This window comes from Cucurbita maxima, unplaced genomic scaffold, assembly GCF_002738345.1.
Source record: "Cucurbita maxima cultivar Rimu unplaced genomic scaffold, Cmax_1.0 Cma_Scf00003, whole genome shotgun sequence".
Lineage (NCBI taxonomy): Eukaryota > Viridiplantae > Streptophyta > Magnoliopsida > Cucurbitales > Cucurbitaceae > Cucurbita > Cucurbita maxima.
The window spans coordinates 536,531-597,482 of NW_019272019.1; the positions used below are offsets into that span (position 1 = coordinate 536,531).

The following is a 60,952-nucleotide window of genomic DNA, read 5'->3' on the forward strand; positions in this document are numbered from 1 at the left end:
TTTTTTTTTTTTTTTTTTTGTTCTTGACCAATTATGTGAGCCATTGCTTAGCTAGAAGGTTGAATTGATAGGAGAGTTGATGACTTAATTCATTCATCTTAGAGGGCATAGGTGAACGTGTGTTGGACAAAGCTGTTCTCTAACGTTACCAACTAGTGTGTGTTATTTACTCTGTTTTGTGTAATGAATATCGAATTTTTGTTGCTACAACATTTTGGTATTTTTGTCGTAAGGAATCAAGATTTTAATCTATACAGGGTTGAAGTTCCTTAAGTAAGACACTATCTTCGTTGGTATGAGGTTCTTTACAAAAACTAAGAGCAAAAGTCACGAAAACTCCCACACTTGAGAGAACTCTATTGCTTTCTCTCAAGTGTCAAACAACGAAGTTGTGAGCTTTGAAGGTATTGCCATATCAAAAATATGTGGTAGAGCTCTATTGCTTTAAGTGTTGGAACAAAAAAATTGTGAGCCTCAAAAGTGTTGTCATAATGAAGATCCATGGTCAAACTTTATTACTTCCTCAAGTGTCGAACAAATAAGTAGTGAGTCTTGAAAGTATTGCTATAGTGAAGATCCATGGTAGATATCTATTCAACTAACAATTCAACAATATAAGTATGAAGTGAAATCTTCGTTTTGATAAACATTTAGAGTCAAATATATGGTATAGTTGTTTGATTGATTTGCTTATTTTAATGTATCCAAGAAAAGAATATCACGGAAGCAACAGGTAGGAAGAGATATTTTGGGTCAACCTCATTTAGGCATACGTAAAAGGAGTTTTGGTAAAAAGTATTAGGATCACACATCAACACACACTCGATTTAGATAAACACAAATATTGACTCCAAGTATGTACCGTATTAGAGAATAAAGAAGACATAAAGTAAATTTTCAAAGTACAACCTAAGGGTATATATATGGTTAAGTTTACTGTATAGGCTTTACCAGATATATTCGTCTACAGTATATAACTATTCATCATATATAACTCTACTAGATATAGTCATTTACTATAATATGATCACTTACTATATTTGTCATCTATCATCTTAATATGTATAACCATTGAGTAAACTATAAATATGCACCAGAGTGCAGACGTGCCAAATGTAGAGGTAGACGCAAATGTAGACACAGACGCATATGTGACTCATGGGTTGGGTTGCGTGGCCTTGAGCCTATTTTATTTATTTATTTTTAAGGTTTTTGGGTTGGGTTGAGTTAACCCAATAATTTGAATTTTGAACCCAAACCCTACTCGAACCCAATCGGGTTCCAAAAACAAGCCCAACCTAAACCCAACCCAACCCTTATAATTCGGGTTAGGTTCTCAGGTTAGCGGGTTGGATGTACACCACTACCTCAAATGTCATGCCAAAAATGAAGGCACCAATCAAAAGGTTCCACGTGTCATGCCGAGAGCGTGACTACTCCTCCAAGTGCGTGATTTACTTTCACAGGTGAAACTGCTCGTGGAAGGCCCTCTAGGCACATAGCGAGGTCCTTTTTTTTCATTCAACTATTTATCATCCACCTTAATTTAACTTGAATTAGGACCTATTAAAATTTTTCATAAGAAATGGAGCGAAAAAGAAAGTTTTGGAAAGCACGTATTCCCGAAGTAAGTAGTCATTAGAACTTTCTTCAAATAATACTGGTAGGGCCGAGACATGCTAGCATGTGAGCAAATCTTGCCTTAGGCGGTTAGAATATATAGGATTAGGACCTTAGAAAGGCAATTTTAAATGAGAATGTGTAGTATGTTATGAAATTCTATTGAAATGCCCTTAGAATATGAAGAATAAGACGTTAGAGCTAGAATATTTTCACGTTGACCTAGGTCAATACATTTTTCAGTAGACCGACCACCTTATGATCGTAAGTGGCGATTAGTAGTTGAAATCATAATGCTCCTAGAAATTAGAATACTCTCGAGGAGCTAGTCCCCAACGTCTTAGAAATGTGAGTTCAGAAATGTGACTCATATCGATTATATATGATAGCGTGAAGAGACAATTTAGTTACTATCATGAACTAGTTTAGGATGAGTGCCCTAGCGTATGTGGAAATGACCCCATGCCCTTTAAAGATGGTCATGTCGTCGGAAATCCATCTAAATAGACAAGTAAACACATAGATGAACTTAGTATCTAACGAGCACAAAGGGTCACTTCCCCAAACTTAGAGTGACTTTATGGCCTCGTGGAAGGGTCTGCTAGTTAACCTTCCGTAGACAATGTTCAAACCTATAGATGTCATATTATCCTAATAGATTATATGAGGTAGTACCTCAACCTAGGATACGGTCCTTCACTGTTATGACAATGCAAGCTAACTATGTCAAAAGAACAGTAAAGATAGTTCACCCCGAGTTAAGATATATTGTTCAGTACATTTGTAAGGCCAGAAATAAGTGAACAACCTCCAAACCCAGAGTGAGTTTATGTCTTTATGATGTTTAAAAGAACTATTTGGAACTTCGGGACCTTCCTAGAAGCTCAAATAGCCGTAAAATTAGGACCGAACTTCCTAGAGCTTAGAGAAAAGTTCATGGTAATTTACTAGAAAATGAATACAAAGGGATCCTACAATTAAGCGACGTATTAAGTATTTTTATACTTACCCCATTCTACTTTTCTTTTTCAGGTGTTTGCTAACTGTTGGTCGAAGTGGGAGATCGTTTGGAGTTACGCGGTCATATAGAGGGTTATCCCGGGACATCAGTTTTGTCTGTGCAATTTGAGTCTTTATTTTCTTTGAATTCTGTACTGCAAACCCTATTTTGTTTGTAAATAAACTTCAACCGCACCAACTTAAATTAGATTTGATTTTTTTTTTAAACGACATAATCGTAAAAGATAAAAAAGTAAAAAATTGCAACTTGATTTATATTTAATTAGTGTCACGATCATGCTGATTCAAAACATGTTGTTTGGCCGCATGACATATGTCCTAGTCTTGTTTGTTCGGGTCGGTTGACAGGGACATCAACTAATTGAGTGGGAGAAGATGTCACGGTCATGCATGTCCAAGACGTGTTGTCAATGACCGCATGACAAATATCCCGATCTTATTTGTCCAGGACGTATTAAGACACCGACCGACATTCATAATTATTAATTAGCTAAAGTTAGGTCAATTTGTTGCGGAGGTTGGACCAATCAACCTTACCAAATTCATATATTAAGTAGAAATGATTATGTCTATATACTTAAAAAACCATACTTTAATTTATATACACATTTTAACCTATGATTATTATTTGAATATGTTACATCATACATGAAAGAAATAATTGTTCGGTTAAATTTAAATCTTATTTATTATTTTCGTCATTAAAAATAATTATATTAATTTTACGTATAATTTGTATTTACATGAACACAAGCTCTATTTTAAGAGGGGTCGTGTGTTGAGTCAGTTTGGATTGAGACATTTTTGTAGACTCAACTATTCATTAATTAATTAGGATGGATTTGGTTGAAAAAATTATCACCCGAATAAGAATATTGGTTTGTAAAATAATCTATTTATTTATTTATTTTTAAATATTTAATTAAGATTTACTATTTATTTCTATAATATATTTTGAAAATTTATCTGAAAAATTATTTTTAAGAGTAATGGGAAAATAAATAATAAAAGAATAAAAATAGTTCTAAATTTTAAAAACTTTCCATTTTTTTTTATAAAAAAAATACCGTTAATACTATATTTCAAATTATTTTTAAGAGTAATGGGAAAATAAATAATAAAAAAATGTTTCAAATTATTAATAAATTTAAATTCATTTCAAATATATATATATATTTTAAATTATTAATAAATTTAGAGACTTTTTACTTAATTTTTTTTTAACTCTTAATTTTTTATTATTTAATATTTAAAAATTTATTAAAAAAAATTGGTGGGTTAAAAAGAATGAAACTTCGCTTCTAGACCCATTAGAACGATGGATGGGTTGTCAACTAGTTGAGTTGTTTGGGAATGCAGCCCCAATCAGGCAGTAAACTCTGTCCAAGGTTAAATATGAGCGAGAGACCGATAGCAAACAAGAACAGTTGACTTATGGAAGGGATGTATTTATTAGATGAAAGGTCGACGCGGGCTCTGTCCGTTGCTCAGATAATTCATGATAACTAGACGGATCGTACGGCCATCGTAGGCATCATTCAAATTTGTGGCCTATAAAATTTCTTTATTTTAATTTAATTTAATTCATTAAGTTTATAATGGAATCAATGATGGAATATTTAAATGAATTAGGTTTAGATTGAATTTTTAAATATCAAATTCCCATAAAGAAACAGAAAAAGCGCAGCAGATGAAATGAGGAGATGATAAAGCAAGCGCACTCATTGATTCAAATTCTCAACGAGCTCCAATTCATCACAACCATTAGCAGACACCCATTCCGTTCATCGATCCATCATTTCTCTCCCTTCCAAATCAGACCGCTGGGGAATCTCACTTCCACACGTTCCCGGAATCATCGTCGCCGGTCGCCCATGGCCGCCTCCGCCGCGGGTAACCCTTCACCCTCCTCTTCCTCCTCCTCCAACGCTTTTATTTTCTCCCCCGATTCTCCCCCTAGACTCGTTCTCACACCCCATCAGGTGAAGCTTTGTTCCGAAGCTCTTGACGCCTTCAAGGAGAAGCTCCAGATGCCTGATGTCATCAACCAGGAGTTCGCCCGATTGCAGGTTCGCCTTTCATTTTTATGCTATATTTGTTTCTCTTGTCCCTCTGTTGAGAAATACATGGAGATTGATCTAGTTTGTGGTTAATTTCTGTTTACTGTGGTTTATCTTCTTAAGAAGTTGGAAAATGATCGATATGTTCATCTAGTTTTAGAATTGATAACGACATTATTGAGTTTTGTAAGTCATTCTACTTTTTTGCTGATGAAATTCTTAAAACTTTGCTCTGGAAGTGTCTAAATGAGGTTCTAGTTCTGTTAATAGATTTGATAGTTTTAGTGGGTTGATCAATTTTGTGTATCAATGTCTTGGATTTTGTCTGAGAAGCATGTACACTTAGTTTAGGTAATGTGTCCATGTCGGACACTCTGATGCTTTAATACTTGTTTGACAACATTTGTTAGTACTGTAAATATATGTCAGACACTAGTTGTGCAAAGTGAATACAAATCTAATATTTGTTACACACATTTAGAATACTTTTTAAGCATGATAATTAGAGAAATATAGTGACGTAGGATGAGAATAATAGTGTGAGATCCAATATCGGTTGGGAAGGAGAACGAAACATTGTTTATAAGGTGTGGAAACCTCTCCCTAGCAGATGCGTTTTAAAAACCTTAAGGAGAAGCTTGAAAGGGAAAATCCAAAGAGGACAATATTTGCTAACGGTGGGCTTGGGCTGTTACAAATGGTATCAGAGCCAGACATCGGGTCATGTGCCAACGAGATGGTTGAGCTCTGAAGGGGGGGTGGAAATGAGGTGGTGTGCTAGTAAGGATATTGGGTCCCAATGGGTGGTGGTGGATCGGGGGGTCCCACATCAATTGGAGAAGGGAATGAGTGCCAGCGAGGACACTGGACCTCAATCTGAAGGGGGGTGGATTGTGAGATCCCACATCAGTTGGGAAGGAGAACGAAACACTTTTTATAAGGGTGTGGAAGCTTTTCCTTAGCAGATACCTTTTAAAATCCTTGAGGGGAAGCTCGAAAAGGAAAACTCAAAGAGGACAATATTTGCTAGCGGTGGACTTGGGCTGTTACAAATGGTATCAGAGCCAGACATTAGGCCATGTGCCAGTGAGGAGGTTGAGCTCTGAAGGGGGGTGGACACAAGATGGTGTGCTATTAAGGATGCTGGGTTCCAATGGGTGGTGGATTGGGGGGTCTCTCATCGATTGGAGAAGGGAACGAGTGCCAGGGAAGACGCTGGACTCCGATCTAAAGGGGGGTGGATTGTGAGATCCCACATCAGTTGGGAAGGAGAACAAAACATTCTTTATAAGGGTGTGGAAACCTCTTCCTAGTAGACATGTTTCATAAACCTTGAGGGGAAGCCCGAAAGGGAAAACCCAAAAAGGACAATATCTGCTAGCGGTAGACTTGGACTATTACAAATAAGCTTCGAACATGAAACATATCCAACTCATTTTTTTAAGCCTGCATGTACATAAATTTCTAGTTCTCACGCACGGTTGTTGAATCATTTTTTCTATGTTCTAATTATCATGAACTGTTGTCTCATTGTGGATTCAGGCCCAGAGAATAACTGCATCGGACATGAAGAAAAATTGCTCTGTGGCTCTTGACAATGTCAACATCAGTAAGAATCGTTACACCGATGTATTACCCTGTAAGTTCAACTACCATTCAAACCTTTTGTTTCACTGAATTTTCTATTTGAAAACTAAAAGTTTTTCATCATTAGTTAGTCCAATATGATAGCTGAAATGTTGTATAAATAATTTCAGTTGACGAGACTAGAGTCGTACTCGACTCTTGTAAGGATTACAGACCTTCCGCAAAGGGTTATATCAATGCAAGCTTTATTTCCGTAAGTGCAATAATTGATATGCTTCAACTTAGATAATATTTCAGTACAAGTATCTCTTTTGACCTTCCTTTCCATTGTCTATTTGAATATTCAGAGTTCCTCCTCAGAAAGCCTTTCTAAGTTTATTGCCACACAAGGTCCATTACCACACACTTATGAGGATTTCTGGGAGATGGTATTTCAGTATAAATGCCCTGCAATCTTGATGCTTACTCGTCTCATTGATAATTACAAGGTACTATTCTGTATGAACTACATGTTAATTTTAATTTCCACAAGATTTCATTCGTGTATAAAAATGTTCTAGAAAGGATTGAAAGATTGGATGGAACTAATGTTGATAAGTTCTTATTACCCCCTTGTCGTATGGAGGAGACCGATAGACGTGAACAATTTTCTCCTACTAGATTAGGATCCATAGTATTATCCTCAATGGGTGACTGAAAAGAAAGGACCAGCCCACTACTCCGAGTATAGTTTAAGGGATAAGCAACAATGTCACGATTTGAACTTCTTTAACATACAAAGACCTTGAGGACTCGAGAGCTTTAATGGATGCATCAAAAGGGGACACATGAATCTCAGAAGGAGGAAAATACCCACCCCTATCTCCAAATCTAATAAACACATTCCCCCATTTTTATCCTAGATTTCTATTGAAGCGGGAAGAAAATCACACACATTTCTTTTTTACTTCAATGAGGCTAAGTGCAATTTAACATATTAAGAGTTTGGGAAGAAATACTCTCAAGACCACCAAAGTAATAACCGATAGCTTTACACGTCCTACGATCCCAATAGGTTAGAGGCAAGTTTTTGATGGACATCCGCACATAACCCTCAATAAAATGCGGATGACTGTACTTTTCACGAGGCCACTTTTCAATATACAAATGCTCAAAAGACATTAATGAGTTCCCACCCTTAAAACTTAGTAAAGCCTTGTTTTCCATGAAATGATTAATTGAAACAAAGTCCTTAAAGTTCTCTTCCAAAACATCATTAATCTCCTTCCAATTATTGTGAGTAAATAGCCTAGAAACAACCATAAGCTCGCTAAAATTCAAGTTCACCACTTCTAGGTCTTTCTTCACCCATTGAGAATAAGAAGAATACAACTTTTCAACAGTGCTTAAGCCCCTGTTTTCCATTCAAGTCCTTTGATACATTCCTCACGTACTAAAAGAATAAGAATTTTTCTCGAAAGATGATTTAACTAAACCCTTTAAAACATGGGAGTTGTCATCATAATTCTTGAGGAAGTCTTTTAGCATTTCTTAGAAAATATACCAACTTTTTGTAAGAAACTCAGGGAATTGAATTAACATTTTTCCTCCAAAGGTGGCCAAACACTGCAATCTATGAACCAACCTGATAAGATAAGGAACCACTACAAGGGGAGTAAGATTCGGATTACCTTGTTGATCGAATATCTCAAGGCAAGAACATTGTTTGAGATACGAATCACTCCACAAGCAAGATCGATCATGTCTAGCTTGAATGATTCTTGTTGATCAAATATCTCAAACACTTGTTTGAGATTCGAATCACTCCACAAGCAAGATTGATCATGTCGAGCTTGAATGATTCTACATGCAACCTAAACTACATAGAATTGCAAAGAAACTTAGCCATTGGCTAAAGAAGAGCACAAATGCTTCTTTTTACTATATTTTTCAAGTCTCCTACAAATACAACATACATGGCTTTATATAGCCTCAAAATAAAACTACTAGACATTCCAAGAGTTAACATTCATACTTAATGGTCATAATTAACCATTATGTAATTGTAACCTAAAGTAAATAAAAAGTCATAAAAACACTAAATTGTAACCCACCCAAAATTTATAACAATCAAACTTCACTTTTCTTCAATGTGGCATGCATTGAAACATCTTTTGATAATTTTGACAACTTTTATTCACATCGTCATTGAAGTATATTGTATGATTGATGTTTTTTTGGTTCATATCACAACCAGAATAAAACCTTCGTTTTGACAAACAAATTGTACCACTATCAATCTCTAGTTTGCTTGAGAAAGTTCATAGAAATTAGAAGAAGCAAAGATCCACAAGCAGCCTTCTAACTAGTGGAAATGTGGTAACGAGAGAGGAGTAATCAACTTGTTCTTCACTACTTGAACAAAGAGCACACCATTTGCAAACCAAATGCTAAAGTACTTATTATCAACATAGCAGCTCCTTTCAACCATAACATATGCAGAAAAAAAGAAGGTTAAAAAACAAAGCTAAGAATCTTTTGGCTGGCAATCAGACTATTGGCGATAAAGCTGATGAACGATGACAAAAACAATAACCGAGAAAGAAGGTGGTGTTGACAGTGAGCGGTGGCGACACACGACTGTTGAAGCTAACCCATCGGAGAGATAGAAGAGCTTTTTCCTCAAAACTCAAGGACACAGTTGTACAACCTATAGAACAGATCCTGTTCAAGTAAGGTCGTAGATAGAAGAGCTTTTGTAAACTAGACCCAAAGAATGAGTTTGTAAATGTGAAGAGATGTTGAAGCTGAGATCGCAAACAATAGACAAAGACAATTGGTCTACGACAATTAGATGACAATGAATAGGACCAGCGGTGGTGCGACTGAGTTTGGCAACGATGGCGACTAGAGTTAGGTTTGACGACAACGGCTAGGGTTAGGTCCATCGGGGGTAGAGAAAAAGCCTATTGGCTTTTGGTTCCTTGGCTAAATATTCTAATCATTGTCTTATTATAAGAAGAAATAAGGGACTCTCAAATTTTCCTAATTTATATCATAACCATTACCAAATTCTATCACTATCATCAATCCTGCTTAACTTTCTTGATTGTTTTATATCATTGTGATTTATAACTACAAATGCCTAACTTCTAATAATTTGTGCAGATGGTGAAGTGTGGAGATTATTTTCCAGCTGAAGATGGTAGTAGAGATTTTGGTAATCTATTGGTAGTCTCCAAATGGATAAAATCTTCCAATTCCTCTCTTATACTGCGCCATTTGGAAGTGAACCATAAAGAGGTAATTTCTTACATGCTATTTCTACACGTGTGTATAACTTCTATACGTCAACCGAAACATATAAATACTAATGTTGCCTTTGGGTGTCATGTAGTTAGAGGGTCAGTTGGGTATATTTTGAAGGAGACAAGTTGGGTTAGAATTAGCATGTGTGTGCAAATAAAGTGCATAGGAATTTGAAGATAGAGGGTGATTAGTCGGGTGTAAGGATTCTGAATATAGGAAAAATAACGCTAAAACTATATTTGCCAATATCAATAATCTTTCTAGAGGGCTATCTTTCTCGACAATCCTCCATCGTGTATTGATTCATCAAAATTACGTGTATCTCCGTCTTCCTAACTTCCTCTATGGTACGAGCTAGTGGAAATGACACAAGAAACTATCAAAAAAAAAAAAACCTCTTAGACCTCTAGTACACAAACTGAAAGAAGACAATATCAAATTGAAATTGACTCGAGGTGAGAGTTGTAAGTAGGGTTATCTTATGGACGAAGGCAAAGAAAAAACTTGTTCGTACTTCGAGAATGAAACACTCTACAAGTTTGATGACCAACCAATACATGTAAGACTAAAGCAAGGCTTACAAAAGGACATGCGTGAACACAATTAAGAGAATTCTTCCTAACCTAAAAATGCAATAAAATAAAGCTATAAAAGTCTCTTACAAAATATAATCCATGATCTAACATATCTCCAAAAGGATCTAAGTATATTTCTAAATTAATCAAAGAAACAAGCAAGGAAACTTCTCAAAAGAAGTTGGTTTGGGATAGGTTTTGAGCCGTTGAAGGGTGTGCATGTAGTTGGGCGGTAGACAGGGTAGAGGCATGTGTAAGGAGAGGCGACTGGCCTTGTGAGTATTAGGTGTCGTGGGTGGCCAACAGGTGATGTGCTCAAGGTTGGCATGAACATCCTGTGCACAAATGTTGGCATGCACCCGGTGTCCCACGCGTGCATTGATGTGTTGACAATGTTGATATTGTGTGTACACATTGGTGAGCAAGCGTGAGCTACCAAGACAGGGCAGTTGTGCATGGTATAACTTCTTAGGAGGGTTTTGAGTCTTATTGTGCGGATACACGTGGCTGATTGGCAATGGACATGAGTCGCATGCACAACTTTACTCCTTGGTCCTCTATGGCTTATCCCTTGATGCCTTTTGGTAGGTTGAGTATCGTGGTATCATGATCATATCACACCATTCATAAATGAAAACATATATATATATATATATATAAACTGAATGAAAAAACCCATAAATATATAAAAACTGAACGACTACCGAAATAAATACCCTCCTTTTTTAAACCAGGGCTGAATAGACTAGGAAGGGTACAATGGCAGCTTCCCATTGCTTCATTCTAGTGGAACCAACTTATAAAAAACTTTAACATGTGCGACTTCTGGTGAAATTCGTCCCCCTTTACGAATTCCAAATGCTAAGGTTTTGAACCATAAAAAGATCTGCTCACGAAATGCTCCTCCGCTATCCTGAATCCTAGCCCTAGCCCCACTGTAAGTGTAAGTAGATATTGGCCTCGTTGGGCTTTCCCTCAAGGTTTTTAAAACACGTCTATTAGGGAGAGATTTCAACATTCTTATAAAGAATGTTTCTTTCTCCTCCCCAACCGATGTGGGATCTCATAATCCACTTCCCTTCGAGGCACAACGTCCTCGTTGTCGTTGGCACTCATTCCCTTCTCCAATTGATGTGGGACCTCCCAATCCACTCTCCTTCGGGGCCCAGCATCCTTGCTAGCACACCGCCTTGTGGCCACCTCCTTCGGGGCTCAACCTCCTCGTCGGCACATTGCCCGGTGTCTGGCTCTGTTACCATTTGTAATAGCCCAAGCCCACCTCAAACAGATATTGTCCTCTTTGGGCTTTCCCTCGAGGTTTTTAAAACGCGTCTACTAGGAAGAGGTTTAAACACCCTTATAAAGAATGCTTTGTTCTCCTCCCCAACCTATGTAGGATCTCACAATCCACCTTCCTTCGGGGCCTAGCGTCCTCGCTGGCCCTCATTCCCTTCTTCAATTGATGTGGGACCACCCTATCCACCCTCTTTCGGGGCCCAACATCCTTGCTGGCACACCGCCTCGTGTCCACCCCCTTCGGGACAGAGCCTCCTCACTGGCATATCGTCCGGTGTTTGGCTTTGATACCATTTGTAATGGTCCAAGCCCACCGCAAGCAGATATTGTCCTCTTAGGGCTTTTCCTGAAGGTTTTTAAAATGCCTATTAGGGAGAGGTTTCAACATCCTTATAAAGAATGCTTCGTTCTCCTCTCCAATTGACGTGGGATCTCACACTTATAATGTACATAAGAATATCAAATCAGATACTAAAACGCTCAAACAGGAACTATGAGCATTCTACTAATATTGCTTGATGAAAGAGACAAACTAATGGAAGAGATGCGTAAAATCATTAGCAAATCACTCACAAATATTAGGTTTTATACTTGAAGTCATAGCTAAAAACTCTTTTTTTAAGAGTTATCCAACCTCCAAACTTGAATTATTACTTGTCCCTAAGTAATACAAGCCTCATGAATCTCCCCTAAAATTTTAACCATCAGTAAACCAACTACCTTAGGTAGAGAATTTGTTTCTACCTCGTATAGCTCTCCATTGGGCTCTTCTTTCCACAAATCGCTCTATCAAGATTAATTATGCTGCAAAGCCTTCTGCTGTGGTGTTATTTTAGTTCCTAACTTAACCTACCTATGCTACAGTCTCATCATTCGCTTGCTAAAACCTATAAAAGCTTAACTAACCCGTTAGTTCCCAATCGCTAATACAACCATTACTTAAATCCTCAAGGTCACTGTGCAATCCTTTAACCAGTTCTTATTCTTTCTTTAACTTACTAGCTAAAATCTGTCTTTTTCAATCACTCAGAGAATCCGATTGTGCATATATCTTTGTATGTTTCTCCTGCATTTTCTGCTCGAAACTATCTGTAACGAGCTCATCCAGAACCCAAACCATAGAACAATTTTCAACATCAGTGGGGTATTTCAGGTTATCATAAACATTGAATTTCACCTCCTGATCATTCACTCCTATAGTCAACTCCCATTTATGAGGATCTTCCTAAGATGGTGGGTACATTTATGTCAGCCTCATGGTCCAAAAGGAAAAAAGTACTTGTCAACATGCACTGAAATACACTCTAATTTCCCTTCAGGAAAGGTAGTGGACCTATGGGCAAGTTGCTAAGTGATAGTGGTGGGCCTAGCTTCTCCTCTGCCTAATTTCTGATAAACAAAAAGAGGCATAAGGTTTATGCTAGCTCCAAGGTCACAGAGGGCTCTAAACAACTCTTTCCCTCCTATGTATATAGGGATGCTGAAAGTGTTAAGTTCTATCACCTTAGGAGGAATTTGATCCTTCGAGATTGCGCTGCATTCCTTAGTCGAAGAGACTGTTTCATACTCGCTCAATCTCCTTCTCTCCTTGGTGAGAATATCTTTGAGCAATTTTACATAGTTGGACCTTTGTTTCAAAGCTTAAACCAATGGAATATTTATCCACTGATTTCTTGATGTTTTTAAGCACCTTCGTATAAATATTGAAACATAACATTAGTTCCATTGGTTTATGCATGAGTTTTGGTTATAGTTTAATACAAACATTCTTAATCCTTACCTAATGATGATTAGTTCATGTTACAAGCTGAATTATATATATGTGTATGTGTGTGTGTGTGCACGTGTGTATGTATATATACATAAACTAAATGAACAAGCCATCAAAGAAAACAAACTACAGTAGACTAAAGTTCAGAGGAAGAAAGAAGCTTCCCATTGGTTGATTCGAGCTGATTCAACTTATAAAAGAGCCAGCTCTTTAAGCTCATTTAATGAATTGCTTTCACACATGCTCTTTTCATTCTATTCGTGCGACTCTTCATGGACCTATTTTGTGGTTTTACTAAGCTCCGAGTCACGTTTCCCTCTCCATTGGCTTTGTAGTCAGAAGAACATGTGGCTGTTCTACATATTCAGTACCCAGAATGGCCCGACCATGGAGTTCCTAACGACACACTTGCTGTTCGTGAAATGTTGAAGAGGCTGTATCATTTACCACCCAATCTCGGCCCAATAGTGGTGCACTGCAGGTACAGCCTATGTCCATCATCATACGACACACAGTGCTCGTTCGCGTTATCTGAGGTTGTTTCACTTCTTCAGTGCAGGTATTGGAAGAACTGGAACATATTGTGCAATTCATAACACAATTCAGAGAATCCTTATTGGAGACTTGTCTGCTTTAGATCTTGTCAGTACCATTTTTACGTTTAGGTCCCAGCGAATTGGAATGGTTCAAACTCTGGTAAACTAGCCTCTCTCGTTCAATATCTGTATCCTCGGAGTTGTTCCAAATTGTTTGTCCATGAAAAGGTCGTAATATGCACGATAACGTCACCGTTGCTGCGCTCGTATAACCATGAAATTATTTGCCTTGTTGGTTTACTCCTAACAAACTTGCAACTCTGTCTATTAGGATCAATACTTTTTCTGCTATAGAACCATTGTTGATGAACTACAAGACCTTATATCTGTTCCACAGTAGAGGCTCGAAGCGGTATGACTATTCTCAGATGCTGTCTTCTTGACTCGTTCTCTAGCTTTTTTTAATGTTACTCATGAGTCCACGAAGTGCGGCGACTAGTAATATCATGTCTAACCGAGTTGCGACTGCTTGTTAATCTTTTTTCAGATGGATTAATGACCGACCGTATGCGGGGTTGGGATCTTGCTTAATAAAGAGCTTGCTGGATTTGATCTTCTCAGCGTTGATGAAATCAGCAGCTGTGGTTCCAGGTGGTTCGTTTTCTCGAGCAGCCGATTATGAACACTGTTCATTGTGGTCACAGTGAATGTGCTAACCAACTAATTTTTCTCTTATGATGCTCACCATTGATCATTTCAATAATTGCTTAACTTGAACAGAATTCATGAGCTTCATATATTTTGTGGCAAACATTTGCCACCCAACTGATTGTTCTTGGGTTTTAATTTGGACATTCCTTGCTGAATATCATTACAAGTTTATCGTCTCCTTCAGTTTGACAATGGTACGTCTTGTAGTATGCTTAGTTACAAACATGTCCTTAGCGATAAATTTGAATTGTAAATTTAGTGACAGAGTTATTTTCATCGAAACTATTTCAAATGGGATTTTGTCCCGTGGACACACGAGCAATCCAACTTGTAGGTGTCTCAGTTATAGGGAGATCCACGAGAACTCTAACCCATATTGTACCATTTCTTTGGAATTGTCTGCTCGTAGCATGATGGAATTGTCTGATTATAGCCCTATGCATTGCTTCAATGGCTCGATATGAAAGACGACAAGCTCTACAATTTTGAGTGTTATGGTTTGCAATCCCTACTACATTTGTCTTTACGAGGCATGATACATATATTAGTTTAAAAATAATGAAGTAAATAGATTAAGTTGTACTCTTAATTATTTTCTAGTTGTTTTAACATCTCACGTATGTTATGTTGTGTTAAATTAGGTATGTTATGTTGTGTTAAATTAGGTCACTTTGTCATCGAATGACAAAAACTTATAAGACTCAAAATAATTTAACACTAGTGGATAGATTCTTTAAAGTTGTAGCAATTCTTTGAATAATTTTAAAGTCTTCTCGTTAAAATAGGTCGTGACCAATCAACTATTACTTGAATAAGAATTTGTGAAGGATTGAAAGTAGAAGTTAATTCATAAGATATCTAGAAGTATTAAGGGCGTTTAAGATCTATTTTTTATGATAGCCACTTTTAAGATCTATTAGAGAATGTTGAGGTGCTCGTTTGGTCTAGAAGGTCAACTAAATAGAGAGTAGAAAAACTTATATTTTATTGACGGCTACTATCAACACAAAGGCGCCAATATCAATCTTTTTTAAAGGACTAGAATTGCGTAAGGGTTTAAGCAGTCACGCCCATACAATAGTGAGGAAGATTGGGAGATGAGTTACCTAAAATTAGGAGTCTTATCTTTTATCGCTAGCTTCGACCCCATAAAGGAAGATAATCTCTATCTTTACATATTGGAGAGTCTTCCTTAATACCTATTGGATCAGAGGTGGTAGCGAGAAGAATTCGTTAACTTAACTTCAAACCTGGTTCTAAAAGTTCATTCAAGAAGAATTTCGTAATGTTCTGCAAGTAGTGAAACCCAATTTTGAAAAGAGTTGCTTGTTTGAGCTATTTTAAAGTAAAGCTCTTTGAACTTGCGACCAGAAGAATAAACAAGAGTGAGATCCATCCCGATTTAGAGTTTAGTTTATGACAAATAAGGAATTATCAACAATTAGGGTTTAGGGCTTTTAGGTTTCGACGTAACAAAACTGACCAACATACTTTACTCCCAGATGAAGTAGAAAAACTCTTTACAATTACAAAATATATTTGCACGTTGTCTCTTGTATCGTTTTACAGAGAGAATTTGACTCCAGTCTTTTGAAAGCAGGATGTCAGTCGAGCGACTCATAGACAGTGGCTTGGTTAAGAGAACAGTAGCAAGACTCTTTATAATTACAAAATATATTTGCACGTTGTCTCTTGTACCGCTTTATAGAGAGAACTTGATTTCAATCCCTTGAGAGCAGGATGTCAGTCGAGCGACTCATAGGCCCCTTTAAATTTATAAACGACTTCGCTTTCCTCGGCCCTTTAAACAATTATGTTATCATTGCTCACCATACATCTATGGTAAGCTTTTGTTTTTTTATTTTTTTTGTCATCTTTCTTGGCTTCATCACTCATGTTTTGTGTGTGCAATAACCGTTATCGTCACTACAAGACTTATAAGTTAGAAAGGAGCACGTCAAATCACGTATGTTATCACGGTATTCATCAGGAAGACACATGATTTTCTAAATAAGGCATAAGTATGAACATGCTTGATCGCGTATGGTATCAATGTTCATTATGTTTATGATCATGTACGTACCTCTTCATGTCATCAGTTTACTATGATGGAGTTGCTAGAGAGTCACCAACTAACCTCAAATATGTATCTTAGTTGCTTGAGACATAGGGTAGTTTCTATGTGTTTATAATTATATGTGTTTGGAATATGGAGCCTAATATATGACAGATATTTATATATAGTAGGTGATTATATCGGTTAAAGCTATATATATAGTAAACTGAAACCATATATGTACTACTTACCCGTGCTTTGAAGATGTACTTTTCTGCATTACCTGCATTCTCTCTTGGGGTACATTTTGAAGTTATCAATATAAACTTTTAGTCAATATTTCTCTTTGCATTTTCTCTCTCTTGTTTTTTGTGTTCATATAGATCGAGTGTGTACGTTCTTGTGCGATCCTAACATGTGTCTCTTCACATTATCATGTTACTATGATGAGGTTACTAGGAGTCGCCAGCTAACCTTTAGCAACAATGAAGCTATCATGCTAGCTCACATGTTTATCTTAGTTGGTTCAGGTATGAGATCACTTCTCTCATGATTATGATGTAATCAAGTTACAATGATGAGGCTACTAAAGGGTTATCAGATAATTTCTAATCCTGAAAAATCTATTATGATCGGTGATAATGCAACCCTAATCTTCACCCAAATGATTCAAGCTTTTGTGGGAGAAAGAACCCTTTAATCAAAGTAATTAACACATTCTTATACAAAATTCGGATAAGAGATAAGGGTAAAATTAGATTACCTTTTACACGATCGAAGATTTAGAACAAGATTTGGAAACCTTGTTCTAAATTGAGTCACTCCACAATCGAACTTATCAACGCTTAAATGAATGGCTTGGATGCAATTCTACCACAAAAATTGCTTCAAACTTAAAAATGGCAAATATGATACTCGTATTTATAAGAAAAACGTCTCAATTTGAGATCTCAATTTCACTCATTCACCAATCTCAATCTCAATCCCCTTAATCAAAGACAACAATTTGACTTTATGAAATTAAAAATAATAAAGTTTTTCAACAAAGATTAATAAGTTCGAGTGGTTAAGGAGACATACTTGAAATCTATTTGACTGTGTCGTGCCAACTTGTAAATTAGACTAGTTAAGCCAAGAAGTTATAGTCAAATTGAAAAAAAAAAAAAAAAAATCTCAGGTTTTTCTCGGCTCATTTTAACCATTCAGGTCGTCCCATAAATGTTTCTAATGTAATTAAGGCTAGAAATGGTCAGTATAACTACTATTTTCTACCGCTATTTAGTATTGTTTAAGGCTGGTCTTAGGATAGTTGAGTTATGTCGACTCCATGAATAGCTTTAAACTCGATTTTTTAAATGAATGGAATATCATATATGAAATTGGATTTCAGTTGAGCGGAACATATAAACAATCAGCTAGGATGAACTTAAGTGCACTCAGTTGAGTCTGAACATTAAGTGAACTTGCTATAGGAAGCCTAGGTTAGGTTGGATGCAATTATTTGATATGAGTAACACATACCTTGTGACCATATTTACGTCTTATTATTTATGTTATGATATCTGAATGAACTATGTGGCGCATATACTTATTTTTATTTTTATTATGACTACTATATTGGTATGATTATATTTATGTCGTGCGAGATAACATAATGCACTATGTATGATAAGCATGAATGAAATATCATGAATATGTATACGCCCGGTAAAGAATTTGTGTAATGACTCTAAATGTCTCTGTTTAACTTAAAGCCGCTACTATATATTTAATACGGAACTAACTTCACTTGACACAATCGCACGTTTAAAGGCAGCGGACTAGCGATTGTGCGGCACTCACTTTCCAACGACAAGTGAGCTAAGCCAATTTGTACTTGCGTCGCCTACGGCCAAGCGACGTATGATCAAGCCTCTAGCCTCGGTTTTAAAAGAAGGTTTTGGAAAACGAGAGTAGAGAGAGATTTTAGAAAGAGACGTTATATAAGCAAGCAAGAGAGAGATAACAACGGCTTAGCATATATAACCTTGGGTAGGGAGAAGTTGACAAATACAAAAAAAAAAAATAAATAACAAAGGAAACATGCAAATGCGAGTACTATCCTAACGGGCGGCTTGAATGTGTCATTTTCTACACACGGCCCATACGTGCGAGTATGAACCCACCAGTCGGTTCACACACCACTGGGCCCCTTTCCTTGTCGGGCAATCATACTCTGAGAGCTCTCTATGCTGGACACCTGTTAGAAGTAGTAGCCGTCTTGGCAGCATTATGAAAAACATAATGGTTGTTTTCCTGCCTAGTAGTGTACGCGTGTGTACCATCGTGAAGGAATAGGGGTATCCATCAATGCATGAGCACACATTAATGCATGAAGTCCCAATATTTTTCCATTTTTTATTGTTTTTCATGTCATCCATATCATGCTATATATTCAATTCACAAGACATAGCGTAATGTTTTCATGCTTTCAAACATAACAATTCATATCGTGTGCATATCATATAGTAAATATTATGACCGTCACATAATGCAATCCAAGAATCTCATAACACATAACGTCACAAATCATAACAATTCATCAAAGACAGCATATCGTTCACATTGCATCACATTGACATATTAATCCATATCGGTCTAACATACAATTTATGAAACACATGTGAAACCACTTACTCAGTTTGTCTTAGCTGGCGTACTCCCTAATTAATTTAACGTAAGCTCCTGCGCATCGAAAGCATCCTACGTTATCACCGGTCGTTCGTTCCTATTGGATCGTTCATCGCTTTTGTTAGTATTTCATAATAATAATCGAAATTGTGAAATACGACATTAAAATAACCTTATTTACCTTAATTGAGGTTGAAAATAGGTTCAGGTGGGTCAAAACAGTGCAGATAGGTCAAAACGAGGATTCCCGAGCGAGAAGTAACGCCGGAGCCGCTGAGCCGTTTAAGCCGTCGGAATCGAGGGATTGTTGCGTCAGATTGTGACACGTGGCACAATATGGAGCTGCCGCGTGTGAGGACTGAGTTCGGGTCGAGATACGGGTCGGTTGCGGGTTCTAGGCTGGGATGGATTTGGGCGGCGGGTTCTGGGCTGGAACAAATTTGGGCTGCGAGTTTTCGGTGTCTGTGGACTGCGGACTATTGGGCTGCAGCAAATCGGGCTGGGCTGAGGGCAATGCGTCGGCTAAAGGCGAGTTGGGTTACGGATCCAGGTCGACCCGAAGTCCACGGACTTTGTCTTCTTTACCTGTACCTCCTCTCTCTACCGTAACGCCATTCCGGCGTCCGTCGGATTCCTCGCCGGACTCTCGTCGGATTCCTATCTCTCTCGTATTTTCTCGATTTTTCCTTTCTTTGCAAGTTGCTCCGAGGTCTGTTTGAGTGTGGCTGACGTTTGGGAAGAACCATGGTGATGCGCGGGAAAGGGAAGTGTGTGGAACGAAAACTACGACGCTTGCCGGAGTTTTTGAGTCTCATCGGAGACCACGTGGTTTCATCATCGAAAGTCTTGAGCTCCTGGATTAATTTAGGGTATTTTTCCTTTATTTCTTTCCCATTCCACGTGGCTTCCTCGGTATGTGGTTCCGCCACAGTAATTTGACGAAACCGATGTTTTTATTACGTAAGGCTTTCACTTCCCGAACTAAGATTTTAATTGACTTTTCTTGATAACTTAAGTCTTTTTCGATCTCGAGAGGCTTATAGTCTATCACGTGCGTAGGGTCGGTAACATACTTCCTCAACATAGACACATGGAATACGTCATGTAAGCTCGAGAGTGACGGCGGTAAGGCTAACTTATATGCTATTGAGCCTATTCGTTCTAGGTTTTCAAAGAGTCCAATGAAATGAGGACTTAGCTTGCCCTTGCGTCCGAAGCTTAGAATGTCCTTCATAGGGGCCACATTTAGGAACACCATGTCTTCTTCTTCGGATTCCAGGTTTCTACGCCTTATGTTCGCGTAGCTCTTTTGTCTACTCTGCGTTGTGTGCATCCTTGCTTTAATTTTCTGTATGGCATCGTTTGTAACGTAGACTAACTCGGGTTCTATTAGTTCTCGTTCTCCTACTTCGTCCCAGCTCAACGAGGATCTACACCATTTTCCATACAACACTTCAAACGGTGTCATCCCAATTGTTGTTTGAAAGATGTTGTAAGAGAATTCCATTAAATGTAGCTTGGTGTCCCAACCTCCCGTGAAATCCATAACATACGCTCAAAGCATGTCTTGTAGGATTTGGTTCAACAGTTTCGTTTGGCCATTAATCTGCGAGTGGAAGACAATGCTAAAGGTCGACGTATCCAATGCTTTTTAAAGTCTGCGCCAAAGGTCGACGTAAGAAGTGGGTCCCTTTCACATACAGTTGAACCCAATTGTCTATTGTATATGTTGTCTTACCCGATAGGAAGTGTGCCGACTTTTTCAGTCTGTCAACAATTACCCAGATTACTGTATAGCCCTTCAAGTGTCCTGGGTAAGCCTACTATTAGCAATATTCTCTCACTTACATTTCGGTATACCTAGAGGTTGTAGTAGTCCCGTTGTTTTCTGCCTAGGGGCTTTTACCTGTTGGCACATTAGACACTTACTCACGAACTCAACAATGTCCTTTTTTCATAATTCGCCACCAGAAGTGTTGTTTTAGGTCTTGGTACATCTTCGTACCACCTGGGCGAATTTGTCTTAGAACTCACCACACAAACTATGGCAAAAAAACTAGTATCGGCATATCCTCGCCTGACCTAAATGAGGTCATCTTAACCTCTAACACATGTATTCTCTTAGTCACACAAATTAACTCACAACCCTTTCAGTTTTTGGCATTACACTTCAGCCAACTCTTTACTTAGCCACATTCATGTGGCAATCGTTGTGCTACTACTTCTCTAGTCTTGTTACAATTTCATTCTTCATATTGTTCACATATAGCCTGATGCCCTCTTCTCGAGCGGATGCTAGTCTCGAAAATTCTTTTGTAACTACCCACCTTAAGCACGAGGTGATGGCTCAAGAAATACACGTGTGTTCACTTCTTATAGCAATTCTACGGACATCTTAGAGCACTTCTACGAGCGTTGTTTACCTCTCTCATGATCATTTCTCTCAGAACACTTCCTCACAAGGTATGGGCCCATAGTAATCTTCCCCCAACGTTATTCTAATTCTAACTCACAACTGCCTAACCAAATCTGAACTCGTAACGCAATTGTGAAATCTTCATTTAACCCTCAAGCTCATTACCGGACTATTTTGTCCAACTGTTATTTTATACATGCTAGCAATGTCTTCAACAGATCTGACTTTGTCTTCTCCCTGACGATGTTTAAACGCCACGTTTCTGGACAACATCAACTAGATCAACCCTAAAGCCTATCGATTCTTGAGCTTCTACTATATTTCTAGACAACATCAACTAGATCAAACCTAAAACCTACCAATCATTGAGCTTACACTATATTTTTTATCAACGCCAACTGAATCAACCCTAAAGCCTATCGATCCTTGAGCTTCCACCACGTTTCTAGAGACTTATCACTTGTCTTCTCAGTGATTCCCTTAAAGTAGCAAACAACGTTTAATTCATTAACATAAGTCAAGTATCGCTTCATGGCTTCTATTAAGTCCGAAAGTCAAATAGCTTTAAGCGTTACTCGAGAAGCTTGTGGTAAATCATTCCCACACCATAAATTTATATCGTGACCATTAATCAACATTACATATTACTCAAATCTAACCTTTACGAAATCATCCGAAAAACCAATTTTATAAGAACAACTACTATTAATTTAAGAGCACACAAAAACATTTAAAAAATTATTAAGTAGATATGTTAAACGTGGAAGAATAAATTAAGAAGAAATTAATTTTAATAAAATAATAAATAACTAATTATATAATCAATTGTTTGATTGAAAAGGATTGACTTTTCAACGATCCCAAAGTCAAATGGCTATATTAAAATATAAATGAGAAACAAAATCGGTTGTCATTAAATAATTTTGCCATTTTTTTTATTAAAAAAAAGGGAGAATTTTCTTGTCAAACCTTTAATTTTTAAAACATTAATAATTTATATGTTTTTATTTTTTAAAATTATAATATTTTTCAAACTTGAACTAAGACAATTTCATTTTCCTGATAAGGTCAGAGGGTAATAGGCATTACCTTAGCCTTTCCTACCTCTGAAGGTATTTGGGTAATAGTCTCTTTGGGCAAAAACAGGATATGACAAAAATGGGATATGGCAAAAATAGGATAAGGTCAGAGGGTAATAGGCATTGCCTTAGCCTTTCCTACTCCTAATAAGGTATGAGGGTAATTAGCACTGCAGTATTATACAGAAGAGGCAAAAACCGGATAAGGCAAAAACAGGATAGGGCAAACTCATGATAAGGTAAGGTAGTCATGATAAGGTAAGGTAGGATAGAGCTGTTTCCTTCTGCCGCCTCTACACATTGGGAAGAGCTTTTATTGCAAGACTTAATAAGCTGTTTCCCTTACTCGCCCTGTAATAGGATTCACCCAGCGGATGATACAGTAACCGAAGGAAGTTCCACTAAGCCTTCGGTATTGGTGCACAGTGGATGGTGCCTTACTCCTCAGATGTGAGAGGGCTACCTCAAAAACCTTCACATCAAAGTCTACACTTATCGAGAAGTGTTTTTCGTAAGGAGTAAGGTATCAGATTATTGCAATACTTAATAAGCAGTTTCCCTTACTCGCCGCTGCTGTAGCAGCCACCGAAGGAAGTTCCACTAAGCCTTCGGTATTGGTGCACAGTGGATGGTGCCTTACTCGTCAGATATGAAGTAACCATGACGAAACCTTCACATCTGAGTCTACACTTATCTCTAAGTGTTTTTTTGTAAGGAGTAAGGTAGTTACTTATTTACTGTCTAAACGTCAAACCTCAGTATCTCTACCCCGCCCTGCATGAAGACTATAATGCAGTAACCGAAGGAAATGCCACTACGCCTTCGATATTGGCGCACAGTGGATGACTTATAAAAAATGAAACATATGTTCTAAGTTGGAAAATATTTTATTAGGTTAAAATATTATTTTGGGATTTATATTTCAAGTCAATTTTTATGAAAATTTGTTTATTAATTATAAGTATTATTTTCATTAAAAAATATATAATAAAAAGAAAAACAATACCGAATCAAATGTCCTATACTGACCTATATTCTACTAAATAAAGATGCACTTAACATATACTACCCATAATATACTAATAATTAAATATTAAACTATCGTAAGCATGTGTCACAGTCTCGTAGTTGCAATGTCATCGTCAGCCATATAGAGGCGTCTTGACTTTACCTAAAAAATAGATTATGACTTGAGTAAGAAATACTCAGTAAGCGACCCCCTATCGGAGTTAAATGCAAACACATACAGTTTCATGTATGGGACCATCATAAAAGTGTGTTGTCATGTTGGTCTGGACTATGAGACTCTAAAAAAAAAAAAAAAAAAAAATACTCGAACAAACTCCTCACAACATGTGTTGTCATGTTTTGATGTTAGGAGACCTCATGCATTCTACGTATCACGTGCATTAGGATACTTTTCTGTTATGATTTGTATGGACAGAGACCTTTACGATATTTATTTTTGCCGTGATATTATGCAGACCCTTTCCCTTTGTAGCGTTCGACAACTTGAACATGTGCTAGCCAAATGAGCCAAGCCCAAGGGCACTCCTACAAGTTCGGCTAGTGGGTCTTATGCGCATGCGTGGGTTGTGTGCATGGAAGTACGATACACATCCAACCCTAATCATAGAAAGCAGAGCTTAATGTCATAATGTTTTTATGAAAACATAGGTCCCAACATGATTGCTTATGTTTGCATTTTTCGACCACAACAGTAACGTTTAGGCTACTCATTAAGTATTTTTTAATACTCAAGCTATGTGTTGCTTCTTTTTTAGATAAAGGTAAGACATTTCTATACGGATGACAACATTGTTGCGGAAACTAAGGAACCAACGCTAGGATAGTTCCATTTATGTTTCGATTATAGCCAGAGCTTTATTTTTTAACGTTTTGAACTCAGTGTTGTTTCGTTTTTGTTTGATTTAATAATCATTATATTTTAAATTTAAATTTATAATTATTCTTCACTGTTTGTTGGTATATTTTTCACTAGGATCCCTTGCACTAAGCTTTTGGTACCATCATTTATAATTTTTTTTTTTTTTAAGTCGTTAGTTAGATTCAGTTGAGACATTTTTAGACTTAACCCAATTGTTCGAGTTCGGGTTAAAAAAAATTTAAAATCCAAACCACGCTCATTAAATAATGAACCCTACTCAATTCAACCCGAAATATTTAAGGTTGGGTTGGTTCGAGTTGTTTGTGTTGAATGATGAAAGTCCCACATCGACTAATTTAGGGAATGATCATGGGTTTATAAGTGAGAAATACTAACTCCATTGGAATGAGGCCTTTTGGGAAGCCCAAAGCAAAGCCATGAGAGCTTATGCTCAAAGTGGACAATATCATACCATTGTGGAGAGTCGTGTTTGTCTAACATGGTATCAGAGCCATGCCCTAAACTTAGCCGTGCCAATAAAAGGAGTCAAGCCTCCTCGAAGGTACGAAAGTAGTCAAAAATGACCGAGCCTCGATTAAGGGGAGGCGTGCTTTGTTCGAGGGAAGCTGTTGGATGATGAAAGTCCCACATCGGCTAATTTAGGGAATGATCAGGGGAGGTGTTGGTTTTTTTTTCAGATATAATTAGAATACGCAACTCAATTCCATAGGTTCCCCTGCGACTACCTTGTTACGACTTCACCCCACTCTTTCATCTAAGGATGCCTAGCTGTCGCACCGAGTTTTAAAGGTGGGAAGTTTATCTGGGGTACCAAATCGAGGCAAACTCTGAATACTAGATATGATCTCAACCCCTTCTTCTTATCGATCAAGCTGCTTTACCGAGGTGAATGAGGTAAGATCAGTCAAGTGAAAGAATAAATAGGTTCTCCTTTCCTAACTATTCTCGTGGCTTTCGCGTGAGTTGCAATGTCCCTTATATTTCATAAAATTACCTTTTAAGTTTTAAAAATTATTTAAAATAGACAAACTCTTATGATAAAAAAAAAAAAAAAGATTTAATTGAATTTTAAGATTCAAATTTAAGTGGGGCCCACCCAGAGGGAATTAAAATAATAATTGGAGTTTACTTTAATAATAATAATAAAAATTATAAACTTCCGATTTTGTCTAAAAAAATATTTTTAAATTATTAAAAGTTTAAATAATCCTTAAACTTTTAAAATAATCCTAATAAAAAATAAAAATAAATATTAATTAAAAAAAATTAAAAAAAATTCTTATAATAATAATAATAACTGTAAACATTATTATATAAATAAATAAAAACGGTGAAACATAATTAAAAAAGAAAGATTTCGAAATTGTTAAATAATTTTAAATTGTTTGGGTGCAAATAATATTATAACAAACATATATAAATATTCCAAAAAAGTGTCTAATATCCACATGAAGTCTACCACATGGACCATTTTAAAATTTAGCTAAATAGTACATAAGTTTGAAGTTGAAATTGATGTCATAGGCTTACATAGGTTGACTTGGATTTCAAATTGAACTTACATTAACGATAAATTGGTGATACCAACTTAAGTTAATTAGGTAAGTGAACTTACTATCGGCTCGATCAGACGACTTGTTTTATGTATGACGACACGTGCCTAGTGGTCCTTGCACGTGTCATTTATGTTTTACGTTATATGATGATATGATGATGTGATGATGTTATATGAAGATATAATGACAATGATATGATGATATAACGATATAATGATGTGATGATGTTAAGATTTTATATGGTGATGTGATAATGTTATATGATAACGTAATGATGTTGCATGATGATGTGATTATGTTACATGATGATGATGCACGATATGATATGATCACATGATGATGAGGATGCGTGATAACATGATGGTGTAAAATGCATGATAATTATATAACTTAATATGACGATATTTCATATTAATATGATGTGCATGTATTACATGTCATGATGCATTATAATGACGAGTTTTCTAAGACACAACCCTAATTGATGTTAATGACCATGAATGTATAAAGGTCAACGCATGCATGTTACCTAGTGCAATGCGTGAATAATGTATAGGGTTGTGTCATAAGGATGATTTAAAGATGAAAACTATAGGACTTCATGCATTTTGTATGTTCATATACATCGAGTTCCCCATTTATGATGATGAGTATGAACGTATACACTATGATGATGATCATGATCATCATCATCACCATCATGCCTCACATAACACTCGCGGGTTTGCTAATCTCCGGACGTCCGACTACAAATAGCTAACCCGACTATAATGGGTCTAGGGGGTGCAAACTGCTTAGGAATTCACACTCGCACGTGTGGGTGTGTAGGAAATTACTACACATCCAATTTTGTCCGGATTGGAGATCACCTCTATAATGGTTTTAACGATATGTTCTTAAGTATGAGTTGTATGTGTTTGCATTCTCTGACTCCAATAGTGGGTCACTTACGGTGTATTTCTTAAAATACTCAAAATACTCAAGTCGTGTGCTACTTCTATTTCAGGTAAAAACAAGACAACCTTATACAATTGACGACGACATCACAAGTAAAGACCATATACATGCATAGGATAGTGGTATTTCATTTTTAGACTTTAGATTATCATGTGTTTTTACTTGTAATGTTTTATTTAATATTTCATATGTTCTTTTTAAAGACGGTTTGAAACATGTAAGTCAATCACAATGTCTTACGATGATGTTTTCAACATTTATTTTTCGCATTAGAGAATATCTTATGATGACGATAGCGACTTTAGGTTAGCAAAAATCTAGAGTCATTACATTTGATGACTACTTGGTCCCCTTATAATACATTTTGAGGCGATTTAGGTATGACAAACCCATATATGATTTCGATGAACGATCGTACAAACAGAAAATGTAATAGTCAAGTAATACAACATGAAAGAAAATAAAGGATTTGACATGTCATGAGCATGTGACTATGAGTAACACATCTTGGACTAGCATGACCATGATACTGTACACTCAAAATGATTATACAAATGTTAAATAAGTATAAAGAACGACTACTAAATACAATAACTAATATCTTTAACTTTATCTTTAAAACATTATGATCAATTGTTGGTGGTTGGTCGAGTGGTTGTTGACCATTTATTGCAACACTAGGTAGTTGTTGTAATACCTCATGCTCATAAATTGGAATCCAAATTCGGCATCTGATGACTTCGACATTCCTCTACGACATAATCTTGTTACTTACTTCTCGCTTATAAGAGTCAAAATTTGACTCCAACATTCTCCTACGACATGGTGGATAACAGTGGTCGTTTGTAGAGTTTAGTGGTGGTCATTAGAGGTTGTTAATTATAAATAGGGAAATTTCACACACCATTTAGGTGTGGTGGATTAAGCAAACATTTTTATGATATTAGAGCCCTTTCGGTTTAACAACCTCAATCCTTTCTTTTCAATGGCTTTTGATTCATCGATTATTCTTCTCCACCACCATTGCTGGCTTTAACGCCGTAAGGGTAGTCTCCATGGTTGCCACATGCAGAGCCGATTGATTACTCTTCGATTCCACCTTTTTGACCTACAAATCACCCTTCGTCATACTCTGTACATACAACCTCACTTTCTCCAACACAATCGGTTTCCCCTTATAGCCAACATAGCCTCTCTCATTTTCTTCCCAATCAACCTTTCATCCTTCACAGAAACCCTAATCTCAGAACCTCATCAGCGTTCTCTTTGAAAATATATGGAATCTTGATAAGCCCATCAACGTTCTGCAGAAATTTGCTTTTGAAATCTAGGCGCCGCACTGGCCTCTTGGGCAACCAAGTCGTCGCCGTCCTTTTCGCCAAAATTGGCTCCTTCACCCACTGTGGTGACTCTTCCGGTTTTAACATTGTCTTTGTCCCTTGCTCTAGGTTTCCCCTTTTACTTCTTGGGTTAGACATATTCTCGCCATAGCCAAGGTAGCATCGTCGCTAAGCGACGATCCCTCTTCATGGGTTAGACATATTCTCTCAAAGCCAAGGCAGTATCATCGCTAAGCGATGATCCCCCTACAATTTTCGATGGCCAAGAAAGTGTTTCTCTGCAGCTCCTCCGAACCAGATTGTCGACATTTTCATAAAAACAATGTTTCTTGACCTCTCGTTCAAATCCGACGCTTGCTATGTGGTGTTAAGGATATTTAATACTAAATTATAGTTTACCATATATATCACATTCAATATTTTCTTATAGATATTTGCCTTCTTACTATGTATCTTTCTATTTATTACTATTTCCATATCTTTGTAATTTATTTGATTATAAATAGAGAACTTTCACACATCATTTAGATACGGTGGATTAAACAAACATTCTCAGAGGTTAGTAACGATAGTCGACACTCGGTTCGGTTAGGATTGCACGACCATGAAAAGGGAATCCAAACCCACTTAAAAATTTCTATATAACAAACGTGTCAACAAACCATGGAAGGAATTGTCTCACCATTGACAACAACTCAACTAAGGAAGCTCAAGGTGTCTATCTATGGCTATGGTTCAAAGTTATTAAATGACGTTTATTTATTATATATATATATATATATATATTGTATTTACAGACAGTTACAAATTTGGACTGTCGTTTATTATATAAATTTGTTCTCATATAAACCAAATTGAATTTGTCTTCATTTTTATTAATAATAAATGTCTGATCTCCTTTTATGAACACATAAATATACCTTAAACAATACCTTTAAATCTCTAATCTTGTGATCGAACACAAATCTTATTGCAAAGAAGCTATGTTGAAGCCATATATGTAGGTAAACTCATCGTGGACACATTTAAACATTGTGTAATGACCCGAAAAAAATCACTGAAAATTCACAAGAATTCAGGTGAGTGTTGGAATTCTCGCTCTTGACTCGACCTATACATGCATCAGCTCCTCATACCACGTATCACACCTACAGCTAGAAACCTTCGACTTACATGGCTTAGTCGGCTTGGGCTCAAAAAGCATTCTCTCGAGTCGATGATGGGAAATTTGCCCATTTTCTACTGATTCGACAATCACAAAGCTGAAATTGACCTTGTTTAAGGCAATTTGGTCAATTTAAAGTCCAATTTTTTGATTTAAAGTAAGGACATGTGAGTTACTAACGAAATGAGATGGACATTCTAATAGGAAACAAAAACCGGCGTTACTTGGAGCAATTTCGAGAAAGGGAAAGCGAACGTACTGTGAAATGTAAGTGGCCACCGAGTATGAAATGTCTTTTCTAGAGATGGAAACGCTGGCTATGGCCAACCAAGTAAGTGGCCATGTGCCCGTGGCTTCACACGTGTCATATGTTCGTATAGTTGAATGGTTATGAAATGCTATGTGTACGTTATGATATGTGATAAATTGATATGTTTATGATATGATATATTAAGTTAGGATATGTTTGAATACATGCTCGTGATATGATATGTGAACGTTAAGATATATGATATGTGCATGATACGAGTTGATACATTAGAAGATATAATAAGCTTATGATATGACATACGTATGACATGAATGATATATTATATGATTGACATGCAAATAACGAATTGGCATAATGTTCAACCCTAGTATATGCATGGAAGTTGTGATAAAAATGATATGATATAAAGGAAAACGTTAAATAGGCTCTGATACATATAATGAACGGAAAACTGTTGGGACCTCATGCATCATTGTGGGTTTATGCATTGGGAGATACCCCTTCTTCTTTACGATGGTACGAACGCATACGTTACGAAGCAAGAAAATGATCCTTATGTTTACCATAATGCTGCTATAACGACCGCTATTCCTAACGGGTGTCCGACATCAACAACTACCAGAGAATGCTCACCCGACGAGAAAGGGGATCAGGAGGTGTGCAAATCGATTAGTGGGTCCATACTGCATGTGTCGACCGTGTGTAGAATAGTAAATACACATCCAATGACTTGCTTAGGATAGCCGCCGTAGGAATATAAACTAATATAATAGGTCCCACTCATGATTGTATGTGTTTGCATCTAACCCCGAGAAGGGGTCAGTTACTGAGTATTTCTTAAAATACTCAAGTTGGGCTACTCTTATTTTTTTTCCAAGTAAAGGCAAGATTCCCGTGTATGTCTGGCGATTACATCATAACCTAAGAGATCATGACACATGCATAGGGTAGATTCCAATTTGAAATTTGTAGACTATACACGTCAGTTTGCATTTACATTTAGTAGCATATAGGTCAGTATAAGACTTTATGTTATTTTCAATTTTTATTATTTTATTTAAAAGCGTTCTAGAAAACATGTAAGACCAAGGTTATTAATGAAGTATTTCCGCGTAAAATGTCTATGATATATATACAGTAGCGACTTTAGGTTAAGTACACATTATTATTAAATACGATGTTGATATTTGAATAAAAATAATTGCCAATATTCTGGTCCTACAAAGAAATTATTCATACCTATTAAAGCTAAAAGTAGAGGTGTTCGTGAATTGGATTGAGACGAACTCAGACATTTTTTAGACTCAACCCAATTGTCTCGAGTTATAAATTTTTTCAACATAAACAATCGTGGTTAAATAATAAACTCAATTCAACTAAACCATAAAAAATTTGGATTGAGTTGGGTCGGGTTGATTCAAGAGCTCGAAAGTGCTTTGAAAGGTGTCAGCAGGTGAGCGAAATCGGAACCGAAGGCCGCCATGTTCGCCTGTTAAGCCAAGTGTTCCCCCACTTCGACGAGAGTTTTGCTTTTTGGCTGCGCCAATCGCAGGCAAAAACAAAAAGGCTTTGATGACTCAAGGTTCATAGCAGTGAAAAAGAGAGTGAGATAAGGAGGGGCTACCCTCGGCCCGATTATTCTATTCACTCCAAGAGACAGACATGATTATATAGTCAAAACAACTCCGTCAATTTTAATAAAACTAAAATGTTAATTCACACAATATCTATTTATTTATTTATTTTCAAACATTTAATTAAATTTACACTCGGTCTCAACTTATATCTTAAAAAATTAACTTCGTTAAAATTTATTTTAAAAAATTATGAAATTAAATAATTTTTTAAAAAATTAATAATCGGGTTTAATTCAACTCTACCCAGTTTTAAATAAACTCACACGAACCGAACCAATCCAATCCATAAAATTTAAATTAATTCGAATCGAACCGAACGAAAACCGTTCTAGTTGGATGGAATTAGGAGGGATCGAGTTAACCTGATTGGAAAATAATATTTTATTTAAATTCTCATCCAAAATTAATTTTGAATTTTTTAAGTTAAAAGGTGCGAAAATGGGAATGAGAATGAAAGTCGCGTGTAGAATACGCGCCATAGACGAGAGTGGTGGTGTAAGTCTACCAAAGTGACGGATTGAGAAGCTTTAAAGAGAGAGAGAGAGAGAGAGATAGTAAGCAATGGAGGCTGGGGTGAGCTTCTTGGGGCTTTGACCAGACCCGATTCGCTTCAACCATGGCTGTACCACTGAGACCCCATTTATGGACTTCAAGCTCCTTGCTCTTTATTGATTTTTGAAAGCTTCACCCCTTCACTGATTTTCTCTCTCAACTCCGTTTTTCTTCCATTTCCATTTCCCTTCAATTTGTTTCTACCCTCTGATTTTCTCCTTCTTTCTATCGCAATCTTCTCTCCCACGATTCATCGCTGGAAATCGCCTCAAGATCATCGGCTCTTCATACGCTTTGATTTTCATCGCATGTTTTTGGTGTTTGTTTGATTCACCAGCGGAGTTTCAATCTTGCTTTCTTACAGATCCATCTACGTCCGCCAAGTGTTTGTTGGTTTGTTCCTTTTGCTCTCTGTCTCTAAAACATCACTAATTTATTGATTTTACCTCTTTTTGTATGAGCTGATGGTGTAGATCTTTAGCATGTTTACTTCACTTGCTTTAATGATGGAAATCGTTTTTTGAAGTATGGGTTTTGGTGAAGGCTTTCTAATTTGATTCTCCATGTATTGATTCAGATTCTTGATCTTTGAACTCTTCTGTTTGTGTTTCGATTCCACAGTTGAATATGGCTATTGTGAAGAGGTTGAAGCTTCAAAATTTGTCGAGATATGTTTTGTGGTAATTGGGTTCATCAGGGGTTTAGATTGTCAATGTTTGCAGAAGTTCAGTTTGGGAAAGGCCAAGTTTGTGAAAATTAATTGAGGCAGGATTTATGTGCGGATATATTTAGTGTTCTGCTTCAGTGAGAGCTAGTAGAGGAAAATATTTGGCTTTTTTTTTTATGGAAATTGTGGACGCAGGAGAAATATAATTTGTTTTTGTACACAATGGGTGGAGTTTGTTCAAGAACGAGAAGAACTACTTCAGCTGTTATTGGTGGCCATACTGGGGTAGTAGGGGGTTCCACGCATGAAAATGGTCATTCTAACAATGAGTCGGGGATGGTTTATCAGTCTCGTGAACTGCCATCGAAAATTAGTGACTCCATACCGTCTGCTGTTGACGATGGCGTCAATAAACCATTGCGAGAACCGTTTTCGTTCCCAGAGGTGAATGTGGTTCCATATGGACTGGATGATATCAATGATGGAATTCCTCGCTTGTCTAGAACGTTATCTCAGAAATCTAGATCAACCAAGTCCAGACAAGCTGTTGCGAAGGTAAAAGCACCTAGGTTTTACTTGCAACTAGAACAGTTTAAGTAAATACTTTTAATTTTTATGAAATTCTGTTTACAGATTAGAAAAAATATTCACAAAGACTGTTTCTTCTATCTTTGTTCAAAAAAATGACTACAAAGAGCGGAACATTTTCGTATGGTTCTTCTTTTTATAAGACAATTTTCATCATGAATTTAAACCAAACATCTTATCAAAGGAAAGATAAAGTCGAATATTCTCAATGCGACGCAATGAAGTGTCAAGGTTTATAAGAATTGTTTAATTATGGTGATACCCTTCTTACTCTACCAAGTGTATTTATTTCTTCTGAAATATTCATGCACATGACCTTAATAATTTTCTAACTACCAGAAGGGAGAGTTTACTTTTTGTTTTATGTGCTAGATTTATATTTGAACCTATGGTTTTGTTCTTCCAGGGAACTAGAATCTGATAGACAAATCAACATTATCACATCATTTTTTCTATGTCAACTCAAAAAAATTGTATTTGTAATATAGGTATCAGAAATGAGCTCTCTTATAGGCAGAGCAGGTACCGTTGGGCTTGGAAAGGCTGTTGATGTTTTGGATACACTTGGTAGTAGTGTGACGAGTTTGAACCTTGGTGGTGGTTTCACCTCAGGGGTGGCAACGAAAGGGAACAAAATTTTAATCTTAGCTTTTGAAGTTGCCAACACCATTGTGAAGGGTTCTAGTCTAATGCATTCTCTCTCAGAGCATAACATTAGAGTTTTAAAGGAGGAAGTGCTTCCATCAGAAGGGGTCCAAAATTTAATATCAAGAGACATGGATGAACTCTTGAGAATTGCAGCAGCAGACAAGAGGTGGATAGTTTAGTAAAATGTTGTTATTTCAGTATACTATTGATTTTTATCTCTCTAGATCATTGTTTGAAGTCAAAATTGTGAAAAGAGTAATTCTCTTCTATGAATTCTGGCAGAGAAGAACTGAAAGTTTTCACTTGCGAAGTCATTCGCTTTGGCAATCGATGCAAAGATCCTCAGTGGCACAATTTGAACCGCTATTTTGATAAGTAATGTCTGATGGAGTACTAGCCTCCCATTTTTTACTGATTTCCAAATTATAATACTCACTTGTAAGTTGTAATCGTTTCTTATGTTGTCTTTGATTGTTTTATAGGTTAGGTTCAGAAGTTACACAACAAAGACAATTGAAGGAAGATGCCAAGGCAGTGATGCAGCAGATGATGATATTCGTTCAAAACACAGCAGTGAGTATATATAGGCTTACTGTTGTAAAGATATATGTTCTTTATTCTCTTGTACTCGTTGCAGTTTTGTGTCAATAGTTATTGTTTATTTCCTTACAGGTTCTAACATATAGTTGTATTGAGTTATTTAAAATATCGCTTGGTACTTGATATCTTGTGACATATTCTTCTGCAACTGAACAATTTTCCACTGGTTGGAGAGGTCACCTGATATTCAAACTATTACGGACATACATAACAGCTGATATTGATATCCGTGTGTGCATATTTATTTTTGGCATTTTGGTCCCAACCCTTATTTGGTTCAGGTTTCTTCACTATTTGATTCCAAGCCGATTAGCTTACTCCACCTCATTCTTTGTATTACTAGTAGCATCTTGCCATCTTGTACTAAACTATCTGGGGTTTCTCATATAAAATAAAAAAAAAGCATTAGGATTGCTTGTTGGTTTGTTCATGGTTGGAGGTCCAACAGTTTGGATGGTCAATATGATAATGTTTTTTTGTGCATTCTCAGTGTATTTAGTCGTATCTTTATTTACATATCCTTTCATGGGAGTGTTGCAATATGTAACGGGCTAGGGGCTATGTTCCTACACTTTGGAAAGCATTAGACCAGTGAGAATAATACTCCTACTGGAAATTGAAAATACTAAGAACAGTTGGATACTGTTATAACATTTTTCTCAATTTCAACTATTTTTCGGTTGAATAGAATCATGATTAGGTTCTCTATACCAATGCAAGCATGTCAGCTTCCCGTGGTTCACCTACCTATTTCAAGTCTCTCTTTTTGACTCCGCTCGTTTTTTATTTCTTTCTTTTTCTGCAATATTTGATTTTATGTTCCTGCTCTAAGTATTTTAGGTGTATAACCTTTTACACATATTTAAGACTAACCTGTTCTGTGCAAAAAAAAAAAAGATTATAGACGATTCGTTGTTTTCAAAGAAGTTAAAGACCTTCCATCTCTGAGTAATTTTTTTTTGGCACTACCATGAGTATTTTTATTACCGTCTGTGGTGGTCTTTTTATTCTACATGACTGAAGTCATGTGTGTAAATGATTAAATTTTGTTTTAAAAATGATAGCTTACTTCCGTTTTTAGCATAATTCATACTTTTAGTTCTGGTAAGGAATTGAATTTTCTGTTTTTAAACCTTAACTTTTGAAGTTTTCTTTGTTATGGTATTGTAAAATTAAGGTTTTTAATATTGATTGAGGGTTGACTTCAGTAGTTTTGGTGTAAAAGAACGGGTTTGGGTATTTCTTTGTTTCCAATTTACTTATATAGAGTAGATTTTTAAGCTGTAAAAACTCACGTTTTCTGTATAACTAGTTTTAATTGCACTCTGGATGCTGTTTGTGACTAATTTGCATGTAGACTTCAAAAGTTTTCTTCCTTTAGTGATATTATTACTTGTTTAATTGGATTAAACACTTGAAATGCAGTGGCCAATAACATTGGCCGAAACGAGAAAATTGTCTTATGTCAGCATACATCATGTTTTGCATATGCTGCTGCTTAAGTAATGACTTCCGTAAAATAATCACTTTTTTGGAGTTTCTATACTAGCCAAAAAGATAAGTTCAATCAAAGGAGAGATGGTTGGCATCTCCTCTGGGTTCCTTGTAGCATATGGTTAAAGCTGCATCTCAAATCCAATTATGGAAAAAAAGATATACCCATTACCTTCCTAAAGTTATTTCTGTATCCCTGAATCTTATAAAACCATCAACTTGTAACCTTAACTCTGGTCTTTCACAACACAATTGAAGTTTTGAATGTTCCATTTTCAAGGTAAACAACAGAATTTGCTATCCTTTTTTTTTTTTTTATGATACTTAAAAAATTTACAAAATATTCTCCTCTTGTAGGAACTTTATCATGAGTTACAAGCCTTGGACAGATTTGAACAAGATTACCGGCGCAAGCTTCAAGAGGAGGATAACTCCAACACCGCTCAAAGAGGTAACTAGTGACTTCATTTACGTTGGGCTCTCTAATATTTGAAGATCACTTCTTGCATGGCCATGCATGTCAAACTTTAGGCAAACCAGTAGTGGGATAGTATTTCTCGTGTTTATATAGTTGCTTATCCGAAAAAAAAAAGGAAAATTTTGAAGCTATAGTCTTCTGAATCTTAATTTCTATTGGGCTGGCTGTATAAAATGTTCCAGCGGCTGGTCTGTTCTGTAGGCTTATTACAGTATTTTATCTCTCTAAGTGTGTTTGAGGTAAAATTAACAGTAGTTAATTGTAGTTTTCTAAAGTTATGAAATTACATTTCTTCAAGTTTGTTCACTTTATTGAATATTATATTGGCATACAGGAGATAGCATTTCAATCTTAAAGGCTGAGTTAAAGAACCAAAAGAAGCATGTCAGAGGTTTGAAGAAGAGATCTCTCTGGTCCAGGATTCTGGAAGAGGTAGCAAATGCATATAACTCTTTATAATACTGTATATGGAATCAAATGGACGTTTCTTGGATGGGATAAAAGACCCTTTTTGTTTAATTTCATATTATCAATGAAATGTTTCCTATTAAAAAAAAAAAAAAAAAAGGAAAACAATCGTCCCTTGCTTTCTCAAGTAGATGTTGCTATAAAATGGATCATTCACTGGAAATTTACCAGCTTATGTGCTTACAAACATTAAGGTGCTTTTATTCCAGTGTCATGGGAACATTAAGATAATATCATGTATCCACAGGTGATGGAGAAACTTGTGGACATAGTGCAGTACTTACATTTGGAGATTCATGAAGCCTTTGGCAGTGCTGGTACGCATTTAAATGATGATTGATTTTTTTTGTTGACAAATGATGAATAACTTGTTGATAATCTAGCAAATGCTACCATGTGTTTTATTTTATTTTAATTTTTCAATATCTTTCAGCCCTTTGGTTTCAACCATATTGTTACTTCAGGAATTTAAGCAACCGAAGTTTATAAAAATGAAAACATAGCCACCTGCCTTGATTAATTGGAGGCTATTGAATGTTTCCTCTTATTTGACAAATGGGTAAAGGTGCGAAAGCAAAGAACGAAGGGGCTTATCCCCCATCCAAAAACCCTCCCAACAATAGGAATTTAAACCATCATCAATCAAATAATCAATAAACATAGAGAACAAAGGAAATCCTTAAACTATAGCAGCCTAGAGGTGCTTGCTAGAACCCTACCAACCACCTGAAGCCCTCTCAAAAGGGTGCTCACAATAATCTTACCCTGTAGAGCATCTGGCTCCATGAAGAAATGCCACACCTTTTCGTCATAGAGCCTCATTATGTAATCTCAGGTTGCCCATGCCATAACTACCAAATTCTAGCTGCTTTGAAGTACCCTCCCACCTGACCAAGTAGGGCCCACCACCCTCATCCACTCTTTCCCATAAGAAATTGCATATTAAACTTTCAATGTTGTTCGGACTGAGACATGCATCCTAAAATATGGAAATAAAGTAGATGGAGATCCCGCTCAATAGCAATTGGATCAAAGTAAGCCTCCTCCCTTGGAAAAAAATCAAAATGGTAGACAAATATTTAAAGGACTATCATATCATGTTACATGATCTGGATATTTGAGTTGACTATAAATATGTTATAAAAAGTTAAAACATATAAATAAAGAGGGGAGTGAGGTTATGTTATTCCGTCGTCACAAGATAACACTCGAGGGAAAGTAAGATGAATAACTATTGATAGTCAAGTACTTTGAAGAGGAAGAAGACTTGATCCAATCCAAGGTGGAATTACTATGTAAGTTTGGTGGCCAACCTTGCGGGAATGAAGAGCTTTCATGCATGCTACATCAAGCTAAGCACCATAAGCCTTTTCGCACTTAAAAAGGAGGATAAAACTTGTAACTCAACAATTTCATTTAACAACGTTCTTGGTTACAAAGGAGTATAAGTTGGCTTACACATGGCCAACCAAAAAACCTTGAAATGCTGATAAAAAAAGCTAACAAGATTGACCCCAAGTAAAGTACATTTGCAAATAAGTAAGATCAATAGAGTTTGGGTCAAAGCTTCAAAAGGTTTGGGCTTGTGCCTTTACAAGAAGTCAATAATAACAATGTCCTAAAAAACAAGTGAAAATAGGTTCAAGTGTTTATGTAGCTTGGTCCAGCCGGCCTTAGAGTAAACACTGGGCTTCATGGGAGCAGCATAGGTTGGACAAAGCGGGCTTGTGGGCCAAGGGTGGCGTCCATCAGGGCTTTCTTGGGGGTTATTCGGGTCCTTGAGGCAGCATGGCAGGATGGCACATGGGTTTCTCCTTGCTTAGCCTTTAGATCATGAGAGAAATGTTTGGCTTGAAACATTGAACTTGTCAGGAGTAATGAGTTCAACATTTGCAACCCCAGATCTGAAAATTTATCCTCCAAATTTTGATCGATTCCTGTTGTTCCACACTTATCATCAAGTTTGGGCTTAAGTTTGTAGCGGACTTGTCTTGGCATTGATGGAATCTTATTCTCTTGTTTTATGCCTTCTAAACATTGTTTTGGCTCTTCTCTGATTACCAACTGGTATTGAATTATTTGTCTGCTTCATTAACTATACATACTATTTTGAATTAGCTGTGCTTATTTCTCATTTTATTACATTTTTTAAATTGGGATCTTGTAGATGATGATAAACCAGCCGAAGGTTCTCAGAGTAACCACAAAAAGTTGGGTACTGCCGGTCTCGCTTTGCATTATGCAAATATTATTAGTCAAATTGATACACTTGTGAGTAAACCAATTAATTTATAATACTAAAATGTTCAATGGTTTATAGTTTTTTTAGGAAAAGAACAAAGTATTCTGAATTAGCATATGTTTTCAAATCAGGTATCTCGTTCAAGTTCCGTACCTCCGAACACGAGGGATGCTTTATATCAAGGACTACCTCCCAGTATAAAGTCGGCTTTACGCTCAAAGCTACAGTTGTTTCAGCCCAAGGAAGAGGTATTTGTAAATTTTACTTGAGTGAAAATTCATCATACTCTACTGTTAAAATAGTCTGCTTCATTGGTTTTGCAATGTGCCAATCTTAATTTTCTGAATTTATTTTGAAGCTTACAATTCCTCAAATCAAAGCCGAGATGGAGAAAACCTTGCATTGGCTTGTTCCCATTGCCAATAACACTACCAAGTATAGCTGCTTACCCTTTATATAGAGAGACAATTCTTATTCTTATTCTTATTCGTATTATTCTTGAGCGTCATACATGTTTTCGTGAATAACTCGGGTTTTATTATTTTTTTCATCTCCTTTCAGCAGGATGTAGTTTTAGTTCCTTTGCTTAAAGAAAATGCTCAAAGTCCAGGAATATTGATTGATCTATATTTTATTACCAGTTTTTTTGGCAAACGATCTGAACGTTTTGTGCTTAAAGACTTCAGTTTCTAATAGCAGTTGGAAGTCGGGTTCTGTGGTCCTCGGCTAATGTTTTTGTGGTTGATCTCTTTTTTCTTCTTGCTCTCCAGGGCTCATCATGGTTTTGGTTGGGTTGGAGAATGGGCAAATACAGGGTGAGTTCTGAACATGCTGCTTCCTTATATCATAATTCCCACATCCTGCATATATTTTCTCACTTACCCAAAAAATCTGTTGTTTCAGGGCTGAAGCTAACCGAAAACCTTCTGGCCAGAACGAGTTACTAAGGATCGAGACACTCTATCATGCGGATAAAGAAAAGACTGAATCTTACATTCTTGAACTGGTGGTATGGCTTCACCATCTGATCAGCCAAGCTAGAGCTTGTAATACTGGAATAAGGTCTCCTGTTAAATCCCCAGTAAGATCCCCAAACCAGCGAATGATTCAGTTATCGAACCAAAAACCAAGTTCTCCGTCCCCGACCTTGACTGTAGAAGACAAGGAGATGCTTCAATATGTGAGTAAAAGGAAACTTACTCCGGGAATAAGTAAGAGTCAGGAATTTGATTCAGCAAAAACCAGGTTAAGCAAGCACCATAGGCTAAGTAAAAGCAGTAACCATTCCCCAACCAATGAAACTAAGAAGGATCCATTCCCTTTACGAAGGCCAAACTCCATCCCAGTTATTGATTTTGACATCGACCGCATGAAAGCTTTGGACGTCATTGATAGAGTTGACAATATCTGAAGCTTTTCATAAACTTGGATGAAAACGCTAGTGTATGCATAAGGTGTAACATGCCATTTTTGGATTCGGTTCGTGTGGTTGGTAGCGTCTATGGTGAAGAAGAAGAAGAAGAAGATTGTTGGTATGAGATGATGGAAGGGGAATTGTAAGGCGTTGGTTTTGTTTTTGTTTTTGTTTTTGGATGTGAAAATATATAAGGTTAATAGCATGTTCATGTTAGAGGACAGCTTTGAAATAGTTGTAGAAATTGTGAGAGGTTTCAGATAATAGCTTCTTTCAGTTCTGTGTATAGAAATACTTTTATTATTTCATAATAATTGAAAGTTGTTTGGATTCTTTTTCTTCTCTATTCTTCTCTGTAACATATATATATATAAGTTTGTCTAAGTCTAGATTTGTTGGATTTGTTAAACATTGTTGATGGATTGTGTAGAAAATATGTTTGTCGAAAGGTTATAACCTTAAAAGTCAATGTTTCGATATGAGTTTCTGCATGTGGCTCGTGAATTAAGTTTGTCTATATGAAAGATGAAAGCTCATTAAACTTGGTGTCAATCAAATGCTCGACAAACTATGCACGAAGTCATATCTCCGCTCGTCAAGAAGACATTCGAGAAGGATTGGAAATGCCTCAAAATGTACTATATAGGAGAAGACATAGTGTTGGCTGTCCACCATCCTTGGGCCATGTGGCCTAAGCGAACTACCCTATGACACATGCATGTGTCACAACGTTGGCGAATATTCCAAGACGAGTGTTTCAGAATACTTCCTTTGAAATGAGTTTTTCAAGGATAGTATTAGGCGGCACATGTGCCGGTATTGTACCCCAGTCCATGTGTCAGAGGTTGGATTATGCACCCGCTATTTGGAACGTATGCCGTAAATAGTTTAGCATGAACACGGGAGAGTCCGATGCTCGAGTGAGCCCGGATGGACGGATTTTCGAAATATCCCGACGAGGTGATCGACCAATGTGTCAGTTTTCAATAGATGTGTCCGAGCGAGCCAAGATGGCCGATGTGTCCCGAGACATGGGACGACATCATGATGCATGGGTCGTGTTATTGGAAACTAGATGATAATGAGATGTGACGTTGTTGTGTCGCACACGATTGAACATGCACGCACAATAACGTGTGTAGCCGAACAAGCTTAGATTCTATACAAGCGATGTTTTGTTGGTGAAGACAAACCTTATTGACGGTCTCATGAAGCCACAAAGCTAGGCAAAAAATGAATATGGAACTTGAGTTCTCCATGAAGTTTGTCGGCTTGTTGTAAGTGTGCCAAGATCATGATGCTACACAGTTAAAATTAACTGTACGATCACGAAGTAAAAATGATAGAAACCCAATGGAACCATCTATGATCTTTGCAATCCAGTCCAATTCTACTAATAAAATTCAATCACGGAACACATTGGTTGTTTATGCAAAATGAAGACCAAAAATTATCCATTATTAGCTCATTCTACCTAATTCGACCCCCGAGGGAAAAGCTCATGCAATCATATACAAAAGAGAGCGGTTCTTGCAGTCCGTTCAATAACTACAACACAATGGTCAATTATGCATAATGAGCTAACTACATGAAAAAGATCCTAAGTGGTCGAGTATGCTTAAGAAATATGCTTAAGAAAGGAATCCGAATTGGCAACTTACTGTGGTTGAGATGATTTATGAGTTCGGTTTGCACCTCTTCTCTTACTCAAATTCCATGAAACTCTTCAGTTAGGACCTACATGAATACGATTGTCTAAATATGTCAAAACAAACACGATTGTCTAAATATTGTCGATATACAAAACAGAACCAATCCATTTAGGAACTGAACAAGTTACAAAAGTACACCATATTGCAATTTTACAGCAAACCAAGAGGACTCAGGAAAGCAAACATCATTCATTCATTCAAGGCTATTAGAGCTCGATCCCGCACCAGATTTTTGGGTGTAGTTACCCGATACCGGGCTAAGGAATGAAAACACATTGTCTACATTCTCAAATGGCGGTCGAGGAAACTCGTGAAACCCCTCGAAATTACACGATTCGAAGTTCAGAGGTGAAAAACAACCAAGAGGATCATCAACACCAGCTTTTGCATCTACTATGGTTTCAACAGAGCTTCCTCCTGAAGCAATCGACCCGAAACTGAAGTTTATGCTCCTAAGCTTATCCGAGCGTTCTCCTTGATCGAACGACACGGCTGCTCCCTTCGACTCGTCGAGCGGAATCGCAGGAGTGTGGCCTTGGAAGAGAGCAATGTGTCCAAAGAGCTTGTCTTTCCTAGAGAACGTTGTCCCACAAGAACAAAGCCACTTATCTTTCCCACAGTGCTTCTCATGTGTTTTCAGATCAGCAATTACAGAGAATTTCTTAGAGTTGCATTTGCTGCAAGTGAAGCTTTTGTCACAATGAGTTCTCTTGTAATGGTTTTTAACACATAGAATGGTTTTCAGAGGCTGAAACTTCTTATGATCCTTGTTCCGTTTGCAGCCGGTGAACGGACAGGAATATCTCTTGATTAGCATCGTCTCGGAACTCGACTCTTTGTTCGGTTTAGCCAGGGCAGCTGCGGTTTTATACTCGTTACCGTGACCCCTCATGTGCATTCGTAAATTTGCATCCCTCTTGAACCCTTTTCCACATATCGGACAGAAATGTGTGTGAGGTGCTAGAATCTCTTCTTTTTCTAGCTGCAGTATTTCGTATGAACCGGGCGGGAGGTTCTCGTGTTCATCGGCGTCTTCTTCGTCCTTTGATTCGTGTTCTTCAACAGCCATGTTCTGTTCCTTCCCACATTTGCTACTTTCCTCTACTTGGGTTGGAAGCTCAGGGAGTTTGGTTCCATTACCACTATTAGTCCTAGGTCCAGACGCAAAAAGAACCCTGTCGAGCTGCTCGAACTGCCCGACCGGAGGAACAGCTGCAGACAACTTATGCTTTACAGAAGGAAGCAGACTACCAGCTGTCGAGATTAACTGAACAATAATCGAAGTTAGATCAGCAGTTATCAGCTGTTGTTGCTGAACTACGAGTTCATCGGGACTCCCCAAGGCTTGGTTCCTCCGGCCGACGATCAAATGCACGAGTTCCTGAAGCTGATGAATCTTCTGCTCAAGAAATGAAAGATTATTAAGCATCGCTCTCGGGTCCCAATCTTGAACTTTACTAGCTAGAAGTCCTGCATTCAGCTCATTACTATCTTTATCTAAGATTTCGATTCGCTGATTTGGGCTACACATTAGGGAGGCCTTCGATTCGATCCGTTCTTCGAATTCTTGGAAAGGTTGTTCCATAGCATAGTCTAAAATGGAAGGATCTACCCATTTCTGTGAAGGTTGCTGAATATTAATATTAGGAAACGATGAAGATTTTGCCCAAACTTCAGAGCTACATAAACTATCTTCAGGCTCCATCTCCAAAGCCTTTTTCTCTACTACAAAGATTCAATACTGTTTGATTTGAATCTGCAACAAGTTTCAAACAAATCCATGATGAACACCATGATGAACACAAAAACCAAAGAACCAAGAACAAACCAATCAGTTTTGCCAAAATTCATCAGCTCAGGAGCTTAGATAGATCAGAGAAGAGTTCATGTTCATTGATCAAACAGAAATAAAGGAAAAACAAGAATGAATCATTCAGAAAGAAAGTCAAATTTCCAAAAAAGAGAAGTGGAACGGCCCAAGCTCACCGCTAGCTGATATTGACTTATTTGGACTGTCCCTTTCTGGCTTTCCCTTGAGGCTTTAAAATGCGTCTGCTAAGGAAAGGTTTCCACGTCCTTGTAAAGGGTGTTTATAAGGTTTGGTTCTCCTCCCCAATCGATGTGGGATCTCACAATCCACCCCTTTCAGGGCCAAGCGTCTTCGTTGGCACTCGTTCCTTTCTCCAATTTCCCTTTCGTCCCTTTCGGGCTTCCACTCAAGGCTTAAAAATGCGTCCGTTAGAAAAAGATTTCCACATCCTTATAAAGGGTGTTTCGTTCTCTTCCCCAACCGATGTGGGATCTCACAATCCACCCCCTTCAGAGTCCAGCGTCCGTTAGGGAAAGATTTCCACCCACTCAAGGCTTAAAAACGCGTCCGCTAGGGAAAGATTTTCACACCCTTATAAAGGGTGTTTCGTTCTCTTCCCCAACAGATGTGAGATCTCACAATCCACCCCCTTCAGGGCCCAGCGTCCTCGTTGACATTCATTCTTTTCTCCAATCGATGTGGGACCTCTGTCAAATCCACCCCCAAAGGGACCTAACATCCTTACTGGTACACCGCCTCGACTTTGATACCATTTGTAACAGCCCAAGCCCACCGCAAGCGGATATTGTCCTCTTTGGGTTTTTCCTTTCAAGCTTCCCCAACCCAAATGCTAGAGAAAGTTTTTCACACCCTTATAAAAGGTGTTTCGTTCTCCTCCCCAACCGATGTTGGATCTCACAAGAAGGAAATCCTCAGATAATCCATTTCATTCAATTGATTTCCCCAAACAAAACATTCAATAATCTCCGTTTACAAATCTAAATCAACAACACAAACCCCAAATTGCAGCAAGCAAGCAGAAACCATCTCACTCAACAAACAACAAAGAACAAAAATAGCAATAAACAGATCAACAAAATCCAATCCATTCCAAAAAAAACAGCCACGATCGAAAGGAAATTTACCGACTCACGATTCCAGTTCATTCAATCGATGAACCGATCAATCAATCTCCTCGATGGCTGCTCCAAATCCTGGAGAGAAAAATAGAAACAAAAAATAGAGAAACGAAAGTGATGTGGGTTATAGAATGAAAAGCGATCGGCGAACACCACGAATCAGGTCCGTTGAATGGGAGTGGGCGGAATCAGAGGCATGAATCGATGTGGGGTTTTTGGGAGTGGAAACATGGGATTAGAAGAAGAAGAATGGGACCCATCAACGTTGGATGATTCTTCTCCATTGGAGTAATGAATTGTATATACCTTTTGACCTTCAGTTCGATCCAATGGAGCGATTGTTTCGAATCCAAAGAGGAAATTAAGCGCGTAATAAAATAATGGAAGGGAATTCTACTGGGGAAGGTTGAGACTGCTGGCTTTCATTTATGATTTCAAAACAGTTTCGATGGAGGATAATATTGTAATTTTTTTCGATATTGTATCTCTTGGAGGATGAACTAAACATTATTTCTAAGACTTAGAAATCTCTTTCTAACCGATCCATTTTCAAATAATCATCGAACTCCTCGAGTATCTTTTTTCTTTGATTGAGTTCATTTTCTACCCTCGTGTTCTTGAGGATCTTCATAACCACTTTCGGGTATCTTTTTTATTTAATTGAATCCTTTTTCTACCCGTGTTCTTGAGGATCTTCACAACCATTTCAGTTTTTGAACTTTTGGTTGTTTTAAATAGCTTGGGCAATAAATTTTTTAATCTATTGGTTTCTTTAGAAAGGGTCGTTAGTTCTGTAGCTCCGGGAGAGAATTTCATGATTCGAAAATGGTCTCGAGTCAAGGGAGTGGTTGGTTGTTGACCAACGGAAAGCGGCTTGTGGCTCAACTTCTTCGATTAGACTACCACGGTTGCGCCAAACATTCCTGAGGACTCACAGGGCTCATGAAATTCGTCAAAGACGTCGAATTTTGCGGTAAGAATCTGCACAGTAATGTCTCTCTTAGATTCTCCGGTCGTAACAACGAATAGGAATGAAACGGCTATACCTCCTATATGAACTGTGGCAGAGTAACAAGATGTGTGGGGGGCATTTTCCTGGGATTCGGATATAACACGTTCCTTTTTTTATTTTTTATATGAAATCCACACTTTGACGAAGGGAGGGGAAAAGACAGGTTCAGGGGCAGTTCAGTCTCATTCATCTTTCGTTTCGTCTTTCCTTCCGGTTCGAAGGTTCAGGGAAGGTTAATTAATAAATCAAGGGGATCTGATCATCCATATAATATACACAAAGAAACTCCAGATATTTGATATCCTTTCTTTACTGTGTATGATGTCGAAAGAGCATCTAGTAGTTAAAAAAACCTCTGACGAGGTTTTACAGTTATATGGGGATAGAATTTATTAGCTTGAAGCTGAAGCTCCCAACAGACTAAAGAAATGGATCAAAAAAGGGGGGACTTCCGCAACGGACGTGGTCGACAAGGAAGATATGACAAATCACATGTCTTCGACCCTGCCCCTCGTAAACAAGATCGTCGAGACGCCTACGCGTGGAGTGGCCATTTGCAGAACCTCGACAAAAATATGAGAGTCAATTATGCTTAAGTTATAGCACTGCATGGGTCGATATGCACACTGCCAAGATCAAAGACCTCAGGGACAAAATCAATAGTTGAAAAAATTAGTATACACGTTAAAGCGAACATAACAGGTAGTCGAGATTCAAACCTTTCCATCTTTATTGTTGTAAATTTATTATTATTTTTAAATAAATAAATTATATATATATATATATATATATATATATATGGTAAGTTTGAAACTAGAGATTAGAAATAGAGTGGACTACTTCACTACTTTCTATGTAAAATCATGTCTTTTAACACAAATTAACATTCCCATATTCTCTTTAAAAGTTCATCTCTTTTATTTTATTTTATTTATTTATTATTACTATTATTATTTTTGGCTTGAAATCTCGTCACTGACGGTACCAATTAAGGTGTACTTTCCTTTTAGATGGTTCAACGATAAGAATGTCAAAGTTAAGCATGCTTTACTTTGAATAATTTTATGTTGGGTAACCTCGTATGAATTTTCCTAGGATGCATGTGAGTGATCCATGTTGGTTTGTGGAGAGAGTCTTTAGTTTTAGAAGCAAGAAGTAAGTAACGTAACCATGTCGCACGGGATGCAGGAAAATGCTAGGGCACGTAGGTATTGAATTAGAGCGGACGTTTTTCAGTAATATGTGGTTTTGGGATGAACCAAGGCAGAGTCTGGAGAGTCTGGTGGGCATTTGCATTCCCTTAAGTCATTAAATACTTTTCACCTCCGCTCTGCAAAACACACACGCTAGAATTACATATTTGAGAGTTCGCGAGGTTGAGATCGTTGATGAGTTTTCGATTTTCTTTTCAGCGAGTTCTAGTGACAAGAACATGTTGGGGATTTTCGGTGTTGTTGAGCTAGTGATTGGTGAACAAACAATGGTTGGAATTGGCGTAAGACTGTCGGAGTGCAAATCGAAGAAGTGAGAAATTAGGGCTGCAGTTTCAGGAGGTGGGTGAAGAAGACGAATTCTCGGGTTGACCATTCGAATCGGGTGAACCATGTTGATGTGGGATTCGACAGCCCAAGGAACGTGAATGAACACAACCCACGACCCATAGGGAATGCGCAACCAATTCGACCCAACTTGAATGTCACTCGCGACTTTCATAGACCCGACCCAAAGTACGTGGCTCGACCACAAGCAATGACCGTGTTTCCCTAGCCACAACCGTGCTAGACGTGTGCTCCTACCCTAGTCGTGGCTCGTCTCGACTTGTTCATCAATGCGCTCCTCGGCTCGGCTCACTAGGCTTTAACCACATATCCAACTCAATATACAATTTTGATACCGTTTCCTATGTTTTCGACCTTCTCAAAACTGTTTTTGACTTTATTTGGGGTATTTGAGGTCGGTAGGAAAATTTACTCAAATTCAATACTTTTTAGTCAAAATGAGGAGTAATCAATGTGATTAGCTAAACTAAGTTTAATAATATGTCTAAGAGTGTGATATGGATATGTTGAGGTTAAATTGTACGTTGAAGGATAATCTTGAAATATTTATAAAATAGTCACGGACTCCGGCCATTGCCAAACAAGTAAGTGACTTTACCGTTGATGTTGGTAGAATTGCATGATGTATGATGATGTGGTCCTTGCATGCGTCATAATGTTATGTTATGCTTATATATGCTATGTGATGACATATGATGCCATATTATGTACATATGTGATGTCCCATTATGCCGTGATATGATGAAATGAAAAACCATGCATGCCATGTTAAGCCATTATTATAGATTATTACGATGGGTGCAAGATGAAATCCATGATGATTACTATGCATACATGACTCATATATGTATCATGACACGGATGAAAAGAAAGAACGAAATGATTATTATTTTATGCTATGATTTTAAACCATGGGAACCTCATGCATTTATGTATGTCATGTACATCAAGATATTTCCTTGTTTTGTTATGTTAGTACGGACGCGTGCCTTCGATATTTATGTTTTCCATGATAATATGTGGGTCTTTCCCCTTTGTGGCGTCCAACGATGCATAAGCACGAAGTCAAGCCCAGAAATACGTATATGAGCTTGCTTGGTGGGTCCATCTGCTTGTGCATGGGTCATGCGTGGAGACGTACCACACATTCAACCTTGTCCGAACTAGAAAGAGCTCAAAGTCACGTTATGTTGTTTCAAAGGAACATTACTCAACCCTAATAGTAGGGTTACTTACTGAATATTTCTTAAAATACTCAAGTCACGTACTACCCTTGTAACGGCCTAGATCCACCATTAGCAGATATTGTCCTCTTTGAGCTTTCCCTTTCGGGCTTCCCCTCAAGGCTTTAAAACGCGTCTACTAGAGGAAAGTTTCCACACCCTTATAAATGGTGGTTTGTTCTCCTCCCCAACCAATGTCGAAGAGGGCGGGATTGTAATGTCCCACATTAGTTGGGGAGGAGAACAAACCACCATTTATAAGGGTGTGGAAACCTTCCGTTAGTAGATGCGTTTTAAAGCCTTGAGGGAAGCCCGAAAGGGAAAGCACAAATAAGACAATATCTGCTAGCGGTGGATATGGGCCATTACAACCCTTATTTTTCAAGTAAAGATAAATTGCCCTTGTACGGATTATGGTGAATGTTGCATATAGTGACATCTCTTATCTAAAGAAGAAATTATAAGGGTTACTGATCATAAGAATTGGATGACTAAGACTTAAAGATTACTATCAATACCAACAAGGTGCACCTTCTTTTTCAATAGCACGACAAAGCATTATGAAAGAACGTGGGTTGGTTTTGTAATACAGAAATACATCTAATCCACTTTCTATTTCGTATATTAGTCGTATAGCAATAATATATATGATATATTTTATATTTTTGTAGGTCGATCGTATATCAATATTATATAATATACTTTATATTTTGTATATTAGCTTAGTTGAGTTGGGTGGATTGTGCAATAAGCCTCTCTCGGCTCCCGATAATATATCTTATGTACTTCATATTTCATATATGAATCATATATCAATAGTATATTTATATACTTTATATTTGGTATAGAAGTTAATTGATAACTCAAATGGTATGTCAATATTCATTTAAAATCCATTTCGAGTATAACATTTGTCGTTACCTAATTTTTGAGGTTTTTGAATCGCTTAAGATTTAGAAGCTTTCGACTCATACGAGCCAAACAAACACCATAAACGGGAATAGGGGGAAGAGGAGACTCGGAAACGAAAGAAAAAGAAGGAAAAAGGACATCGAAAACGACGTTACCAAAGAGAGAGAAAGCTCGTCAGAATTCCTTTGATAATCGGGCGAAGAAGACAAATCCCAACCCGAGATCGGACCCGTACCCCGAACCGAAAATCCTCCTAGATGTGTCCAATGTCCACGGCCCAAACTGTGCCTCAACCTAACCCAATCTACGCATCGGCCTAACTTGTCAGTCGCAAACCGAACCGAAACCCTCAAGCCTAATCCACCTACGGACATACGCCAGCCTAATACTCGACACTGATTGTAACGATTCAGATTTTTCATTTTTGTCTTCTTTGGTTAAGATTTTATTTTTATTTCTATAAATGACAAGATATTATGTTATGCATTTATTCTCGCCGGAAAAGTGCAATTTTCAACAAGTAAGTTATTACCTTAATGGAAATTGTAGCGATTCGAGTTTTTGGAATAAAATAAAATAAATAATTAAATGTAATCTCCCGAAAATCGAAAGATTTCGTGCGAGACTTTTATTACCTAATAGAAACATTTCTATTTTATAAGTTTCCTTGTCCTAAAACCCTAGAATGCCTTATTTGTAAATGTCTTGATTATTTTTATATTCCTATGTCCAACCTTTTACATCCCTTGAAAACAATTTTCTCTCCAAATTTTCCTCCGGAACGTTGGGGTTGCTCGTCCGAGGAAGAATCGAGTGGAAGTAAGGTATTGATGTCGGGATCATTGTGTCAAAGAAGGTTGACTGTTGGAAATCAATGTTGAGGACGTTGTGGGATCGTCGGCGTGTCGCCGGAATCGGAGAGGCGGAAACTAGGGTTTTGTTGCTTGTCGGGTAAGGAAGGCGAGGTTTTTGGAATCGGGTCGAGCCGCAGACGCACACCCAACAGCTTCGCATGCGTACACAGTGTGGCTTGGCTTACACGTGTACGAAATCGTCTTGGTTCTGTCAATTCTTGCAGCTCGGCTTGGCGACTTAGTTGGTCAGTTCGGCGGCTCGGCTTGGAGACTCGATATCACTATAATATATCGATTTCAAGATTTTCGACCCTTCCGAAGCCATTTCTACCCTTAGTTTTACCTTCTGAGGTCAGTATGGTTCCTAACCGTCAAAGACAAATTGGGTCAGGAGTTTATTTTGATAAATAGAATGAGATTTGGCTAGGGTATGTTATGAAAGGTTACTAAGTTTTTTATGTGGTTATTATAAGACGTATTTAACTGTTGGGATTAGCTTGTTGTGAGTGACTTCGGCTAAGGCCATCAAGGTAAGTGACTTTACTGTTGGAGTTAGCTTACTACGTGTTGTATGATGGTGCGTGCCCTGTGGCCCCTGCATGCACCATATTTTATTATGTGATACGACTATATGATGTATGAATTATGTGACTGTTTATGCTATGAAACGTAATGGATTATGTTGAATGTTGAATATTTATGTTATGTGAAGTTATGAATGATATGTTAGTAATATATGTCATGAAAATGTTGATCGATGCCATAGATACACGTAGTATTATCGAGTCATGTCATGAGATATTTATGCAACTGGAATGTACTTTCATGCGTCTGCAGCTCGACCCGATTCCAAAGAACTTGCCTTCCTTACCCTACAAGCGATGAAACCCTAGTTTCTGCCTCCCTGATTCCAGTGACGCGCCGACGATCCCACTACGTCCTCATCACCGATTTCCAACAGATAACCTTCTTTGACACAATGATCCTGACATCAATACCTTACTTTCACTCGATTCTTCCTCTGAAGAGCAACCCCATCGTTCCAGAGGAAAGTTTGGAGAGAATCATTTTCGAGGAATGTAAAAGGTTGGGCATAGGAATATAAAAATAATCTCAACACATTTACCACTAAAGCATTCTAGGGTTTTAGGGTAAGGAAACGTAGAGAAATATGAATGTTTCTCTTAGATAATAAAAGTCTTGTAGGAAATCCTTTGATTTCCGGGGAGATTACATTTAATTATTTATTTTATTTTATTCCAGAAACTCGAATCGTTACAATTTCCATTAAGGTAATAACTTCCTTGTTGAAAATTGCACCTTTTACGACGAGAATGAATGGATAACATAATATCTTGTCATTTATAGAAATAAAAATAAAATCTTAACGAAATAAGGCAAAAATGGAAAATCTAAATGGTTACACTGATGACCCAGCCCACCTGCAACCAAAACCCTGTTGCCCATCGCAACCCAAAACCCGCGAACGAAGTCTGACCTACCCGACAACCCCACGCCTTGACCCAACCTCAGCCTGCACACGCGACCGCTTCTAGTTGCGCCACATGTCAGCGTCTGGCGCAAACACCCCCTCGGCTCCGGCGACTTGATCAGCTCGGTGGCAGCTCCTCGGCTCTGAAAGCTTATTCAACTCGAGAAACCTATTTTTCGACCTATTCAGCACTACTCCGACCCTCTCGGACTCAATTTCGACCCTGTTTAAGGAACCAACCACCAACGAAAACGTAGGACGCATATGAGGAGCTAGAAGCTTACGTGTACATTTTAGGGAGTACTTTGGCTAAGGCCTACCAAGTAAGTGACCCTACCGTCGTAGGTTACGCAATTGTATGTTGTATGTTGTATGTTGACACGTGCCCGTGTATTCGCATGTTTCATTAAATTGTATGTTAGACTGTTACGCTTTAATACGTAAACTTGTGAAATGTGCACGTGTGCTGTTTTTGTATTGATTTGACGTGCTATATAGTGTGACGTGATGTGTTGTGTTTAAAATGTTTATGTGATCACGAGGTGATTTCTTTATGAATCGCACATCATAATATGTTATAATGAAAATATGAGATGTGATGTTATGTTTCCTAATTGTATGTAAACAATATGATATGTATGGCATGAAATCACAATAAATGACATGAAATATAACCCCATTAGAATAATGTATCATGTGAAGACTGAAAAAATGAGAAATGATATTGACATGAACGAAAAAAAGAATAGTGGGGTTATATTTAATAATGTTGAAAACGGAAAAATATTGAGACCTCATGCATTATGTGTGCTCATGCATTGAGGGTACCCCTATTCCATCACGAAAAAAAGGACGCGTAGATCCATTAGGCAGGCGAAGTTTCATTATGTTTTACATAATGTTGTCTTGACGGTTACTAATTCTAATGGGTGTCCAGCATAAGAACTACTAGAGCAGGCTCGCCTGACAAGATAAAGGGTCCAGCGGTGTGCGAACTGACTGGTGTGCCCATACCTGCACGTATGGGTTATGTGTAGATTATATGGTATACATCCAAGTTGCCCGTTAGGATAGTGTCGTAGGAAAAACAGACTAATATGATAGGTTCCGTCATTGCATGTGCTTGTTGCATAACCCTAATAGGGGGTCGCTTACTGAATATTCTAGAAATACTCAAGCCTCGTGCTACTACATTTTCATATAAAGGCAAGGCACCCATGTGAGACCGATGGAAGCATCACAAATCTCGTGGCATATGCATAGAATAGATTGCTTTCCATGTATGGTATAAGTTAGTATAGGTTGAGTTTCCTTTACATTATTAGTATAGGTTAGTATAGGTTGAATTGTAATTGCATTAATAAACTATAGGTTAGTATAGGGTATTTAATTCAACATTGTTTTTCCTTTTGTTCCGTTGTATTTGTTTATGCACAAGGTAATAAAGGAGGTATGAATTAATGTCGAAACTAGAAAGTGTCCATTAAAGCAATTTCGCATTAAATGTAAGGTTAGAAGTATAGTAATGACCTTAGATTAAATAGGGAAAATTTAGAGTCGTTACATGCGTCTCCTCGCTTCTACTGACATGTGGCCCGCTCCAAGGCCTGATGCGTCGTTTCTCTCACCATTTGAAATGTGTCTCGATGGATGCTAGATTTGTTCTTTTGTTCGTTGATCAACACGTGTAACCTACGTTTATCTTTTTTTATGCAACTCGATTCAACTCGTTTTTTGACGGATTTAGACAATTCAAATATCCTTACCGAATTTTCACAACATTCTGAAAAGATTTTGGAAGGGACCTTGGCACGAAAATGCCTCCTCGTGACTATTAGAATACCCACATCTCCTAATTAATTCACATTTAATTACACGATTTAAGTGGACGGTAGAAATGACCAAAATACCCTTTGAGATTGATTTTGACTATTTTTCATATTTTTCTTGGGCTCGTGTGATTTTTCTATTCTAATTCATCTTAAACTTCGACCTCCCTAAATCAAATTAAGAAGTTAAAATTTTAAAGTGAAAATAAAAAAAATTAATTCTCGTCGAGACATGTGTCTTACAACATCGATGTATCTGTAATAATCTATACTTAAATTACATTTTGAATGAGTATCGATATGCTACTGATACGTTAATGAAACACTTTAAATGTTTCTCGAATGAGTATTAATATTATATTTTAAATGCATACACCAATCTTTAAATTTTATTTTAAATAAGTGTTGATATTATTAATAATGCATATATTTAAAATGCATTTTTCATAATTAATATATTATTGACATATGAGGTGTACGAAGGGGGTGTTTGGTTGGTGGGAATGAGCTTGGTCATTTCAAGCTCCTATTTATTGCAAGATTTCAAAAGATTAATTAAATGGCTAATAATACTTTAAATATAATTAATGGATTCAATTTAATATTATGGTGTAATAATTATTTTTTATTATTTTATTAATAATATATGATTTATGATAAGACAACCTAATCTCGAGCTCAAGATTTAAGTGTTTGTTGAAGCAAGAACCTTTGAATCAAAGAAATTAATACCTATTTGTATAAAATTCGAATCAAGCAAGGGATAAGACCAGATTAGATTATCTCTTACGATCAAAAGATCTAAAATCAAGATTCGGATCAACCAAGAGATAAAACTAGAATTAGATTACCTCTTACAATCAAATATCTAGAAGCAAGATTTGGAACCTTGTTCTAAATTGAGTTACTCCACAATCAAACTTGATCAAGACTTGATTGAATGACTTGTGTCAGTCCACAATCGAACTTGATCAAGACTTGATTGAATGGCTTGAGTCACTCCACAATCGAACTTGATCAAGGCTTGATTGAATGGCTCGGATGCAATTCTATCACAAGAATTGCTTGAAACTTAGACGCGCGTGGTGGATTCACAATCCACTGCCTTGATCCACTTGGCTACATCCGCCCCTATCCCCTTAGACGCGCGTGGTGGATTCACAATCCACTGCCTTGATCCACTTGGCTACATCCGCCCCTATCCCCGCACACGCGCGTGGTGGATTCACAATCCACTGCCTTGATCCACTTGGCTACATCCGCCCCTATCCCCGCACAGGTTTCAGTCTCGAGATACAATCACTGCCTTGATCCACTTGGCTACATCCGCCCCTATCCCCGCACAGGTTTCAGTCTCGAGATACAATTAGATCCTTACCCTATGACCAAAATTGACAATCGAACTTGATCAAGGCTTGATTGAATGGCTCGGATGCAATTCTATCACAAGAATTGCTTGAAACTTAGACGCACGTGGTGGATTCACAATCCACTGCCTTGATCCACTTGGCTACATCCGCCCCTATCCCTGCACAGGTTTCAGTCTCGAGATACAATCTGATCCTTACCCTATGGCCAAAATTGACAATCAAAATTGATCAAGGCTTGATTGAATGGCTCGGATGCAATTCTATCACAAGAACTGCTTGAAACTTAGACGCGCGTGGTGGATTCACAATCCACTGCCTTGATCCACTTGGCTACATCCGCCCCTATCCCCGCACAGGTTTCAGTCTCGAGATACAATCCGATCCTTACCCTATGGCCAAACATCCGCCCCTATCCCCGCACAGGTTTCAGTCTCGAGATACAATCCGATCCTTACCCTATGGCCAAAATTGACAATCGAACTTGGTCAAGGCTTGATTGAATGGCTCGGATGCAATTCTATCACAAGAATTGCTTGAAACTTAGACGCGCGTGGTGGATTCACAATCCACTGCCTTGATCCACTTGGCTACATCCGCCCCTATCCCCGCACAGGTTTCAGTCTCGAGATACAATCCGATCCTTACCCTATGGCCAAAATTGACAATCGAACTTGATCAAGGCTTGATTGAATGGCTCGGATGCAATTCTATCACAAGAATTGCTTGAAACTTAGACGCGCGTGGTGGATTCACAATCCACTGCCTTGATCCACTTGGCTACATCCGCCCCTATCCCTGCACAGGTTTCAGTCTCGAGATACAATCCGATCCTTACCCTATGGCCAAAATTGACAATCAAACTTGATCAAGGCTTGATTGAATGGCTCGGATGCAATTCTATCACAAGAATTGCTTGAAACTTAAAAATGAAAAAATTGATGCTTGGATTTTTAAGAGAAACGTCTCAATCTGAGATCTCAATTTCATTCGTCTACGAATATGAATATGTGGTTGACATTTTTGAATCTCAATAGATACACTAATCTCATTTAAAATAATTTACTCCACTTTATTTAATTTTTAAAATATAACGTGGATAATTAATTTTTCATTTGTATATAATTTTATTAAAATTATTTATTTCAAGATAATTATTAAAATTGATTACTAAATAAATTTTAATACACTTGTAGGAAAATTAAACTATTTTAATTATTTTAATAATTTGCTTTAATAAAAATAAAAAAAACTAAAATTATGATATCTATGCAACGCATCCTATTCTAAGGTACTTTATTCATCGAAATCTTAAACAAAACGTTCAACTAAACGATCCCCCAATGAATTTTGAATGAGTGTTGATATTCTATGTTGATACATCAATGTTATTATCGAAACAATATTTAGAACAACTGAAGCGAGAATGAACTATACGATCCAAAATGAAAATCTATGATTCCTCAACAATTTAGAAACTGAGTTAGGTTTGACTTTAGAAGCGTTTCGAGGTGAGTTAGACATGTTTTGTTCCATTCACATTTTTTATTACTTCATTATTAAAAAGTCAATTTTAGTTACAAGTTTGTATATTTATCGACTGTAAAAGTATAATTTGTTTTCAAGGTACTATTCTAAATTTAACGATCGAAGATAATATGTTATCATCAACCTCTACAATACTCTAATTAGAATGATTGTCAACATATTAGAGTGGCACAGCGAAAGCGTGGTGGGCCCATAACCCACAGGTCCCAAGATTGAAATTTGGGTTAGGTCAACTTCGTGGTAACCTACTTGTCCCTTGTCTCACACCATTAGTCATTTACCTTTGTATCAATCGCAACGTTAGCCTTATTCTGTTTCTACATGCAATAGAAGAGCTAGCTATTCATGTGGTTCTAAGCCCTCTTCAGGATCGATTTATGGAACCTCCAGTAACATCATTCTTACCTGCTTATGTTTGGGACTAAAACCTCAATGATATTCCAACCTCTGAGTGCTTTCAAGTCTATACCTCTGATTGTCGCTCACGATCCTATGGTACTCGATATATTGAAAACACGGTAACCTAAGTCAACTTGAAAATTGCTCTAGCTCTAGCATCCTAAGCTTAACTTGGTTCATGCATGCTTTTCTAGGGAGATATTCCTATCGATCACATAAAGCACAAAGAACTCATTCTAATCATTCATGCATACCAGAGATATTTGTATCAATCACCTGAAGTACATATATCATAATCTAAGCATTCAAACACTCTCAAGGGGAGATATCGTTCATCAATTACTTGGAGCACAAGCCATAATATATCATCATCAATTAAATAAGTAGGCATGTAGATTAAATTCTCGTCCTAGGGGCATTTTAGTAATTTTCATACCATATATAATATTCTCATAAAACTATCCCTTCTAGACTCCTAAACATGCATATTCTAATTACGTAAGGTATGATATGTTCGCATGCTAGCACAATCTAGCGATCTTTCTAATTATTGCTTGCCTAAAATTTGTGTGGATAAAGCATGCCCTCCCAAGCTTGCTTTCTGGAAGCTCCAAATTTCGTGAAAACTCGTTAGTAGGTCTTGATTAAAGTAAAATTACAATCAATATCGAAGCCGGGACAGAAAACAGTCAAACAGGTAAAAAAAGAACTCATATGCTTGCACATGCTCAAGGAGGGTTCCATGCGTAGGCTTCATGCGTGCATGTCATGCTTAACTAACCACAGGTCGGGTTACAGTTTGGGTCAGTTCACTAGTAACTAGTCACGGGTCGAAGTTTGGGTGGATGGTTTCAAGTCAGGCCACAAGTCGATTCTCGAGTCCTATCTAATACTACACGTGTCACCGCAAGACGTTTGATGCGTTGCTCCAACCCACTATCATCACATGTCCTTCAATATGATTTCTTCACAAGGGTATAGAGTTTTAATTTGTCTTTACCATAAATTTTTCTTGTAATTAATTTTGAACCACGAGAATATATAATTGAGTCCAAAATCGACTAATAATTCAATACTTATACTTGACAAACACTAGAACTCCTACCTCTATTCCGATTCACTCGAATTTTCTTCACGAAGAATGCACAAAAAATCGTACAAGATCATCATATTAAAATTTGAGAAAGTAATTCCTCAAAAATCTTACCGATGCGAAGAAAAATCGAGAACGAAAACTTTAAAAAAAAAAAAAAAAGAAACTACCGTACATTCTTTCTTAATTCTAGATAGTTTTGGACGATTCAAGAGTCTAGAATGCTTCCCTACAAAATTCTTAAAGAGAATTTATTGAAACGAGTATGATAGAATCGGACTTTTGGTGCGTGAATCGAGAGGTCTCCACAGATTACGCTAGGAGCAGAAATGACCAAAATACCCATGAAGTTGACTTTGACCTTTTTTTTTTTTTTTAATTTCTCACTATTTTTCTTTTATGATTTTCCTAAGTTCTAGGATTTTTTTCTTTTAAAAAAAATATCTTTTACACCCTATTGAAATTTATCCTCTAAAACTCATAATAAAATCTAAGAAATTCAAACACTAAAGAAATAAATTAGGTATTAAATTTCTGGTGGGAGCTCAAGTGTTACAGTAAAAAGTTCATTATTCGCTTAGAATTAAGATCGAGTCGCATACGATTCTTATATGAAATATAAATCTTCTCAATTAAATAATTTATAAAAAAGATTAAATATTTTGATGTTTATTCTTATACCAATTCATTGTATATGATACATCCGCTCACAAGTCTTTACATGAACGATTTAGATCAAAACATTTATAACAATTATAATGTGTGTTATAAAGAAAAAGAACGAAAGACAAGGACAACAACTAAGATTAAGAATCAAGAACCAAGCAAGATCAGGTCCTTAGGCTAGGCCATGATAAGAACAAGAACGTTATAAGAAAGAGTATTGCACTCTAGCATACCCTAAGACATGATTAAGAGCATACAAGTAGGCTACTTACTGAGTCTTTGTCTCATATTTAAGGAGCTAGTTGAGGATGGGAGTGGATTTGAAGCAGGTTGTTTTTTTCAACTGTTTTATTGTTTTAAATTATTTTATTTACCCTACTAAATATATTCAAACTTAATTTGTTAAGGATATTTAGTAATAAATTATAGTTTACCATATATATTATATTTGATATTTTATTATAAGGCAAATAAATATTTGCCTTATTATTATAGGTATCTTTCCATTTATTGTTATTTCCATTTATTACTATTTTCATATCCTTATAATTCATTTGATTATAAATAAGATAACTTTTGCACCAGATTAATCAAACATTCACAATATTAATAAGAAAAATGCATTTATGTTTTTTTTTTCAATTACGATTTTTTTTTTTTAATTTTACTCTTCTAAGTAGCGACTCGAATCAGAAAATTAGGTCGTCACAAGTTTCCAACCTTGTTCATAACCTATAAACTCTTTAGATTAATATTTAGATCATGATCTTATATGTCAAGTTGACGTTGAACATTTTGTACCATAGATAATATTAAATTGTAATCAAAAGAATAAATTCATTATTAAAATTAAATTATTAATTACGACATAAATCCCACATAATTTTGATTACATTGGTTGAATTGATTAGTGAAAGCGTGTGGTTTAGAATACGTGATTATGCATTTAATTATGGATAATGTATTGATTGATTCTAGAAAATGAATAAACTACGTGTATATTAGGAAACATGATTATGCTTATATGTTACGACTTGCATATGATCTATAATTTTATAATGATTATATTATGTAGAGACAATTAGAATTTCGCTAACTACCTTATAATTGTGAATATGTCCTAATTTTCAACGGTTTATATAGTACCATCGATAGTTGGAAATGAAGTAAGATCTCTCCCCTACGATGACGGCATGATGTGAGAACTATTAAAGAGTCGTTAGTTAATCGTTAATAGTGATCTTGTCTTGATTGACAAGAGTCAGTGCCCTATAATTATGAGTTGGTATACGATAGAACCATTCTCTTATCAAGAGCGTGATCGAGTTACACGGTTCTAGATGAGTTAGATCTAAGAAATATGTATATATATATAAAGAAAAATTAAGGATAAAGAAACCAAATTTAGAATTATGAAAAAATAGAAAAGAAAAATGCTATGAGGCTTTTTTTGGTCACTAAAAAATCACCCAATTTCTATTTATGCATTATGCTCCCCTCTTTTTTATAGGAGAAAAATTAAATTGTTAATACTAAAAAAATAAATTAATAATACAAAAAAAAAAAAAAAAAAAAAAAAAAAAAAAAAAAAAAAAAAAAAAAAAAAAAAAAAAAAAAAAAAAAAAAAAAAAAAAAAAAAAAAAAAAAAAAAAAAAAAAAAAAAAAA

General features: G+C 36.9%; 3 protein-coding genes across 3 annotated transcripts; 2 read left to right on the forward strand and 1 right to left on the reverse strand.

Moving 5' to 3' along the window:
• The first annotated feature begins 4,315 nt into the window (after positions 1–4,315).
• LOC111477151 (protein-tyrosine-phosphatase PTP1) lies at positions 4,316–14,756 on the forward strand. The gene is made up of 9 exons (XM_023121157.1): positions 4,316–4,709; positions 6,243–6,339; positions 6,458–6,540; positions 6,635–6,775; positions 9,435–9,569; positions 13,553–13,698; positions 13,772–13,913; positions 14,085–14,165; positions 14,301–14,756. Exons 1-8 carry the CDS (start codon positions 4,344–4,346, stop codon positions 14,151–14,153), a joined length of 1,179 nt encoding a protein of 392 aa, XP_022976925.1. The 5' UTR covers positions 4,316–4,343; the 3' UTR covers positions 14,154–14,165; positions 14,301–14,756.
• Positions 14,757–32,056: 17,300 nt separating this feature from the next.
• Positions 32,057–41,004, forward strand: LOC111477140. Its single transcript, XM_023121145.1, has 13 exons — positions 32,057–32,465; positions 32,694–33,294; positions 33,816–34,141; positions 34,258–34,350; positions 34,458–34,548; positions 36,427–36,520; positions 36,882–36,979; positions 37,263–37,332; positions 39,183–39,286; positions 39,389–39,505; positions 39,616–39,692; positions 40,028–40,072; positions 40,161–41,004. The coding sequence occupies exons 2-13, from the start codon at positions 32,962–32,964 to the stop codon at positions 40,666–40,668; spliced, it is 1,956 nt and encodes a 651-aa protein (XP_022976913.1). The 5' UTR covers positions 32,057–32,465; positions 32,694–32,961; the 3' UTR covers positions 40,669–41,004.
• A 1,446-nt stretch (positions 41,005–42,450) lies between these two features.
• Positions 42,451–45,728, reverse strand: LOC111477143 (protein SENSITIVE TO PROTON RHIZOTOXICITY 1-like). The gene is made up of 2 exons (XM_023121148.1): positions 45,339–45,728; positions 42,451–44,139 (listed from the first exon to the last, which is right to left on the reverse strand). Exon 2 carries the CDS (start codon positions 44,086–44,088, stop codon positions 42,577–42,579), a length of 1,512 nt encoding a protein of 503 aa, XP_022976916.1. The 5' UTR covers positions 44,089–44,139; positions 45,339–45,728; the 3' UTR covers positions 42,451–42,576.
• Between the last annotated feature and the right edge of the window lie 15,224 nt (positions 45,729–60,952).

Coding starts and splice junctions, on each gene's coding strand:
- LOC111477151 (XM_023121157.1), top strand. CDS start 4,344: ATGATAAAGCAAGCGCACTCATTGATTCAAATTCTCAACGAGCTCCAA. Junction 6,541..6,634: donor TCAATGCAAGCTTTATTTCC/GTAAGTGCAATA, acceptor TTGAATATTCAG/AGTTCCTCCTCAGAAAGCCT. Junction 9,570..13,552: donor TGGAAGTGAACCATAAAGAG/GTAATTTCTTAC, acceptor TTGGCTTTGTAG/TCAGAAGAACATGTGGCTGT.
- LOC111477143 (XM_023121148.1), bottom strand. CDS start 44,088: ATGGAGCCTGAAGATAGTTTATGTAGCTCTGAAGTTTGGGCAAAATCT.
- LOC111477140 (XM_023121145.1), top strand. CDS start 32,962: ATGGGTGGAGTTTGTTCAAGAACGAGAAGAACTACTTCAGCTGTTATT. Junction 39,287..39,388: donor TTAGTCAAATTGATACACTT/GTGAGTAAACCA, acceptor TTTTCAAATCAG/GTATCTCGTTCAAGTTCCGT. Junction 40,073..40,160: donor GGAGAATGGGCAAATACAGG/GTGAGTTCTGAA, acceptor CTGTTGTTTCAG/GGCTGAAGCTAACCGAAAAC.